The sequence below is a fragment of the Perna viridis genome, chromosome 3 (genome assembly GCF_037379345.1).
Source record: "Perna viridis isolate PV_CMFRI_1.1 ecotype Kerala chromosome 3, ASM3737934v1, whole genome shotgun sequence".
Classification (NCBI taxonomy): domain Eukaryota; kingdom Metazoa; phylum Mollusca; class Bivalvia; order Mytilida; family Mytilidae; genus Perna; species Perna viridis.
This window is the reverse complement of record NC_142447.1, coordinates 20,507,159-20,579,247: the sequence shown is the minus strand read 5'-3', so window position 1 is coordinate 20,579,247 and position 72,089 is coordinate 20,507,159. Positions and strand designations below refer to the sequence as shown.

The 72,089-nt window shown below is 33.0% G+C and overlaps 5 protein-coding genes across 7 annotated transcripts in view; 3 read left to right on the top strand and 2 right to left on the bottom strand.

The window, feature by feature from the left end:
• The window catches only part of LOC148621389 (putative ammonium transporter 3), a 23,895-nt gene extending 19,653 nt beyond the window's left edge, over positions 1-4,242 (bottom strand). The window contains exon 1 of the mRNA XM_088575677.1: positions 3,951-4,242. Coding sequence (XP_088431803.1) covers positions 3,951-4,071 — 121 coding nt within the window. The 5' untranslated portion in view covers positions 4,072-4,242. The remainder of the gene's footprint in view (positions 1-3,950) is intronic.
• Positions 4,243-19,381: 15,139 nt separating this feature from the next.
• LOC148621388 (putative ammonium transporter 2) lies at positions 19,382-37,133 on the bottom strand. 3 transcript variants are annotated; one of them, XM_088575673.1, is made up of 12 exons: positions 37,047-37,133; positions 35,897-35,945; positions 33,013-33,300; positions 30,027-30,209; positions 29,659-29,739; positions 29,185-29,467; positions 28,922-28,993; positions 26,718-26,777; positions 23,754-23,795; positions 21,765-21,841; positions 20,737-20,963; positions 19,382-20,604 (listed from the first exon to the last, which is right to left on the bottom strand). In XM_088575673.1, the coding sequence occupies exons 3-12, from the start codon at positions 33,122-33,124 to the stop codon at positions 19,924-19,926; spliced, it is 1,818 nt and encodes a 605-aa protein (XP_088431799.1). In that variant the 5' UTR covers positions 33,125-33,300; positions 35,897-35,945; positions 37,047-37,133; the 3' UTR covers positions 19,382-19,923. The 3 variants fall into 3 exon arrangements, with proteins under 3 accessions (XP_088431799.1, XP_088431801.1, XP_088431800.1); XM_088575675.1 differs by lacking the exon at positions 23,754-23,795; XM_088575674.1 differs by lacking the exon at positions 37,047-37,133 and having other exon boundaries at positions 35,897-36,116.
• On the top strand, positions 37,096-38,850 carry LOC148621387 (uncharacterized). Its single transcript, XM_088575676.1, has one exon. The coding sequence runs from the start codon at positions 37,096-37,098 to the stop codon at positions 38,770-38,772; it is 1,677 nt and encodes a 558-aa protein (XP_088431802.1). The 3' UTR covers positions 38,773-38,850.
• A 1,559-nt stretch (positions 38,851-40,409) lies between these two features.
• On the top strand, positions 40,410-48,283 carry LOC148621386 (uncharacterized). The gene is made up of 10 exons (XM_088573991.1): positions 40,410-40,526; positions 41,589-41,722; positions 42,170-42,287; positions 43,197-43,302; positions 44,321-44,554; positions 44,927-45,033; positions 45,679-45,781; positions 46,098-46,254; positions 46,863-46,958; positions 47,811-48,283. The coding sequence occupies exons 1-10, from the start codon at positions 40,474-40,476 to the stop codon at positions 47,927-47,929; spliced, it is 1,227 nt and encodes a 408-aa protein (XP_088430117.1). The 5' UTR covers positions 40,410-40,473; the 3' UTR covers positions 47,930-48,283.
• Positions 48,284-53,332: 5,049 nt separating this feature from the next.
• Positions 53,333-71,642, top strand: LOC148621385 (arrestin domain-containing protein 3-like). The gene is made up of 9 exons (XM_088575672.1): positions 53,333-53,708; positions 55,552-55,624; positions 56,642-56,789; positions 57,853-57,955; positions 60,770-60,910; positions 62,271-62,386; positions 63,433-63,637; positions 65,038-65,192; positions 67,612-71,642. Exons 1-9 carry the CDS (start codon positions 53,450-53,452, stop codon positions 67,675-67,677), a joined length of 1,266 nt encoding a protein of 421 aa, XP_088431798.1. The 5' UTR covers positions 53,333-53,449; the 3' UTR covers positions 67,678-71,642.
• Positions 71,643-72,089: the final 447 nt, after the last annotated feature.

Here is a 72,089-nt window from a genome sequence, read left to right as displayed (position 1 = left end):
AGATCTTACAGCCTTTGTCCACTCTGACAGCGAATCAATGTCTTCTTCGTTTTGTCCATTTTCTTGCATAGTCCACCACAGCATCCAAAAGAACTTACAATTTATATTTCCTGTTAAAGGAACGTGGTTCTCGGTACTTGGAACCTTAAGAAAGGACCTTACGGAGAGATTAGTTTTCGATGATGTTTAAATCTCCCGTAATGACGGGAGCTGTGTCTTCATCGACTTTGTCAAAGTCTTAAAATGCAATTGAAATTGTAATGTAGTAAATGTTGCAAAGGCCATTATTTCATGTAATGTTTATGATGTCATCGATTGGTAAATGTATTTTTCCGAATACCTATCACAATGACGTTAGACCATCATCTTGATATAACGTAAACAATTTTTCTAAGAAGAAACTTCATTTTCACTTTTTGTCACAAGGGGGTACATTAAAAAAATTTCCAATTATATAAAAATAGTGTTTTATGTTGTTAATACTGTTCAAAGATCTAGACACATGGATGCAGTTTTGAAAGTTTCATTGATATTCAGTTTTATTTTATTAATTGTTGTTGTGGATTTCAGGTAGGACATGTATTAAAATATCATACAACGGATATTTGTGGTCAGCACGATGATATATTTAATTTGAGGGACGATATTTTCATTTACATGAGTTAGACACTGCCTAGAACCAAGCATGGCATCTATACAAACTGAATTTTTCTTGTGCTGTTAAGTCTCTGAAAAAAAATGGGACGATAGCTAAAAGGAGGGAGATAGGAACGATGTGTAAACGGTTGTCCGTTAAATAAAAGTAATTCAACACTCCGGGTCTACATACCGTAAATAATTCCTATTGACTTTTTTGGCCATTTTGTTTTAAATTCAATTTAAACGCTCCATTTACGTTGAATTCAGTTTCCTGAACCAAATCAGTTTGCCTGTCTGATACAATGTGCCGGCTTTGTGTAACCATTCGCCTCGCATACGATGCTTGATGTAACATACATGTATACAAAGTTTCGATAGCCAAACATTCTTTAAATGATCTAGATTGTAGATAACCCCCCCCCCAAAAAAAAAAAAAAAAAAAAACAACTACTCTTCTATTAGCTTGTACATTTAATGTACTATGCAGTAGTAATTTGGGGTAATATATACAATATAGGTATATTGTCGAAAATTATTGAAGATTTGGATGAGGCGACGGAACGGGTAGGAAATGCGAGGCTCCGCCGAGCTATTTCCCCCGTTCCAAGCCGAATAATTTTCGGCAATGTACCTATATTGTTTTTATCCTGTTATATTAATAGTTTTGTGCGTGTGTAAATTTTTAAAATAAAAGTGCTTATCCCCTGAGGAGCCCCGATCGTTAAACACGAAGAAAAAAATAATACGCATGGCGCATAACTCAGTAAACATTGAAATTCAATCCGCACCATATAATCCGTCAAAGCTGTTTGAAGAAAATAAGCGATGTATCAAAATTTATTTAATTCCAAGAGACAAATAAGTAAAATGAACAATAAATACAAATATTTTGAATGTTGTAAGAACATTAAAGTTTTGAATTTCACGAGGAAGGTGGAAGCTGACTTGTTTCTGTTTGGTATATGGCAGTAGAGTTCAGGGGTGAAATTTGTGTTTAGGCAATAATAAATCCAAGACCATAACAGTTTCCTGGTCATTTGTCTATTCAAGAGTTTTATCATATTGTAATGCTTCAATTTCTTTCAGTGGGGACCAGTTTATGTTAAATTGTGACAGACACTCTGGTTCCGAGTCCGACATGACTGAAATGACAGGGGAAGTCGTCTGCAAACTGATAATGAATCAAATCTGAACGAGATTTGGGATTTGCCATATCTATATGACGGTGAAAAAAATACAAACAAAATCATTATTTGGTTTACATAAAATCTTTTATTTCATTCAGGTGAAAATGAAACAAAACAGGAAAGAAAATTAACCGGATACGCAATCGCAATTTGTTTATATCGTATCTATGGTGTTGGCCATGATTAATTTACGCATACCAGAAAAAAGTAGTTCCGCCTATCACGTGAGTGGGAGGAGCCAGAAAGTCGATAACCTGCTAATGTACGGATACAGCAAAAAAAAAAAAACCGTATACCTTTTTTCGTTTAACAAAAAACTCATTGCAGGATAAATTTACATTTTATACAGATAGGGGATGCACAAAAGACATATGTCTTTTGTTTGTTTTAATGAAGAAAAATTAAAAACAAGTTTCATGGTAATTTATGTAAATTCAATCTGTTCAATCAAAACATCATTTCGATGAGGTATCTTATGTAGAGAATTAGATGTATTATTGGCTGAGTGTTATTGTGTATTTATTGTTTCAATTCATTAATGATTTTACATCTAGTTTAACCTCACCCCAGATTTCATGTGCCTTTCCATAGTCAGGAGTTGTTGGTCATTAGTTTGTGTGTTTGCATCGTTTCATAACTTGATAATTTTGAAGAATTGTCGCCGTTCTTTTATTGTGGATCGTACTATCTTTGTTGTCGCGGCCTTTCAGAGCTCTCTTTAAGGTGTGCACACTTTTTAAGGACCTTTTGGTAATCTCTGAAAGTATTTACTTATACGCTGTTGTATTTGTCGCGTTTCACCATACCCGTTTTTTTCCCCTGTTGTTGTTGTTTAGTTATATTAAGAAAAATAATGCAAAAAAAGGACACGTAAAAAAGCTCCATACGTATTTTGTCTCCCTACTTTTTATAAACAAAATTGTTAATTCTACCAAAAGCAAACACTAACACTTACTCAATATGTAAACTACATTTAAGGAGGTAGACCTATGGTAAGGGACCTAACTCATGAAGTCAGCGATATGTTTATAACATATTCAATTTCTCCAAAGCCTATCAAGCTTTCATTTGACACAGAATGAAATAAATCTAAGTTACTTTGATGTTTACATGACATTGAATACTAATGTTCCGATGATTTTTAAGAGTTGTGTCCCTTACCCTAGGGCTACCTCCTTAATAGCATTTTAAGGCTTTGTCTATGATGGACTCTATTTGTAATCATATTACGTACAACTTTGCTGATAAAACGACCCATGGGAAAATTATAGACTTTCAATAATACAGCTCATGACTAGTATAAATTTACACCATTTACAATTGTCCCCATTCCCTTTCCTCATTTCGATTTTCCCTTTACCTATAGAACAAATTCGTAATTTATCAAATATTTACATCATCAAATATTTTTAGATTTCACAGGAATAATAAAAAAATGTCAGCTCAGGGCCTTCAACAGGTCTTCAAATGAACGACAAGGAAACCCCCACACCAAAGGGCAGGTTGCAGCTGGTCCCAAAACAACATTTTACACAGGTACAGCGAAATCGTTGTCTCTATATACTCCATCAACATGAAAGTAAACAGAAAGTGAAAGTGAAAACGAAACAACACACACAATATATGTATCATATATTTAGATACTTTTAAAACTAATTTCTCCGTCCTCACCATTCAAAATATCAATCCACACATACATTAAATCCATCCCCCATATACCATAGAATGGGAAGATTTCACAATACAAGTATTGTACACCCTATGCGCCTGCATTGACAGTTCTAACAAATACTAACTAAATGGAAACCTTATATCCGAAATACGTCTCTTCCGAAAGAACGACTTTGAGCAATTCATGGTTCAGAACAACTTACATATCAATGCCCATTTGTTTAGACAACGCGCTTTAAGGGCGCGAAAACGGTTAACCAATCATTTAAATTTTGTAATTATTGACTTTGTCTCACCTCATATACATAGACTGTCAAAAATATCCTAGTTCTGTAAAAATTTATACCAGAAAAAAATAACTGAGTTAAAAAATACTTCTGATGTTCTTGAGGCCATCTACTTTATCTAATACCTGTTAACTGTAATTCATATTTAAAATTGAACATTACCTACCGGACTGCATGGTGAATATTATAAAAGAACTTGTCAAAATCCATGTGGCATCGTCCCATGTCAGTTTGTTTACAATTGATTTTTCCGAGCTGAAAGCAACACTTGATGAATTGTTTGTCATTTTAATGTAACATTCAAACCAGTTTGAATTGTTTTAATCCATAGTAGTTGATTAAGCTAATCATTGTTACTCTGTTCCTACTAACTACCAATAATGTAAAATGAAGAAAATCACAACTATCACAAAAACGTATTTTGTAATTACAAAGTCATTAGTTTTCATCAGTCATAACTAATATTGAGATCGTCACATTATATTTGATTTAACGTTGACTGAATAATTCATTGTTTTGAAACTTTCCCTTAAGAAATGAAGTAATTTTGATATATTGCATCTACATTACCATACTTGTGTATTAAGTCAAGTGAGTATCGTGTTGATACCTATCAATAGAGCCGAGAGAAATAAACTTATGGTTGTATTGATTGTCAAACATTCAACTGATTATCAATTAAATTGAAGAGTTATTTCTCATATGCCCTTACAGGTTAAATAATGTAAGTGATCGACCTCTCGATGATATTTTATGTATTTGATTTGATAGATTCTTGCACTGTATGCAGTTTTAATATTTCTAATAGAAGTTCTATTGATATTTTATTCATTATGATAAATTACCAAAGTTTAGGACAGAATAATTTTTCCGACGCAGTCGCCATAGTTTTGCTTTTTACCCTTTGACCTTAAGGATGCTCTTCTATGGAAACGCAAGTCACTTGATAGCAATTCTGTTTCCCGATTGGCCAAATGCTGATAACTTAGTGAAATTGCGTTCGACAAAAACTGTAACGAAAATTTGATATTAAGTGTCATGTGTTATTTTCTTAAAAGAAATGTAGAAACTTAGAAATTTAAAGTTTTTTTTTAAGATAGTACTTGTTTTTTTATTTTAATTTTTTTTTTAATAATTTTATAATTTTATTCGAAAGAGAGCATACTCCAGAAAACCGTTACGAGAACTTCCTTCTCTATTATTATTATTATGCTAATCAGCAAAAATATTATCATTGTTATCATAAATGCTGCTTTGCTATTGCAATATATTTTCTTTCTTATAGGTCCATAAAACCTTTTTGTGTCAATAAGGTTAAGGGTCCAATTTAAAATAATTTGTAAACCGGATGACCTGTCACTAATTTGTCAGGGTTTGTTTTTTTTTATTTACAGGAAACAAATAAACAAAAAAACCAAGCAAACCAAAATAGAATACTAATAATTTTCATACGGCAAAACTTCCTCGCCTTTTGTTAAATGAACCAGGGTATATGTTTTGTAGATGACTCTCTTACGTACATTTCAACCTTGTCAATAGCATTACACCAAAGTATGTCAGCCGCAATAATTAACAGAAATATTCGTAATAAAAATAACTTCAGAAAATTAGTTACAAATGACGTGTAAAATTCATATTCGATTTGAGTTCACGTATTTGTAAAGTTTTGTATGTTTTTAATTGTCTTAGATACTTTTGATGAAAAACTGTATAAATCGTTTTGTAAATATATAAAGAGCAACAGGGGAATTATCGTGTTACTATCAAAGATAATAGATTGCGGATGTAATTTATATAATTGCTTTTTTTGGTCACTATACAATTAAAACATCTTTGAATATATGTTTAGTAGTTCAGGAATGTCATAAAATTTCATACCAAAGGTACAACAATAAAATGACAGAGTTTAAGTATCAGTCTGTGTAAGAATCAGGCAAATGATAAAACATGATAAGAAAAATCCATTTTAAAAGTGTTATTCAACTATTTGCACAATCAGAGTCAAGGAAAAAGTACACGATTTGCCATATCATCGTGGTAAATTGATTTATAATTTCATAAAAAAATGCACTTAATATGATCATTTCAAGGGCACATTACTCTGGCAAAAACCTAATTTTTCTAACATTTATTGAAAATTTTCAGACCAAATTCATTAATGCAGACATCAAATGATAGTCTTTTTTAAGATAGAGAACACATCCTTGAGTGAAAAAAATATTGTCAGATCGGTAGCTCTTTAACATGCATCTTTCTGATCGGTAGATCTTTAACATGCATGTTTCAAATCGGTAGGTCTTTAACATGCATGTTTCTTATTTTTTTCCCATTTTACCTGATTCTTACAAAGATTTACACTTAAAGTTCGTTTTATAGACAGTAAGGGCTGTGTTGCTTATCAAAGAAATATTTTACCATGTAAGAGAATGAAGTATACACAATAAATCATTTAAAATAAGTATGTTCAGGTTTTTTTTCTTTAGCGTGAATACAGAAATATCTTCTGAAGTAAGAAGTTTTCTGATTGGATAAACAGTATTCGTCTATTAACGTAAATAAAAAATGGTATACAGTAGTGACGTCTTCAACCTCTATTACTGTTTTTTTCCATTAAAGTTTAAAACGAAAACTAAGATTTAAGAAATAAAACGGGTTATTTTTAAGTGTGTTCCACGAATATAGAACTTATACTACAGCACATAACGGATAAAGCCGAAAATGCTATTACAACAAATTAAATGATGATGAAGGACTTCAGTACAAGAAGGGAAAACCTTCAATGTATGTACTAATTATACTGAATGGTATAATCAACAGATCATAGATGGCCTTTATGTTTTAAAGGATCATTCTTTGAAAAAGATTTGACGTATATAAGACGTATATAATGATACTGATTAAATGGCATGGGGAGGGATTTTAACGGTTAACATCTGGGGGATGTTGCTTTCTTAGTTCAAGTTAATCAACACTTATTCAAAGAGTTAATCAAGATGAGCCCAGATTGTACGTCTTTTCTGAGATCATTAACCTTACCTGAACTTAATTGACAATGATAGCAAATAAAAAATAAGTTTCAGATATAAAAGATTCGTTATTGTTCGAGACAATGCCCAAATATGCATGTGATTCCACTATGGAACTAATTTTATTTTATTTCTAGAAGCTTGAATAACAAAGTCAATAATTAAAATTCATGATGTTTTAATAATAAAAGAGAGAGGAAGAGAGGGAATGAAGAAACAACCAAACTTTAGGATCGCAAACATTTTAACCCAAAATTAAGAAGTTCGGTCTTGGTACAAAATAATAATGTGTCAACATTTATGAACGAAATTGAAAATACATTCTAACAAGACGTTTTATAAAATGCAAGAGTCTTACTGTATTTAACATTTAAAAATAGTTATGAAACCGATTTTTACATTAGACAAAGACATTATATTTATAATAGGGTTGGTAAGTCTTGTTCTAGTTTCAGTCTCTCTTCCGGAATTTCCGATGTAGAACTATTGAAATGCGCAGACCGATCTGTTTTTATTGTTTATATGCACGCTTGTGGATATGGTCAATACCTCCAGTCAAATTTTGTTTATTAAGTCGCCGACCACGAATTCTCCTGTCATCAAAATAGGTAAAAGTGTCCGCCCTTTTTCTCAAAACTGGATGGTCCGATTTAGATGAAACTTTTCAAGATTTTAGAACTACTCTTCGAAGGATGGAGAACCTCAAAAAAAATTTTCAGCTGTCGCCGTTTTTTCAAAATGGTCACCAGACTAAAGGGACCCATTTTTTACACCGGAAATTGGAACATCTAATATCTCGAAAACCGCTGATCAGAATTTGACGAAAGTTGGTGTATAAATTAAACTTAATAGCCTAAACAAAATCACGTAAAAAAGTCACGTGCTCTACGGCCGCCATTTTCAAAATGGCCGCCAACGCGGTCGAAATTTCAAATTTGTCCGATTTCGATGAAAATTGATATATAGGTTCTTTGAGCCGTCCTGATTGATAATCTGAGGCTCGGCTCAATTGCAGTTTGAGCAACGGTCGGCCGCCATTTTCAAAATGGCCGCCACTGCGGTCGAAAATTCACAGCTGTCTGATTTTGATGAAAATTGATGTCTAGGTTCTTTAATACACCCCATTTAGAATCTGTGGCTCAATCGAAAATTTGAACTGGGTATCGACCGCCATTTCCAAAATGGCCGCCACCGCGACGAAAAATGAAAAGTTATTCGATTTCGACGAATTTTGATAACCAAGTTCTTTACGCTGTCTCGATTAATAATAAGCAGTCATCTGACGATTTGTTTTTCAAAACACAGATAAACAAATGGGATGCGACTTCTACACGTTTCGTAGAAACGTAAATTTTAATTAAGTCGCCGACCACGAAGTGGCGGTGACTTATTGTTTTTACTGTGTTTCTTCATCTTCTTCTTCTTATTTTATTATAATTATTATTTTAATTCTCCTGTCATAAAAATTGTTGAAAGTGTCCGCCCTTTTTCTCAAACGTGGCTGGTCCGATTGTGATGAAACTTTTCAAGATGTTCGAACTAGTCTTCGAAGGATGAAGAATAAAAAAAAAAAAAAAAAATCCAGGTTCCGCCATTTTTCAAAATGGCCGCCAGACCGGACGTACCCATTTTTTTACACCGGAAAATGGAACATCATCTATCTCGAAAACCGCTGATCAGAATTTGACGAAACTTGGTGTATACATTAAGCTCAATGGTCCAAACAAATCACGAAAAAAAATTGCGTGCGTCTCGGCTGCCATTTTTAAAATTTCTTTTTGAATATTTCTGGCAAAAGAACGATTCATACATATTCTTAGTCCCACCGAAGCCTAAGCAGTGTGATAATTCAAATACGTCAAAGTCCAAACTAACGTGGTCTAAAAGTGAACACACAAGACAGATACGATTTTCGTACAAAATGTAGAGAACCAAATAAAAAATATTGCGCGTAAAACTGAAGATAATGGAAACAAGACGTCAAAATAAATAAATAAATAATATCAAAAAAATAAATAATTAAAGAAAAAACTAAAAAAACTAGCAATATGAACAAAACAACAGGAGTGACATCAGATGCTCCGGGAGGGTAAGCATGACTGCTCCGACAGAGCAATAATTAAAATAACAGGAGTGACATCAGATGCCCTGGGAGGGTAAGCATCCTGCTCGACTAGAGCAATAATCAAAATAACAGGAGTGACATCAGATGGTCCGCCAGAGCAATAATCAAGCAACATTAATGTAATAAATGATGTATGTAAAAAGGTAGAAATCATGAAACAACAATGAATAAAACAACTGTTTTACTTGCCAGACTGCATGGTAAATATAATAAAAGAGTTAGTCAAAATCCAAGTAGCATCATCCCATGGTAAACTGTTTGAAATCGCCCGGTCTGTAATCGACGATTCATTCATATTGCTGCAATATTCGCGAAAATAAATGTAAAACATTTATTTCATTTTTTTTTATATTTCAAACTTCAATATATAATTTACAAAGTTTTAAGAGTCTACACTTTACTTCGCTTTTCATATCATTGCGATTAATGCAAATGTCTCACCATAAAAAAAGCACTTGGACATCATATTGTGATATTGTAAACAAGATTTATTCGGATTATGGGCTATGAATCATTAGCAAATTACATGTAATAGAAAAGCATTTCAAATCCAAATTAATAAAGATCCCATCGGAGATAGGATTAAGGACAGAGGTCATACAAAGTCATGGGCTAATATCTAATTTCCAACAATCTTATTGTACTAGTTAATATTTGAAAATTTACTCTGTAAATTAGATTAACTTATAAATGCCTATCATACCTTGCACAAAATTCCAAATGTCACTTTGAATGCTTCGCCTTTCTCGTATTTTATGTACTTAGTCTGATATATACGTGTGAAACTAAATACATATATTAAAAGCTGAAGACCACAATTAATTTTCAAGTGCTCTTAAGTAAAACTCCAGCTAAGAATCATGCAAAATGTAATTCATGGGGAAAAAGTCTACATATTTTTGTTTTTGATATTTTGTCTGAAACGTCATAGTAAACAGTAATTAACATGTGGTTTTTCATATAACCCGTGCTCTTAGAAGATAAAAATTATATAGAATGCGCTGTAGATTTCAAAATTAAGGGAGATAACTCTGTAAATGGCGCTCAAATACAATATAATCAACTAGATTTTCAATGTGGATTATCTCCTAATGCAGGCAGATTTGAATAAATAATTACATATTTCATAGTATAGACCCATAAAACAATTTAATTACAAAGATAAAAATAGGTACCCTCTTTGGAGATGTATCACATTTTTCAGATTTTGCATGATTCTTACAAAGACAGCTACTTAAATATATTGTAAAATAAAGTATTGGTAGCAAAAATGTCAATAACTATAAAACAAATTAAATCACACTTTTATCGCTATTGTTGTAACATATCTAATGTCGGATTTGTTTGAAAATAAAAATTTTTTAACGCAAATGACGCAAACGTTTTGACTTATATTTCAAAATCCAAATGATTAATGCACGCAATAACTTTTGTAAACACAGAACTCATTTGAACTAATTACAAAGAACTCCACCTTTGCCTACTTAATAATATTTGTCCTTCCAAAATTTTAGAAAAAATCACCGTCATTTTTGTACATTAATGTATACGGATATAAAGAAGACATGCCAAATGAACAGTGTTGAAAGTCCTGGATTATGATCTTTTAGCTGAACCAAGTCACAACTTGTAGTCAAAATTAATCCCATGCAGTTATGACCCTGATTTTGCTCAAACTAGACAGTTACTTCATAAAAGAAAAAAACATGAGGAAGAGCCCCTATCAAATTTTAATCAAGTTAGTATATAACGGAAAACCAAGTTCAATTTATTGAGGATTCGTGCCAGCTTGAGGAAACGATATATAGTTGGATGGTGTATGTTGATGAGTTAAATTAATTCGCTTTGATCTCATTTATATTCTTTCACCAAAATGTTAAGTAAAAATAAAAAAGGTGCGTTCGATTGAGTGTAGTACAGTGTGCGTACTTGTAATTATTGTACTATGTTCAAAAGATCATTTAAATGTTTAATTGTAAAGAAGGGCACATTGAAATTATTTAAGAAATATGTATTTCCAACGGTCTATTAAAATCAATCGTAATATATTGAAGTTTTTACAATGAAATATGTCAAAACTGTACCCTGACTGGACTTTAAATTTGGTTCGGTTCAGACAGGAATGAAAAAAAAATTCGAATTGAATTAAAGGTTCAAAGGTGTTTTGTATAGACTGGCTTTCGGGTTATTCAGTGTTCGTTTTAGATAGGTTTCAATGTATCAGTTCAATCAAATTACAATAGGTTGTATAAAGGATAACATTTTATTTTTATTTTGTCCTATTACTTATTGAGACAGATTAAAATGTACTTTTTTATCGTTTCGTATCAACAATATAAGGGATAACAATTTTTTTTTTCATTTGTCCTATTACTTATTGCGACAAATTAAAAATGTACTTTTTTTATTGTTTTTTATCAACAATTTGTTTTATTAATTAATTGGAAGTAATGATAAAACAAGAATTAAGTATTAACAATTAAAAGTAAAAGAAAACGTGATAAATACTTCCCGCTGATAAGCCATAATTCCTTCAAATAATAGCGAACTCATAATTACCTCGACTCATTTCCATGTTAATCTTTTGAATGAAATTCTTATAATTTTGTTCTTAATACAAAAAAATCGGTGTTTCATTATCTAAATAAGTTACAAAACAAATAATAATCCGATACAAATGAATTGAAAAGAGACTTTGGGATATTCCAAATAATTCATTGTCAATATGACCTTCAGAAGTTTATTTAGCCGCGTACTACATAAACTTTAAAAATCAATTTGCAATAGAAATCAACTGAAAAGTCCACAATACGCATGACTATGTTAAAGTATGACAACAAAGAAATACATTTGTCGTAATTGAAACAAGGATAATTATAAAATGCAAGAGGACGAAAATAACGTGCAATTATTCATAATGCAGGAGAAAATGAATGAATATTACGAATTTGATTTAAAAAAATTAATGAAATTCCTGATTCGAAATTGAAATAACGCAATTTGGCAAATAATTACGAATTTTACTGGATATTGTTTTTCTTATTTTAGAATGTTGCTTGGCATTTGGTGTATGACTATCTCATTGACAATCATACCACATCTCCTATTTCATATATATACAATGTAGGTACATTGTCGAAAATTATTGAAGATATGTGATGAGGCGACGGAACGGGTAGGAAATGCGAGGCTCCGCCGAGCTATTTCCCCCGTTCCAAGCCGAATACGCAAAGCAAAGCACTCTTATCTATTGGTAAAGTATCGATGAACCGATGGTAAGAACTAGATCGTAAACATTTGCTATTTTACACTACTGTCTTACGATTCATTTAAAGATTGCGAGTAGTTAATGATAGTTTGTCAATGGATTAACGGATACTCACTAATTCAAGCGAGCACTTTCCGAATATATACGAAAACTTTGCCCATAACCAAGCGGTTGTCGAGCCAGTAGGTGAAGAACTCAAAAGAATTTTTTCGTATAAAATTGACTTATTCGCTCGTAATGCGTGTCAAATGCATGACCAATTGAAGAATGCAACTCCAATGAAAAATCATCGTTTGTAAAACGCTCGCAGTCAAACCGAAAGTATTCGTAAAAAACTCGGTAGGTAATCATAAACAATTCGTTAATCATCTATAAATGCTTGGATTAGATCGAAACAATTCGCTTTGTATTTTTAATTATTATTAACAATATCGTTTAATTGCATTCGTAAATGGCTTGCATTTAATCGAATGAATCGTGAACTATTATCGTGAACGCTTCTCTTTCATTCTTAATAATAATTGTTCGAACATGCTTATCTACACAAAATAAAAAAATACGAATTATATAGTTATTTCAATTTCGGTACGATGTACACGTGTTTCAAAGAGTAACCTCTCATCAGCAGCAATATCACAAAATGATTAAGAAGTTCATCAAGATTCAAACATCTTTTTTGTATTCAAAAAGTACTTTAAAATCGTAAAGTGGTCATTCATACTCGTAAATCGTCTAGCACTCGCGAATCACTCATTACAGTGACTTAATTCGCAATGATTCGTGTTAGTATTTGTAGAATGCATGAGGAAGATTTGTGTATGTGTAGGGGATATACCGATTTGCTCTTCAGAAATCAAATGCACTATTTTTCGAACATTTTGTTAAGTATTAAAAACTAAATCTAATATGTACTATCTTACCTTAATCTTGTATATAGCTGAAATATTGCTGCTCGGACGTTAAACCCCAACAAATAAATAAAGTATATAAAATAATGACCTTTTAAATTGGCAATGAATCTTGTCATATGAACGTTGTTCGAACTAGCTTATCTACACATAACAAGTACGAATTATTGCAATTTCGGTACGATGTACACGTGTTTCAAAGAGTAACCTCTCATCAGCAGCAATATCACAAAATGATTAAGAAGTTCACCAAGATTCAAACATATTTTGTATTAAAAAAGTACTCAAAACCAATAATATCGAATCAGGAAGTCAAATCTAGCACCAGTAAGATCTACCAGAATATGTCAAAGGGGCATTATTAGTGTGGCCCCGTGTTTAGCACACGAAGTGGAGTTTCAGTGGTATATGGCAAATTTTGTTAAATAGTACATTTTGAATATTCTATGTCAAAATTTGTATCACATGCTGCATCAACCGGAGAATACTTTATCTCCCTAAGGACCATCGGCCCGCGGAGTGATATCGGCCGTGTATTGATACAGCATGTGATATATATTTTAACATGTCAAGTTCATTATATCATATATATTTTAGCCATTCTTCAAGTATGGTCTGTGAAGGGGTGCGATATAAGGTAAGCAATATAGGTCAATAGGTGTAATATAGAGTATGTGATATAGGGTAGATGATATAGGGTTTAAACAAAACAACAAAAAAAAAAATAATACATATACAAAAAAATATATTTTAATCTAAATATATGATAGATGGTTTTATCTTATTCTTCATATATAATGCATTGCTTTATTTTAATCTAAATATATTATGTATTGTTTTATTTTATTTTCATATGTAATAAATGGTTTTATTCTAATCTAAATATATGATATATAGTTTTATATGGACACATAATACTGTTATGTCGAGAAAAAGCTTTATTTTCGAAACAACATGTAACGCAAATGTGACGTTTTTGCGTGTATTTTTTGAAAAATATAGTGAAATATGCAAATTTTGAGTGTTTTTTGGTAGAACCCAACAGGTGCCCAAATATAAGGTGTTTTTATTGAAATAACAATGGAAATCGACGATTTTGTTTTTGCCTGTTAACGTCTCGAGCGCTACGTCACAGACGTCAAAAGTTCATGGGTCCGAGATGTGACGTCGAAACTAACCTAGGTCAGAAATTCCATTGACGATGACGACGACGACGCAAATTCATGTGCGTAAAAAATCTGAAAAATAGGACAAATTAATGGCATCAAAGGATTAATTCGTTTAAAAGGTACGATATTTAATTACTCGGGATGTATGGAGTGCACAGAATTCATCATTCATTAAGGAATTTCAAGTAATTCTACAAAAAACTTTATAATTCAATCAATGAAATTTTGCGCTAAAATCGAAGTTCATGTTCATTTGTTTTGGTTAATGTTGATGCTGAAAGACCTAATGTAACATCCATGAAATACCGGCATTTGCGGGACAGAATCAAAGTTGCTGAGCAAGTCAAACTTTAAGTAAACTCCCGACAGTTGATTTCTGAATTCAGTCATTTGTGTGTTCAATGAGGACGGAAATACTGATCTTGGAGAAGCTGTCAGCAGTGCGCGTGGCGTTCCTCAGGGAAATGTCTAGCAACCCCCGGGGATATTACTTAGCAACGTCCGTAGATATGGAATTTTGAGCGACGTTTCAGTCAAATTTCAGTATTGTTACCCAGCCGGAGATAAACTTTACTGACAAAAATGTTACGGATAAGGGTAAGACCGAATAAAATCCACTAATGAATATAACAGCACAATATATCACAAACGAGATGTTGCATTTTATTACTATAATATTTATAACGATCTGATTTATTTCTAAATGTATTTATGTACAACTTCTGCACAATGGTTTTGTATAATCACTGGTACTTTCCAATCTGTATGAGAAGTTCTTAAGCTTGTTAATGTTTATGATCATTCCTATTCACAAAATAAATAAATAATTTTTATGCCAACGAATAAGTTCAATGACACAAAAAAACACAAAAAACAAAAATTAAAACAAAAAACAAAATCAAACAAAAACAAAACAAAAACAAACAAAAACAAAAACAAAACAAAAACAAAAACAAAAAACAAAAACAAAAAACGAAAAATGAAAAACGAAAAAAAATCCAAATCATCTTCTGTTTTTACAAAAATGTTTTTTTTTATCGACAAATACTGTGGGATGGACGTATTTTTCAACAGACGATCGGCATTTCAGTTGGAACAAATTGTGCTCCGCTATTAAATGACCTATTCTTTCACTCCAGTGATGCCGACTTCACAGCTTATATTATTCAAAATAATTAGGAAACATTGTTTAGCCAGACTCCTGATCTCAGTTACCACAAAAAACATGTATAGACCTTTTTTTTGCTAAATTAAGCAAAATCCGGATCCCCGTCAATATTATACAACGTTTGAAACGTGAGGAGAAATGAACTGTTTATAAATACATCAAAAAATTAAGACGTAATAGGAAGTGAAACTCGGAACTATCTGAACGCTATATCTGCATTCCTCCTTAATCAGTCATTATCAAGAAGGATTTTAGTACAACTTGTGTAGAAGACAGACAGAATAATGTTTCCCCCCCCCCCCCCACACACACACAAACCGAATATCTAGTAAATGACGGGTGTTTTAGTCAAATCTTTTATATCATATTATGTATTCTAACTTCGTTAAGGATGTTCTATTTAAGAAGCACGTGACACAACAACAAATATTCGCTGAACTGTAAAAATTCTGGAGAAAAATTTCGGAGTACACTGACAAAATTTCGTTGTAGAAGCTAATAATTAATCAGATCATATAAACCAATTAAATTGTGGCATTTTATCATATTTTGAGGTTCAAAATGGGTAGCATAAAATGTAACCAATCATTAAAAATTGCAAAATAAAATCATTAAACTTATTCGTTGGCATAAAACTAGTTATTAGAATAAATTTGCAAATAGTTCATGATCAATTAAGCAAAAATCTAAAGCAGGGTACAGAAGTTTCATATTCTTTAATTTTATTGCAATCCCTTGATATTCTTTGATATGTATGTGAGTAACGAAATTTGAATTTGAAGGATTGTCGTCCTTATTTGTAATTCAAATATTTGTGAAACTGAATGCTGCTTCCAGAGTTTACTTGAAATCAATAAAGGTTAGTATGATGTAAAAGTTCATATTACGCTTGTTCATAAATTATACATAACGCTTCAAAGAACAAGAATTTTATACTTACATCAAGCGCTTTGATTTGAGAGCTAGGCAAATTTGAATTAAAAAGCTTTTTTTACATATTGATTTTTTTAACAGAACATATATTATTTATGAATAATTCATGGACAATAGTTGTGCAAAGTAACGGAAAAGCAATGTCAGGTTCAATACAAGGACATACGATTGAGAAACAAGTTAGCCGAGAGTTAGTTGGTATATCAAAAACACAAGATCAAATAAAGTACTTTTATTTGGTACAAATATGTATATCAGGGGATCGGCGTCTATGGCAATACCGCCTGCACATAGACGCCCTAGACGACTCGGTCAGCTAGGCTATATAAAATATAAATGACCGAGTGGTCTATGGCGCTGGACTTTGTGCAGGCGGAGTTGCCATAGATGTCACAGCGGTACAGGTTCGAGTCCCGCGGAGGGAACGACCAAAAATTTGCTTTGCAAATATGACAGTTTTAACATCGTTGGGAATTTTCCGGACCTTACCATGCTTACTTTATCTTCCATGTATCAATTTGATCCGATGGATCAGTATAGCTAATAGAGTCGTCACATTCTGAGACGTTTGTATAATATTGATTTGTTGTGACATGTATCGTTAATTTGATCATCTATCCTACATAACAACACTTAGATGAGCTGTTGCATACTAGCATATATCGTGTACTAAGTTACAACCCAAGATTTATCCTACGAGGAGGAATGACCCGGCCAGCGAAAGCTATATTTTATATAGCTTCGTTGACCAAATGGTCTAGGGCACTGGACTTTGTGCAGGTGGTGTTGCCATATATACTGCTCCATCGGTTCAAATTGATACAGGGAAGACAACGTAAACTTGTAGAAGGGTCTGAAAAATTCCCAACGAGGGCGCTGGACTTTGTGCAGGCGGTGTTGCCATAGATGTCACAGCGGTACGAGGGAACGACCAAAAAATGTGCGTCGCAAATTTGATAGTTCTAACATCGTTGGGAATTTTTCAGACCTTTCTATACGTTTACTTTATTTTTCCTGTATCAAGTTTATCCGAAGGAGCAGTGTAGCAAATAGAGTCGTCACATTCTGAGACGTTTATATATATAAATATATAAAACATTCCGCACAGCGGAGGGGTATACCAAGTATCGTAGGTATCTGAATACTTAAAGGTTATTCAATTTTATAAAAGTGAAGAAACAAAAGACTCCCAGGAGCCTGAATCCCTAACCTGGTTAAAGTTGGCCTTTCAGGGGTAATAAATTTAAGAACGAGTTGTCCAACAATTTTGACTCAAGAAGACTTTGGTAGAACTATCATAAGAATCATATCAGTGATTGAAAATTTCTTTCTATCTATTGTAGTTTTCAAGATATCGATTGAAAACTGTAAAAAAAAGTCACTTTTCATCTTTCAAGGGCAATAACTCTTACAAGTAGTCGCCTGACAACTTTGATCCCTGAAGACTTTTGAAGGTCTTATAATACGGGTCATTTCAGCAATTGAAATAATTTTGCTAAATCTAAGGGTTTTGGAGATATATGCAAAAACTACTGTCTGACCCCTATTTTCTATTTTTAGTAACGGCTGCCATATTTTTCGACGGATCAAAAATCCCCACATCAGTTCTATGCAACATACCCCGAATAAATTCATACCAAGCTTGGTTCCAATTGGTCAAGTAGTGTCAGAGGAGAAGAGTTTTGAAAAATTGTTAGCGACGACGGACACCAAGTGATGGCAATAGCTCACATGGCCATTGGAGACTATTTACGGCCTAAAAATAGATGTCAGGCTATGTGGTCATTCATGTGTCTTTATTTTACTTTTTTAAGTTTTTTTTTGAAGAAGAGATCGTTCTGTTTCCGTGATTTTTATTACTTTCGTCTGTCGTCGGGGCCTTTCAGAGCTTACAATTGAAAAGCTTGTTAACACTTGTTGAAGACATTTTGGTGATCTCTGAAAGTACAAATCTTTTGTATTTAAGTTATACGCTGGTGCATTTGTTGTGTTTTACCATATCCGCTCTTTTTTTCTATTAAAGTTATGTGCTAATGAAATGTTTTTCCTCACTTGCTTCTCGCATATACAATTTAACATTTATATAAACCACATATACTGTATGGGACTGATATCATAATTGCTTTTTGAACTTGTTTAAAGACGAGAGCATAAATTGCTAAATAACTTTATCTTTTGTAAGTCTATGATCACTTTTTTGCAATATACACGGCGTTTGGTAACATAGACAAAAGGTATTTTTAATGACTTATTGAATTTTTCATATTGCTCGAAAAGACCCTTTTCATTGTCAAAGTACAATTTACAATGTACAAAAATATACAACAATGATATGTTTTTTTTTAAACAATTGTTCATAAATAATACATTTACAAACCAATTTTATAGATTTTTAAATGTTAAAAAGGTGTCCACGTAAAAACCAGGCAGTGGGTGCACATGATAAATTTTGTTTTTAAAAGATTTTCATTCACTTCGTATAATAAATGTATCCTTTCTCAAAGCCGAATGTTGGTTTTTAATTTACTGCAAATATTGAAGAAAGAATGCGTAGAACACATTGAAATGTACTGAAGGGAGGTAACTCTTTATCTTTATATGTTTATACAAAATTTGGTTGCTTTGTTAGGGAGATTTTAAATCATTATCTAAGCCATCCATTGTGGCATTAAAAATCTTTGTACTATTTGATATACATGATATAAACATTACATTGGAACAAAAAAATACCTTTTGCCAACAATAGCATATTATCTGCGTCTGCTTGATTTGTACACAGACAGCCTCTTAATTGTCTTTATTTATACATTAATGACTCTGTAGTGAATATTTTATACTAGTTATAAAATTATGGTAAAGCAACCCAATATTGATTGCGAGTTTTTTTTAGTTGTATGTTTATGAATAAATAGAGTGTATTCTTAATGGTAATTTTGCTGAGTTTTCAATAGCCAATAGCAGAAAAAAAAGGAGAAAGAAGGAAAAAGACAACATCGAGAAGAAGAAGAAAAAAATGTTTTTGACGAGCTTTTAAAATGTCTAAGATTTACAAAAAAAATTAATTCTATCATGGCACAACTGTTAAGTCTTATACTTTGTACATACGAAGATAAGTTTTTGCACTGGTATCATAATGCATTTTTTAACACTTCATCTCAAAACTCATAATTTTAATTCAATTGGTAAATGTGATTTCATTTAAATAAACTTGTTATAACAAACTTTGATTGAATCAGAGTAGCTAGAACATGCAGTGATATTTTGAATTAAGATTCCTATGTTTGGAAAACAAGACTTGTTTGACCATTATATGGTACAACAAATGTTCAATAGAGGCTTTTAATATTGATTCGCTTGGACGGAAAAGTACATGAACCAAATTATAACGGGTCATTCAGCCATGACTTTCTATAAATTACAATCGTCAAAATCGTGGTGAATTAAGCGATTAACGGTCGCTCTGTCATGGCTATATAAGTAAAACAATAATGAATATAATCTACATTTGAGTATGTGAAATAAAGTATTATTATAAACATCCTTTAGGATTGTAAAGCTGGGTTGCTATGATCGCCCTCTAATTTCTCACCACTGCTGTCAGAAACAAATGCAACGCTTTTACGGGGACGTCTGCTAGTTATTCCAACAGCATTCTCATCACTACCGTCAAATTTCCGGATGACACCATTTAATACGGTATCATTTTTCTGTCGATTGTTCTTTTTTTTATTGGCATCATTTTTGTGCTCCTTGTCATCATTTCTGTGCTTCCCGACATCCTTCTTGTGTCTTTTGTCATCATTATCCTTACTTTCATCATCAGAATTATCGTTCAGGTTTTCTGCAATTAGTCCGTCAGTATTTCTTATAGGTTCAACCCCATCTGCATTTCTTATTGACTCCTGTCTTCTATCATGCTCTTGCTCTCCATGTTGAACATTTCCATTTGCTTGATTATTTGTTATATTCCCGTTGCTGTCCTTCTCCCTAGCTAATTTTTCTTTCAATTTTCGAAGTACTGATTCTGCGTACTCTTTCACATCTGGATCTAGTTCAACATTATGTTCACAATAGTCTGCCCCAAAAAGCTCTTCTTCAAGAGTGAGGCGAAGACCAATGGTGACATCAATTAATTTAAGTACGACGAATGACGTCACAGTGGACCAAATGATAATAGCTACGGCTGCCATAGTCTGTACACCAAGTAAATAGAAACCACCTCCCTGAAATACAAAAAAAAAAAAAAATGAATCAATACAAGTATGTTTTTGTGAAAATATTACAATGTTTTGATTTAAGACAGTAAAAACACCTTCCTTATACATAAAAAAGTCCGTCAAATTGAAGAATCTTACCCAGACTAGACCATCATGATGACTGAAACTATGTTCAATGTTGTCACGCAGTCCAAAGATTCCACAAGACAAAATACCCCAAAGTGATCCCATCAGATGTACTGCAGATGCTCCAACGGGATCATCCACCTTTAGTTTGACAAGAGCTATTTGTCCAAACGTTGTCACAACAGAGCCTATTGCCCCAATAATAACAGCTGCCCATGTTGTGGTTACCGCACATATTCCTGCAATAAGTTGTCTATGTTGCATTTAAGAAGAATTATGCAAATAGGAAAAAGTCCAATGGTCAAAACGTTCTAAACCAATTGTTTTTGAAAATGGTCATACATTTACGATAAATGTGCAAAAAAGAGTTACATCCACGATTTGAAAAATAATCATATTGTACAGAAATACTTTTGAGTTATATTGAAAAAAAACATTTCAAAAACGTTGTTTAGGCCGTGAAAAATTAGTTTTTCTTTACTTTCCTAACCGCCTTCATTATATTTTTTATTCTTAAATGATTATTAAGACATAATGGATGAATGTAGATGTTTTAGAATTAGATATATATATGTACATACTACCCAAGGCCTGATTCTTAGATAAACCTGTACTCAAAGTAAACAAAGTGGGTAACGGCTTCAATGTAATTGAATGCAGAAAACTTATTGCTGATTCTTAAGAACACATTTTTTTACTTCAATTTAAACCTATATAACAAATGCAAAAAACAGTTGCATATATTTTTGTTATTTTGTATGTATTATTTTGATTATTTTATGTTCTTTGTTGTGTTTGTCTGTTTTCCATGTTTGGTCTTGTCCCTGAATTACATTCTTGTGATTTCCGCTGGAATCTTGGTTCCCTTGATTACTCTTAAATTGAAGTTAAGGCAGAATTAATATCGAATTTACTTAGCCTGAACTTTTGATTTTTACGTGAACTTATTAAACAATGTATTTTTAATGTGAGTTGTTTGCAAAATGCAAAGCTAATACCAATAAAACATTTAATGCCAACTGTAGATAATGAACGTTTACCTGTTATGCTTACAAGCGATCCTAGAATACCGTTTACAAGAAGCTGAACGTCAAACTTCCTTTTATGCAGTAAAAAACTGAAAATGGCATTTCTTAAAATCAATACATACAAATGAATGCATTAATGTAATTGAAACTTACAACTGAAAATTGTAAAATGGAAAGATGCGATTTAGTTTTAAGCAATTAAAAATAATTATAGATATGCTTTGGTGGTTAAGTATAGTACCTTGGTATATAGTAATCACTATTTGAATTTAACAGCCGGTTTTATTTTTTTCGCCCGTATTCAACTACTGATATGACTTTGAATTTGACGTCACTTGTTGTTGAAATCTACAAAAATTTTATCAATAACCATAGATCCGCTTTAAGGCAAAATCTATCTAGTATAAGTTGCAGTCTTAATCTTGCTAGAATAACAAACCTATCAGGCATTATATATCATTCAATTTGTGCAGAATAAAATATTGATTTTGTCAAATTTTAAAAAAAAGGTCTCTGTCTAATGTAAAAAAAAATGTAGTAATTTTACTTTGCCTGTGATCAGATAAAAAAATATTATTGAAAATAATCATGACGTCATAGTTTAAAGTCGCTTGATGACAGATTGATTAAAGCAACTTTTAAAATTATTTATGCATATTTAGGAAATGCCACGATATAGCAATGACCAATATTAAGGGAGCAACCATATATTCCTGAGAACGCAATTTTTCAAAAGTCTGTTCGGGGAAATAAACAAGTGGCCTCCGTTACCAGTTAATTAACATCTTGCTTTTAAAAATTCACAGAAAAAAAAATTTCCGGCTTGACAAAACTGGAGAAAAGATATCTGTCCCGAAAAAGAAAATTCCAGGCCCAAAATAAGAACTAAACAGCCGTACCTGTACCCAACAATTATATGTAAATCATGTGTTTTTTTTAGAAATACAAATGTAATGTGCTGACTAAAGTAGCAGTCTTTATAAAAATCAGACAGGAGGTGACTCATTCAACCGAATTTAGTTTTATTTCTTGTTCAGAAACAGTTATAGATCAAATTACCAGTCTTAGTTTTTCATTTGGAAGTTGCGCTTTTGAGAAAAAAAATATGTAGATTGTACGTGAAAATAGCACTTTGTAAGAGTTATCGTTCTTCATTTTGTTTGATTTGGTTGATTTTATTGGGAGGTTAAAGTGTAGTTTTCTCAAAAGTTCAGATCTAAATACAAAAAGATCTATTGTCACATAAAAATATAGTATATGTAAACCAAAAAACATCATCTCATCCATTCTACACAATGAATCACCTTAACATAGGCAGTGTCTAAATTTTGAATGGACTGGTACTTAAATACATATATTACTCTGGCATTCGGAGTAGAATAGTCTGATAAAGAATTATAACTTAATGTATTGTAAAATGGACTCGACGTTTAATACAACTTGTCCACGTTTAACCTCAATGTCATTCGAGGACAGAACTCAAGACTTGTGAACATATTTTCCGAAAACAAATACTCAATTTTAATGCCAAGCATGACACAACGAAATTAATAAAATGAAACTTAATTTAAAATATCAAAACGTTTACATTTCATAGCTGAGAAATATGTGACGTAATAAGGTGTGCTCTGGAAAGGAAGAAGGGTGTTTTAAAAAATACAAAAGAAAAAAATGTGAGTCTTGAGAACACAAAATGGTGTGCACTTTGAATTCCAACTATAAAGAGCTTTCCTTTCACGTTTTGTTTTAAGAATTGGTAGTATGTTTCATTTATCCTCAACAGAAGCTGGTTAACTTGTTTATCTATTAAAAAAAAATATGTTGAAACTTATTGCTATAGAATAAAAAAAGAAAAGTAAGTAATGTCACTGCACATCTCTTAAAAATTTCTCAATTTTTTAAATGTGAAAAAAAAACCCAAAACAAAATAAAACATACGAGACATGATGGAGATCAGAAAATGAGTCCCAAAACAAAAAAAAAGCACATGCATTTATTTACCCATAACTGTATTCATTGGCACCTGTCCTGTTGACAATTTTGCTGTAGGGAAAATGGAAATTATACTGATTGAATGTGTACAAATAGCAAAGGGAAAGTTGCTACACTACATGTGGGGAACATGCTTTCTAATGCAATGGTAAACAAAGACAAAATATTCAAAGTTTTTAATGTCTAGTCATGGTGAAAAACATTCAATAAAGTATGCACAATTGCATTGTTGTCTATTTAAAACATTAGAAGCATTTGCTATATAAGGTAATTTAGCAAACCGAATAGGAAGTTCTATTTAACTAAAAAGAAACCTATGTACAAACTAAATGCATTTATGTATAAGATCATCTGCCTTTTAGATGGTCGTGTTCAATGATGTTAATACTATAAACTCTGAAACAAAGAAAAGGAAAATTATAAAAATAGAAAAAAGGAAAAAAAGAAAAAAGAAAAGCAAGGAAAAGAAGAAAGAAACAATAAAAACCAAATTAGGGCTTCTTTAAAAATGAATACATCTTACTAAGGTCTCACCACTTCCGGATGAAATGGCCATCCCCTACGTAGTACCAAAACTCAAGGCCCCCGAATCTATGCATTGGAAATGCATAAATTGTGTGTATGCTGATCAAAAGCAGTCAAAATAAAGCTAAGAATGTGTAAATTAAAATCATATTTGTAATTTACTTCAAAGGTGTTTAAATAGTGTTTATGTGTGTGAGAAATTTGCCTCCATACTGTCAGTTAGCAGAAAAGGTGAAAATGTGGATTTTCAGAATTATTTACTAAATTTTATGAAACAACTCTACAATCATCGTATTATTAACGTAATGTTTGTGAAAGCCTTATTTTCAAAGTTTTGCAATGGAATGCAACATCAAGAAGTCATTCGTCCAGGTAATTCACAGTAAAACTAAAATACATTGTTAACATTAAAGTAATGGAAACGTTAGAAGTGGGTAGTGAGACCTAAAATCAAGATGCATGAATACAATAGTCCTATATTTAGCTATATTTTAACCAATATCAGAGAAAAAGAGCATATATGTCTTTCATCATAAAATTGCTGAATAGTATCAAGTTAAAAGTCTAATCGTTATTTTTAACAATAAGGCCAATAATTAAACAGAGCTAAATCATAAAAAAATGTTAATATGTCTTTATCCATGTGAACAATTAAAAACCATTCCATAAACCGAAAGTTTCATTGGCATCATTTAAGTATAACAACAAAATAACCGAACTGATATATTTTGGTAGTAGTAAAAAGGAAAACAAATGGAACTTAAGATTGAAAAATTGTTATTCTGCGTTTGTGCAACTCAAAGAGTAATCAAGGGAACTAAGGTTATAGCGGTAATCAAAAGAATGTAATCCAGGGACAAAGACCAGACATGGAAAACAAACAACAAAGAACATAAAGTAACTAAAATCATACATACAAAGTAACAAAAGTAAATGAGCAACTCGGACTCCACTAAAAACTGGGAGCATGGACCAGGTGCACCGGTAGGGTAAGCGTCCTCTGCTTTTCTAGAAACACCCGCCGATTTGCTCATAAAAAGTCAAGTTCGGGGTAGACAAACCAGGAAAGGAAAACTATGACCCGTTGAATAAATCAGTCTTCATGGTGCTGATGGATATGCCATAACGATCCACGAGTTCATGATGACGACCACAAAACTTCTGTAGTGATGACTTCAGTCTTGTAGCAACATAACCCTGTTCCAGAAGCCTATTTGTTAGAGTTCTAGCGCGATACAAAAAGTCTGAGTTGTTTCGGCAATCACTGGCATAACGTATGAGTTGTGATATGAACACTCCATACGCAGGAACCGAAGGGATATTGCCACAGATGAAAGGAAAATTGACAATTCTGAATGAAAAGTCATCACGTTTGTCGTAAAGTTTGGTCAATAGTTTTCCTTTACCATCGATTTCTAAGTGTAGGTCAAGATATGAGGCTGACTTCACAGTGTCTGTAGTATCCTTTATCTCAAGTTCTTTTAGGTAGATGCGATGTATCAAATCCCCGAAATTAGGATTGTTTAAAGATAATACGTCATCTATATAGAAGAAACTGAGATTGAAGGATCCAGCCAAACGATATTCTTTCTTTCTGATCAGATCAGCTATAAAGTCAGCCTCATAACAGTGAAGGAACAGGTCAGCAAGTAAAGGAGCACAATTTATTCCCATTGGAATGCCGACCGTTTGTTGAAAAACACGTCCACCACACTGGACAAATATGTTGTCGATTAAAAATTCCAGCATTTTGTAAACATCTTCCTCTGTATATTTGGAAGATGACATGTATTTATCCATTTGAACAACTGAAATCCATGCCATAAACCGAAAGTTGCATTGGCATTAATAAAGTATAACAACAAAATAACCGAACTGATATATTTTGGTAGTAGTAAAAACGAAAACATATGGAACTTAAGATTGCAAAATAGTTATTCTGTTTTTGTTCAACTCAAAGTTAATATTTCTTTATCCATGTGAACAATTGAAAACCATTCCATAAACCGAAAGTTGCATTAGAATTTATGAAGGATAACAACAAAATAACCGAACTGATATATCTTGACAGTAGTAAAAAAATCCATATGACAGATGGCAATATCAGGGTAAAAACTTATGTTGACAACGGAGTCATTTTCTTAAGTAATCCATGTCATTTTGACTCCTGTATAATATCTGATGTTTCACTCCAGTCAAATTCCTAACATGCAAACTAATCTACAAGCGTAAAAGGTAAAACAGGATTTTCGAAATATTTGAACCTACTATAGCCATTATCATATTGAATTATTTTGCTGACATTCGCACTAAATGCATTGTGTTAAAAAGGAAACGGCTAAAAGCCATTTACACATATTTATACACATGTGATATTCAATTTAAAAATACAATACATAAAAAAAACATGCGATGTGCACAAAAAAAGGGGGACGTAAATATACTTACCTCAGAAGGAATGCCATTACACCCCCACTACATGACGAAAGGATTGTGGTTGCCGCTGACCTAAAAGAAGAAAAATACAATCCTGCAATGAAATGTGAGTTTTTGTAAGAATCAGACAAAATGGGAAAATCAGAAACATGCAAAAACCCAATTCCAGACATTTCAACTGGTAGACAGATTTTTTTCATACCAATAAGTCTGAATACAAAAATAATCAACAACACGCCAAAAATTGAACAGTTCAACAAAATTTAAAAGAATTTATTCCGTATCTTCTCGGTGCTGGATTTGGCTTCTTAGTTTTGAGTACTTTTTCTTTATAGTTTGTTTTTAAATCTTTTACCTTCCAAGTTGATGTGTGTGGATGAGAGATTACCATTTGAAACATGTACACAGCATACTTAAATTCCCAAAATTATATAAATTGGTATAGTATTGTTGTTTTGAGTAACAAATTTCATTGTTATTTGAAAATATTTGGTAAAGAAATATAAATCACGTAAACCTATATCATGGCATTTGTTACTCTAACTAATAAAATGACATGACATTTTTTTTCAATTTTGTTTTGATTCAGTTAATGAATGAATCAAGAAAAACAGTCTTACAGACGACTTTGAAGAAAAGCATTGCTTTGGAAACACCAGGGAAATTTGAATCGGATGCATTTAGAATTTTAATGAATTATAAGACATTGCGTGAAATAACGAATTAGTGTTTCTAAAAGAACGTTAATGAATGCTTTGAATGTTACTTTAATGCTTTATTGGATGCAACATGGAAAACTTTTACATTGAACATTAATTAATACAGCGCCATCAATTCATAATGAGTTGTCCTTTGCAGGAAGTGTACTCAAAGAGTGCAGTACAGAAAATAGGCCTTTAATCATACTTCAGTAAATTACACGACAATTATCTTTAGATTTCGTGATAAGATTTTTAACAGAATACACAAAATCTAAAAAGTGATTCAAACAAATTGACCTTTTTTAAATCAATGGTGCTGCGGTTCCTGACATCATTCGGTTATATGATAGATGTATAACCTAAACGATTCAATAAATGAATTAATCGATATTAAGTATATTTTTCCTCTTATAATCTTGTTTTATCTTACTGCTCAACTATAAATTATATTTGCATCAATCTTTTCAAATCAATGGTGCAGCGGCTTTTGACATAATTTGGTCACACCATAGATGTATAACCCAAATAGACAATCAATTGATGAATTAAGGAGGTAGACCTAGGGTAAGGGATATAACTCTTGAAATCAGTGACATGTTTGTGTCATATTTATTTATACCAAAGCCTGTCAAGCTTTCGTTTGAAGCAGAATAAAATCAATCCAAGTTACTTTGATGCTTTCATGAGATTGATGTAAAATGCTGAATGCAAACGTTCCAATGATTGTTTATGAGTCGTGTCCCTTACAGTAAGACTATCGCCTTCATAGATTTTAAGAATATTTTCCACTTATAATCCTCGTTTAATCTTGTCATTCAATTTTCAAATATACTTGCATTAACTTTAAAGAAAAAGTGGAAATCGCAGCTGGGCTTCACTCTTTAAAAAAAAGGTGCTAAGTCATAATAACGCATCTAACCGGAAGTAAGGTTCCAACTTCATCTATGGGTTATAAATCTTAGTACAATTTAATTTGATTTGTAACATGCTTTCTAGATGGTTTGTTATCTTTGAGCAAACCAGGTTTTTTTATAACCTTGCTTGGTACTATCACGTCATTAACGTCGATTAGTCCACACTCCACGATTTGAATAATTCCAAACAAAATAATGTTATGATTATGAATCAATTAACAATATTTGAATTGTCATCCATTTGAAATTAAATTCGCGGTTTATAAGCGTAAACTGTCGCAAACAATGTTATTCCGTATAACTTGTTTAAATATTCAAGAAACATTCCTTAACATTTATCAACTTGTTCTCGTCGAAATTGAAACGAAACGTAAAATGTGAGAAAGAACAATAAGAGAAACATTCTTTTTTAGTAATACTTATAAAATCAAAATGTATGAACGTACGAAAAAAAAAAAACGAAAACAATTGTTGCAGAATAAATGATCAATACAAAAGATGTAGCATGAGATACATAAGTGAATAAATTTATGATGTTGAAACACATGAATGAAAAAATAATAAGTAAAATAAAATAAAAATATTTGTTATTTCAACATACCTAGCTGCTATTTTCCATTTTCCGCCACTAATACCAAAGGTGCTCCCGCAGTTGAAACCAAGCCATCCCCACCTAGAACAGTAAAATAAATGTTAATTATTTTGATTGTTAATGATTGAAATATTGCATGTGAAAGATTTTGAAACAAATATTGAATTGTTTGAAAAAAAGTTTGATAGTTACTGTTTCTTTAACTTGATTATACTGGGAAAAGAGTAATTCACATGTTACAAATACATGATAGCTTCTTAGTAACTTCGTACCATAATATAAACAACCCAAGTACAGCATTTACTGAATTTCCGTGACAGTTCACTTGATCTTCAGAGAATCGTCCATATCGTGGTTTAACAATGATGGCAGCAACTAAAGCTGTCACCCCTCCGACCAAATGGACTGGTCCGACTCCAGCTACATCAACCACGTGCATTTGTTTCAACCAACCGTTTTTTGACCAAACCCAGTGCGCGGGAAAGCTGTATATTACAGTATTTAGGAGACAAAACGCAATATAGGCTGTGAGTTTGGTTCTCTCGGCTATGGCACCTGTACAAAATTAAAATATTTGCTAACGAGAAAACATGTTGATATTTTAAGTTTTCGTAAACAGTTTAGAAGAATGTATTAATGATCAGTGAGTAACAATCAAGAATCCATAATTTCGCAACCAATTTAGTTGACAAGGCTTAAAAAGGAGATTTCACTAAGAATGATCACTCTATTTTCTAAGTTCTAACCTGATACGATTGTAGTTGCCGTTGTGCAAAATGACGCTTGGAATATGAACTTAGAAAATTCTGTACCCATTGTGTCTTCATCTAATACAAAAAAAGATACAGTTAGTTTCTATTACTTCTTCAAACTAAGTCAAATAACTCTCAAGATCCATGTAAATTATTTTGATTGTAATGCTTATTAATGTTTTTTCGTAATATTGCAGTTTTTCCGAGTCCCGATTTACACGTTAAATTTTGTTTCCCAGTGTCTAGGTACAGTTCAGTCAATTCATTGTTTTTTTCCTGTTTTCCTGTTTTATTTTCATTAGTAAAAAAAGTCGTAAAACCTCTCGTACTACATAAAATACGAAGAATCGTCTTTTAGTTACCTGGATCTAGGAAAAACGAACCGACGCCAGTGAACCAGTTTGAACCTTTGTCTAGGCCAAAGGTCAATCCATATCCTACCGCCCAGTATGTCAAGGTACCAAAAACGACGTCGACCACGTTTTTAACCATGATATTAACCTCATTCTTTTTGCTCGACATGCCACTTTCCAGTAGCCCGAAACCTATCAAAATTAGAAAATTACAATCGACTTCATACGAGTTCAGCTTCATACTTGGTACTAGCATTTGAATTGCAAATTAACAGTTCATTCTTTTTCTCATTAGTTAAGAATCTGACGATGGTTTAAAAAAACATTTTGACGTATAAAGAGAATAAAGAGAAAACAGGAAGTGGGCCAAAAAGACAACAACCCTATCAAGCATCGAAAAAACGGCAATTTGAAAGACAGTCTATGATCCTTCACTAAACGGTTAGGGATCAAAATGCAAATGAAGTCATCAAATGAGTTGTTGAGTTTATTGTGACCTTAGTTCACTTACAAAGACGGATACTGAAAGCCGAGTTAATCTTAAGGATTTCTACTTTATCTCTAGTAGACATGCGCGAAGCATATCATATTATAATATATAGAGAATTCACTCTACACGTTGACGTACTCCCACACAGTTGGAGTGGGGAAACGTGCACTCTCGGACCCATGTGGGGTCTGGGAGTGGGCAAGAGCGTCAACACTGCAGCCCAGCGGCTAGTAGGACACACTCTGACCGAGTTCTTCGGTCAGGTATCCCGAAGGCTGGGCTCCGCCACCAACACTAGTCGGTTCTACTAACCCACTAACATCGACCGTGAGAGGCCTGTATTGGTATTCAAGGTCATTAAAACCTCCCGATCATTCTCATATAGAGTATTAAACAAATTGGCCACATAATACTGAAATACTTTTCTAGTAATGAATTTCGTTACCAAGTAATGGATAATTTCAATAGAAATATAGACCTCATTAAAATTAATCTTCTGAACACCCCGTGGGAATTGACTTCTCGTTCGCTTCATAAAATATTCTACCCACTAATCTTCAAAATAATAACGTAAGGATTTTGTTTTTTGATTTTTTATCTTTTGTGTAATACCAATATTTTTCCAGAAATCATAACCGGTATTAGTACAGGTCTATCTAAGGTTTATGTAAAAAGGGCGATAGGTGGAATATTTTGTCAATTTCATACACAACCTAAAATCGTTTAGAAGTCGAAATATGATATATACTATTTGGAACTTAATAAAAAAATATTGAAAGTAGTTTAGATTGGTTCGTCTGAGGATTTCTTTCAACTACACATCACTTTTAATCTGCCGTGTTGTTTCCACTTCCCAAGCCTCCTTGATTACTTCTCCAATCGTTAATACGGGAACGTTTTTGAGTGTTTTACACACATTAACCTTCTGCATGAATCTTATGTGACCATGTACTACATGTACATTGTAAGTAACAGTCCTTATGAAAATCAGAAAGCATGTCAAAAACCCACCGAATTCACTATTTTAATTTCTTATTCAGAAACAAACACAGACCACACAACCACTCTTACATGTAGTTTGTCATTTTGTTGTTGCACATTTGAGATAAACATTATAAATATTGTATATATTCGGTAATTTTGAAATCGGTACATTTTTGAACTTTGGAAGAGATATTGTTCTGGATTTGGTAAGTTTAAATGGGAGATGAATGTATGCTTTTCTAAAATATGCAGATCGTTCTGAAATAGAAAAGACTTTATTTACAAAACAATATGGCATATGTAGATTGGCAAAAAACATCCTTTGTTTTGTGGGTTTCTCTGCAATATAAATCACCACTATTATTTGCAGTATCTGAATTTTACATGGATTAGTACTTAATAATTCGCCATTTTTGTCTAGTCGAGCAAATGATGCTAGTAGGTCATAAACGGAACTATAGAAGAAAATTTATGAATCATAAAGACACTCTATTGGGTCTCTTCTTCCTTCAAAGATTCTGATTCTTTTCTATTTTGTTAGAAGATAGTATCAGAGATTACTGTCTTCATTGATCAACCTTACCAACTTTGAGTTCTCTAACGGATCGAACCTTACGGGGATAATGTTAGCAAACTATTGATTGAAACCAATTGTTGTTGGTTGGCGGAACCAAACCTACGTAATATCAGTCAAAAGAACTCGCTCATCAGCAGTGGAGGTCCGGAAATTCCAAAAGGAAGGGCAGACTGGCCTGAGAAAGGAGTCCACTCCCATGATTTCTAGTGATTTTTATATATTATCTTCTTAGATTACATCTACCAATGCTTAGAATATGACGTATTGGACGAGTACCACGTTAACAGTCTTGCCTGTTCAGACTCCTATAAATCTCACGTGGGTCTGGGAGGGTTTACCAACAACCACCTTAGATGTATGACTTCTAGGAACTGTTTACTTAGTCAAACAAAATTAGGTGATAATTGAAAACATTTTGAATGCGTAACAAGTCTTTATGAGGTAGATTTGAAATTGTGTGGCTACAGGATTTTGATAGCCAGGGACTGACTAGAAATAACTTGTAAATCAAAATATTGCGATTTTGCACACTAAGTATACTTATCTGACTACCGTAGAACACCGAAATATTTATTGTACATAAACCGATTTCAAACTTATAATTTATAGTTTATAAAGGAGGTACATTTATTGTATTGATATACAGTACACGAATACAGAACTAAATTGGTATGGCGTTTCCAAAGAAACACTTTTTTTTTATTTTCATATAATTCGAATCTTAGTTTTGATAGAATATTGATTTTTTTTTAATTCAATTTGTTATTATTATTTTTTATAAAACCGGTCCTTCGTTTCATACAGGATCATACAATGCATATGTACGTTGCAATGAATAGTTGCACATCTCATAAATCATTTGCAGATCTGTCTTTTACTTAAAAAAGCAGTATACATTTATTATGTATACATGTAACTCAAAATGTAAAGATATTTTTACTTACCAGATTGCATGGTAAATATAATAAATGAACTCGTCAAAATCCATGTTGCGTCGTCTATCCATGCCTCTATGGTTTCATCATGGCTACTTTGAGTGGCATTAGCGTTAGACATGTTTGGAATTCTGATTTCGGAAACTGTTATTCGCCGATGTAAAAGGTATTTATTAGCGAAAGACGTATGTTTTTTTTTCTCCGGAAGACAGTGTTGTCTAACTCAGTCCTTGAAAAACATACCAGTCATAGGTTTTGTAAACTTGTAAATTATCTCTCGAGTTGCATCATGTTTACCTTAAAATATAGAGTTCTGTCACAATCCTTGAACAATGATATACCAACATATTGTAATTGCTTTTCACGTAGCGAGATATTAAGCTATTGATTTCTGAGTTTATTGGAACTGATGAACAATTAGTTATTCATAAAATTAAAATTTTACATCCTAATGGTGTAGATTACAAAGTATTTGCTGATATTGTTAAAAATGGTGATTCTTATCCATTACTTACATGTATAAGCGAAAAAATACTTTGAGGATGTTGTATGTTTATTTTTGTTCGAAAAAAAAAAGAAAGACGATTGCAAGAGAGTAATTTCCTGCCGACGACACAAAGGCTTATCAAAAGAGTATTGCACACGAAAATATCTCGTTCTCAACGCCAAAACGATCACTTGATATATCTTAAAAATAGCCGTAAAACAAGCATTTACAGCAGAGAAAAGTCGGTCAAAACATGGTTGAAACGTGCATGGGAAAAAAGATAACGACGCATCAACACTGGAAGACAATATTCAAAGACATCAAGACCCAAGTACACACAAAACCTGTGTATGGCTACACAGGCAAATATGCCACACATGAGAATCATATGGTTTGCATCATATGATTATCATATAAATCGAGCACCCTATGATAATCATATGTTTCGGTATACATATGATTATCGTATGATTATCATATGATAATCATGTTTTGTCATATGTTTTTAAGCCAAAATTACCATATGAGAATCATATGACTATCATATGTTCAATATAATATGATTGTCATATGATTACCATATGATTATCATATCAATCGAGCACCATATGATTATCATATGTGGCACATTTGGCTGTGTACAAACGTGAGAACAGAAAATCTGTTATAGACATACAGACAGCAGAACAAAATACAATTGCATATAACAACTGAAGATAAAGAAAACAAGACAACAGGCTAAAACTAAAGCACTCCCATAAAAAAACATAAGTTGCTCCGGAATGGTGAACATGTAATTAAAAGTCACAAAATCACCATTCTGTAAGAATACATGTACATATATGTATATGATCGTGATCCTGTGTTATACCCATAATAAAAATATACCTGCTATACGTTTGTCTCGGGATAAATCTACAGGTTACACGAACCATGAACAGGTCTACTAAATGATTATAAATGGTAGTCATAATATGTCACTGGTATGTCGGTAAAGAATTCCTAAGGCATCTTCATGAAAGGAAGGGAAATATTCGAAAAATCTAAAGGGAGGTTGTGTAATATGTTTGTTCAATGATTTTCAATAAACACGCATTCACAAGAGTTGAATAAGAAAGACCCATGCAACCGGTTCCATTTGTTAAATTCGGGCTCTCCAATATCTAAATAGAAAAAAAATAACTTGAAGAAATAAAACGAAAAAAAAACCCATGCAGTGAACGAAAAAAAAAAACCCATGCAGTGGACGGAAAAAAACCCATGCGGTGGACGGAACAAAAACCCATGCGGTGGACGGAACAAAAACCCATGCAGTGGACGAAAAAAAACCCATTCAGTGGACGGGAAAAAACCCAAGCAGTGGATGGAAAAAAGACCATGCAGTGGACGAAAAAAACCCATTCAGTGGACGGGAAAAACCCATGCAGTGGACGGAAAAAACCCATGCAGTGGACGAAAAAAAACCAATGCAGTGGACGGAAAAAAAAACCCATGCAGTGGACGGAAAAAAAAACCCATGCAGTGGTAAAAAAAAATAGAGAAATAAAACAATATAAGAAAAAATAAGAATAAAACAAACAAAATATTCAGAATGACTCGCATTTATATGTATACACAAAGGTCCAATACATACATTGGTTTGTCTTTTGATTTACTAAAATGTTTACAATTCATATAGAAAGCTAGACTGTCCATGTTGGAACTAGGCAAATCCAATAATAAGGGACGCACAGAGTAAATTTTATCCGACTAGTTTTTTTTTATTATTGTTCCAATGAAATGTTAAACTCATCATTGTGAAAGAGAGAACAGGGATTAGTGGAAGAATATGTTCATAGTACCTTAACAAATCATTTAAATCATGAAAAGATCAAAGAGTTATTTCCCTGTAAAATTTCTATTGCTTTCCGTGTATTATTTTTTCATTCTTACCATTTCAGTAAATTAGAAACCTACATTCTATTCTTAGAAAACAGGCGTTTATCATTTTAATGGAAGAATTTTTTTAAATACAATTTGACATGTGCCATCCACTGCCTGGGTCTTCCAAGGAACCCTCTTAACATCAATAAAACAATATACACACATTAATTTATCTTTTATCATATATGAAAAAGGAATTAAAATAGATTTAGGACGGCGTTAATAGAATTAAAAATTAAGCGACCTAGGCTAGTACGCAGGGGCGGATCCAGGATTTGAGTTTGGGGAGGCGGTGGCTTATTGAATTAAATGCCTTGCAAAGCAAGGCAAAAGATATTATGGGGTGAAACTTGTGGTGAAAATTAATATTTCATGCGAACATTTTTTTTTTCTTACCGATTTATAGGGAGGGTATCCTTGGATCCGCGCCTGGTTTGTGAGCAACCTAGGCAAGTACGTGAGTATATATCTATTAAAGCTGACCTTTTCACAGACGGGGTACGTCGGGCACGCTTTTCCTCTGTTTTACCTACTGAAATCATAAGATCTCTATGGTTACCAGATTTTTTGCATCGTAAACATTCAAGCTCTCAGTAAATTCTGAAGAGAAAATGTTTCGTAACTGTGGTTCCCGGAAAACTTTAAATAAACCCGCTGTGTAACTTGTTTGTTAATTGTTATTTCCCCTAGCTGACCTGATGAACACCAGTCTCCCGATCGTAGAGAGTACTTGTATTATAAATCACGTAAAAGGCTATTTAATGAGGAGACAATACAACATTAAGGTAACAGTTTTACAACTATCAATCAATCAAAAATGAATATCAATAATGCAAAAGTAAAACAATAAAATGTCGTTTGTTTCAATTTCTTTTTTTCTCGTATTACACGTTACAGTTTATTGATCCCCTTTTCAATGTATCTCCGTGTAGAACGGTATATACTTAAGTGTTTCTATTTTTAGGACTGATATTGTTTACACTTTGCATAATATTGAACAACAAAACATTTTGTAATAGATCTAGCTTTAGAGAGACCCGTATACATATAATAATTTGTTTTTTGTTAGCCGGGCACATTATGTGCGTTGCTGGTTATGTGCATTGTTGGATCCAAAAAAGGGGGTTGGCCGATTTTTTTTTTTTTTTTTGGGGGGGGGTGGGGGTGCGGGTAGGGGCTTGGAACCATCATTTTGTTAATTTTGAGCAAATTATAGCTTGGACCTCCAACAAAAAATCTGGTTCCGCCATTGTGGATCTACATCTTTGCTAATAAACTGTTTGTAGATACATAATACAGGAAAGTTAATTAAGCCGTTCTTTCACAATATATATATATTTAAAAGCAGTCCCGTTATTTAATCACTTCATACAAGGTTCTCATCTAGCATATGTAAGGGACGTTATCAATGTATGGTATTATATTGAAATCGCAGAAGTAAATCAAAGAATCGAGGCAATCAAAGAAAGATAACCTCTGCTGTTTCTCACGGTGCCAATCAGTGCTCGGGATTTGAGGCATGTTTACACGAACCCATTGTCTTTTTAACAACTTATATGATAAAAATCATTTTTATGTTATTGACAAAGAACTAATTAAAAAAATAACAAAATACGTAGACTTTGATACTCACAGTTATTGGACACAGCATGTATGTTTCTTCTCTTTTTTTTGTAGAACCAATGATGGTATCAAGAACTTGTGAACCTTGTGCTCAAAGAAAACTGACTGTCGATTCTTTAAAATGGTGCAGCGACTGTGAAGAATCGATGTGTAAGGGATGTACAGATTGTCATATTGCAATGAAAGCAACAAAAAATCACCACTTGCTGGATATTAGTGTTGCAGAGTCTTATCAGTCAAAGAACCTGGTTTTCAAATGCGAATCTCACCCCTGTAACCCACTGGAATATTTTTGTGAAGAACACGGTACGCCATGTTGTCGAGATTGTTTATCAACGACCTTGCACCGATCTTGCCAGAAAATTGTTTCCGTTCAAGCTTCGTCAATTGGCGTCAAGTTGTCGGATACGTATAGAGAGGTCAAAGATGAAATTGATCATCTCTTCGACACACTTTCTAGCATTATTTCTGACCGGAAGGATAATATTGCTGCATTAGAGAGAGATGTACATTCAATTCGCCCTTCCATCAAAGAACTTAAATCAAGAATTATAAAAACGCTTGATAACATGGAAGTGGCTATTTTACAGGAAGCAGATCAAAAGAGAGAGGAAATTGATATATTATTAAAAAGAGAAATAGAACAAAACGAAAAAGATCTGGAAGTAGTTGCTGCATATCAGAGTCGAATGAAAGTCGTCACTTCACATAGTTCGGAACGACAAGCCTTTCTTTTTATGCACCATTTACAATCCATTATTCGGAGCCTGAGGGGACAACTTATTGGAAAAATCTCCAAAATGAGGTCAGTTTCCATCAAGCATGCCATTCCAGAAAATATCGTAGAACATTTTTCTCTTGGTTTTGTGGAAATAGTAGAAAGCGCTTGTATCGAGAAGTTCAAACTGCACAAGGAAGATTACAAATTCTTTCAAACCTTCCAGATGACGGGACAAGTCGTCTTACATGAACATACCGCGCATAGGGTTATTAGCACAGCTTTCAAACAAGAACCTTTTATTACCGGTATGGGGATCTGGAAAGATAAGATACTGCTTTGCAATTGCAATTGGAACCACAGCGCTTCGCATGTTCTCGTTTATAGCAAAGCAGGAGACTCCTGTGGTGGCATTGATGTTAATGGTGCGCCATGGGATATTGCGGTCCTTCCAGAAAGTGATATTGGTGTAGTAACCTTGCCGAATAAAAACTCTATTCAGTTTGTTGACCTAGCAAAACAGAAAACTGGTTCGGAAATAAAAATGGCAGGTACTGACGAAAAACGTGGGATAGCGACAACGTCAAACAAAATATTTGTTGGAGGTATGGATCGTTTTATATACGTGCTAGATCACAAAGGTAACATGTTGTCAACAATATTTGAGGAGAAAGAAAAGTTTTGTTACCTGCTTCCCGTTTGTTGTGATTTAATCTTTTCGGATTGTGCCAGTATTCATCGAATCAGACTTGATGGTTCCGAAGTGTTCACCTTCAGTTCGCCCGATTTGAAAAATCCCAAGATGATAACACTTGACCAACTTTGCAACTTGTATATTGCGGGCAAGGATTCCGATACTGTTCACAGACTGACACCGGATGGAAAATTCTTAGATGTTGTTCTTAGTGGAAAAGATGGCATTCATCACCCTCGGGCTCTCTGTTTTGATCAAGACTCAAATCAGTTGTTTCTTTCGAACAAGGGTGGTTCAGAACTTCTTATCTTTAAATGTTCATAAGTTTTATGAAATGCTATGTTTTTATCTATTCATTTTTTTTTATGTGTGGAGGTATGAAAAATCATTCTTAAAATATTACATTCTCTTTTTATTCAATTTTGATGTCGGGTCAGTTACAATTACTTTCAGATGTCCCCACGAACGTACGCAATATGTTCGCTTTCTAAAACAAACAAACAAACAAACAAACAAAGAGAAGCAAATAATAATAAAAAAGGGAAAAATGTCATCAAGTTTCTTCAGTATGACATATTAAGCATTATTGCATATCAGTAATAAATTGGTCAAACGTCGATCAGCTGATGGTTAGAAATTCAAAGTATTGAAAGTAACAGATCCGTGTATCTGTTATTGATCGTTGGTCAATACAAAAAAGAGGATAAGGGTCACTATACAGTTACATTAAGAAGCAATGTTTCGCACACCAAGTTATCCCCCGTCGAATTTTGTAAAACTTAAAATTAAAAGTTGAAATTAGGTGGATATATTGTTTAAATGCAATTAAGCATTTATACAGAGACAGATGTAAAATATATAAGGATAAACAGGCGCAATTTAAATGAAGAATGGTATCCGGAACGTTTCAGTCCCCTGCCGTATTAGGTTCTCTCCTCAGCATCAGATTTTCAAAACTTTTGGAACTACACTCGCGAGAGAATGAATTGAAAATTGTCTTATTATTTTTACCCTTTTTTCACCATCACCAAGCATGCTTTAATCCTGTGGTAGTGTCTAAGTGACTGATATTTTATAAAACATGGTATTTGGCTGTTAGTTTTGGAAAGGCACCCCTGATTTGTAGTAAAACTCAGTAATATTTTTTTTCAGTATGTTACCATGGCTGCTGGGTTTTATAACAATAATCATTAAATTACTTATAAATGACTTGAACCTCCACACACCAAGGATTTAAAAAATATGCACTTTTTATGACAAAACACTTGAAATTTCTGTGCGGACTTCCTCAAAACAGCTTTAGTTGAACAAAATGAGACAAAATTTTCAGAAATGACCTAACCGTATTGTACTACCTGAAAAAAACGCACAGATAACTTGAGATATTAAATAAACGGTTGATTCATTAATGCAATAAACAGAAGAATAACTGTGGTGAGGGCTATATCACGAAATATGGACTGCCCATGTGTTGCGATATGGATCAGAAAACGGCTCCGGCAAAATCAGTGTTCTTGGTCCATATCACTACCCTTGGGCAGTCCGCATTTTGTGTTATCGTTCTCACAATCGTTAATTATTCTGTAAGTAGTTCAGTATAGAGTTTCCTTCGCGACAAACCATGATGCTTGTACAAGAAAACGATTCAGTTCAGTTACGAAACAAAGCAAGCATTCAACGTAAAATTGTACCAGATTATACATCTACATTATCATGCATCGGACGCTTCCCCTCAAAATGTTGCGTCTTCCAATAGATGATGCCGACATCCCAGGTCTGATAAGCATGCTTTCCTTTACCATTTGACACGTCAGTAGCGTTAAAAAAAATAAAATAAAGACATAATTCAGTCAATTGCTCTATAGTTTTACTGTTAACGAAATTCCGTGACGTTGGCTTTTTTGGGGCTTCATTGTTGCGTTTTTGACGTTACTAGGGAATAACCTGGCGACGTTGTTGATTCTTCCGCTAACAGGAGTGTCAGCAGCACAGAAATTTTGTCTCCACTATTTATTACCGACAAAGATGGAAACCATAAAGATTCCTCAAGTTCACATGATGATGAGACAGTTCAAACAGTAAGTAATATTTTCTTGCTTATTACGTATGTTTGCATGGCCAATTTTTAGTTTTAAATCGTTTGTGAATTCAAGATCACCAGTCATCAAATCAAAGATAAAGCAATTTCAGGAGATTTGTCGGGCCAATATATTTTATTCGCAATATGAAATCGCTATTAGAAATATAATGTAGTAGTACATGTAGATTGTACAAGGCTGTCTATTTAATGAAAGCTAATTTTGGCTACTGAATATTTAGAATTATCTATTTAGTGTAGCTTCGACTAACACTACAAAGAAAGATAGTACAATTATTAGATTTTTTTCTCTTCAATTTAAATGAGATAAAGAGGTGAGGGAAAACAATCACGTCATGGAACTTGCCTTTTCTATCATTTCAACATCAAAACTACTTTATAAGTTGCACTTCTGATTAGATTTACAAACTTTGGAATTCAGTACTCTGTTGTGTCTGACTTCTCGATCCATAGTTATATTCCCGGCTTTGCTTAGGTCACACAACACTATTTCAGCCAATGAGTTTCAGAACGTACGCAAAAATATAGTCCCACCCATTTATTAGTGCACTTATGTTATGTCACTGGAAAGTGAGTCTGTTTTCATATAGAATCATACTCTCTTCATTTGTACTTAAAATCGTCATTGTAACTTACAGAGTTAAATTAATGTTTTGAGTTCTGTATCATGTTGTAAAATGTAGGGGAATTCCTGTTCTAGTTTTAACTTCCTGTAGCCGGTGTCGTACTGCAAGGTAGTAAACCTCCAATGATATTTTCAGAGTTATATTAGCGTACATATGCAGCATTTAGGTGACACATACTCTTCTCTAGGTTAAACTTAAGGTAGTAGGTTTATAACACATTGAACTAAGTAAGGTTAGCATTGGAAGACAATAGCAATGGAAAGTGACATTAGTGGTCTGTAGCCTTAGTAAACGGGTTTTCCGTGTTAGACACCTCGGTATTTCCTTCATTTTCTATTCTACCAATGACATTAGGTGTATTATATAATGTAGGCTTCACTATATTCTTTATATTTTGAATGTCTTTTAATTAATAGGGTGGACAACTACCTGTGGTACTGTCGTTTACTGGCTAGCTACACTACAAAACCGTTTTTTGTGTACGGAATGCCAGCACCTTCGTATGTCGCGAAAATGTTTGTTGCAAGACAGAAATTGGATCCATTATTTGGTATGTCGTTTTTTTTTAAAGTTTTTTTTTAGAATCGCTTTCAACATTTTCGTTCTTTTTTTGGGTTTCGAATAGTTTAAGTTTCGATAAAATAACCTACTATAACAACAATGTACGTGTAAAAATATTTTTAATTATTCGAGTTTACGGGAAAAAATCTGGTCACTAGAACCGCGCGCATTTTGCGTATTTCAAATTTCGCAATGCACTATTTATATATAATAATTCCTAGAATTCCTATTTGAATTCAAAGTCTAATACAACAAACATAATTATAATAGTTAATTTTAAATCAAATAAGTGTATGCAAGCAATCATTGAACAGTGTGGGGTGTTCTGTGTACGTGCCTTGGAAAAGACATAGCTATTGTTATATATATTTAGTAGAATACAATCTAATATATTAAGTCTGGCATTAAATTTTCGGTATTACGGTTAATTTTATAGGAATACCGGACGTTAGAGAAATGTTTAGACCAATAGTCAATTCCACGTATTTCCTTACTGTCCAAACAACAGAGAAAATTGAAATTCAGGACGTGAATCCAAGCAAGGATATCCACACGTAGGTAACATTAAAACACAAGAATTTAACTTTTAAACTGTTTTATGCCTAACCTTCAGGCATGGTAACTTATTTAGTTTTATCGCTTTTTGTGCGTCTTAGTGTTTGTGTTTAGAGCTGTCCCATAATTTTACATCATTTAGTTAATGCTTGAGAATATACGAATAGTTTGCGGCAACAGCATGATACGTCGTAATAATTTCTTCCGCGGACCCGATCACTGATTTGTGATTTACAACATTATACTTATTTGCTAACTTTTTAGTCCTGTTGCACAGGATGAGCATGGTTTTATATTAATTTCGAAAACGCACTGCTATTTTGAGTGTAGTGTACTATTTTGCTTCACAATGCGTGTTTTATAGTTCTGAGTATGGAAGAAGTGTAAATGCTTGGGAATAAAAGACATGCCTCTGTGCAGGATGGTTGAAACACCTGTGTAACGCGTCAACTTCCTGTATATCGAGTATAATCATTGTTTGAATTTAAAAGGAGGCTTTGATTAATTAAGATACAATCACAATATTACATTTTGGTTGACTCACTATATTGATAAAGTGAGCACATTATAACTGTAACTCAAACATCAAGGTCCAGAAGACGCAAGAAACATGATATTGTCCTTCACTCGGAATCGCCAAAAAATATTTACCAATGAGTTATTGCTTAATGTTAAACCATGTGCTTCAATGTGACCTGTCAAATACCATTCGCTCTGCAACTAGAAAAGTTTAGGCAGGCTTTAAAAAAATACACAGGTTAAAAAAAAATACGATCGTCAAAAAGAATCATATTAAATATTACGGTATCACATTAAAAGGTCACGGAAATTGTTTATAATTTTAAGTATAAATCATCTTGTTCGTAATGTCGAGTGTACTTAAGATTCCTGTACATTGTTCTTTACAGCTTTAATGGCACGATCAAATATAAACTGAACAGTATCTACAATAGACTGACTGAAAAGTTAGCAGAACACAGGAAATTGATAAGCGACATCAGACATATTCAAAAAGTAAGTATCGCCAATACGATCGTGTTTGTTTATAATGGACCTTCCTTCAAATACATACGCTACATATAAACAAACACATGCGATAAAAGTTTGCAAATGTTAAGATTGAAGCTTGTTCTGTATACGCGTAATTTAATATACGTTAGGTATAGCGTAAGCATAGACAAAATTTGCCTTTTAAGGCATATCAAGGGCGTTACAAAATCTCGCAAAATCTCATTTATTGCCATTAAGTGTGATGGCCTGGCTTTAGTAACACCAAAACTCCAAGACGATATAACTCATTAAAATACAAAGGTATATTGATCAGCATAATTTTTTCTGCAACTTTAATAATACCTGCACTCCTGTCAACACTCGAGCCAGACATATGCATTTTACATCAAAGACTCAATCAAAAAGAAAAGAACGGTCATTCTGTTGCTTCAGACTATAAAACACATCTTACCTACTTCTAACAAGAGAGTCAAATGTATACTTGCTTGTGTTCTCCCAATGACCATTAATGTCTTACTACAGAAGTTTTATGGTCGTCATCATGAACTCTTGGATCGTTATGGTGTATCCATCTGCGCCATGAAAACTGATTTATTCAATGTGTCGTAGATTTCCTTTCCTCGTTTGTCTACCCCGGACTTGACTTTTTTATGAGCAACTCGGTGGGTGTTTCTAGAAAAGCAGAGGACGCTTACCCTACCGATGCACCTGGTCCATGCTCCCAGTTTTTAGTGGAGTAGTTTTAGTTACTTTGCATGTATGATTTTAGTTACTTCATGTGTTTTGTTGTGTATGTCTCTTTTCCATGTCTAGTCTTTGTCCCTGGATTACATTCTTTTAATTACCGCTATAACCTTGGTTCCCTTGATTACTCTGTGATGACCGTTATAACTTTGGTTCCCTTGATTATTCTTTTACTAGACATGTATCCAATAAAATTAGAATGCAAAGGCTGTTTCGTCAAGTATAATGTGTACACAGGGCAGACTTTCTGTTTTCATCTATGTTTTTGCTTTTATAGGAGAATGTGGAATGGAGAACAAAGATGAAGCACAGACAAAGTAAACTATCAACATTTATGCAACAGCATGATATACATATGAAAGACGAATCAAAAGTGCCAACAAAATACAAGAAAAAATTCCAAAATTTGAAAATGAAACATGCAAATGCCGCCAATAGACTTGTATGTGAAGCAGAAAGACTGCGGGAAGCGATTGAATGGGAGAAGAACACAAGGGAAGTCATTCTCGAGGTGATTTCTACTTTCCAATTTACAATATTTTGATACAGTGATAGATTCATAAGAGTTTATTCTTGGGCTACAAGTTAAATTCTTTTACGCATTTTATCTTTATATTTCAATATATATTTTCCTAAGTTTTTTATGTAAAATGTATGTGAAAGTCGACACAATGCAATAAATTGAACTAATTAAAAAAAAAAAAAAAAAACAACCTGTGCCATGTCTTCACTGCGGGATAATCGATAGGCATGTGGGATAAATATACTTCCGCGAGGCAGTGCTTGTGGTTGAGCAAAAGAAATTTCCCCGTAGACGTACGAATTGAGCATTTACAAGAACCCTTAAGACAAAAAGGTTTATTACCTGACTGTCTACTTCCAGGTGATAGAATATATTAAAGATCTAGTGCTCGAAAAAACCAAGACGAGTTTGGCAAAAGGTTATGCTGACTTAGTGAAAGCTGCCAACGAAATATCTGATGAAGATGGGTAAGAATTTTGTTAAAAACAGTGCCCATTATTTTCTGGATGCCTTACTGTATATGTTATAATATAATAATTTGAATTAATATTTGAATTTCTATATAAAATCGAACTTTAATATTAGCATGTACAGTTGCTATCGATTTTTCCAGTCCTACCATGCGATAACTAACAAACACTTTCAGAGGTTTTGATATTTTTTTTCGTCTGCGTCTCAACTGATGAAAGTTTTTTTTTCTGCTTTTAGTGAAAGTTAGTTGACCTTCAATGCCCTTTTGAATTAGCACAATTCTTCACAGTCATTTGTAGGATTTAGAATAACTAAATTGCACTTGATTGAATATCGTATTAGGGAGCAACGATTTCAGGTTGTGGTGGGGCGTAAATAAAATGAAAGGCCAAGCGAAAAAAGGAGGGGCTAGAATTCGTGGAAGAAACTATGCCAAAAAAAATGTTTTCTCCAAATTTGTTTTAGGGGAGGGCGTACGCCGGGTCGCCCCATATGTATTATACATGAACAGTTAAAGGAAGTGCAAAGTTTAAATTGTTAAGAAACCTAACATATAATGATAATTGAAATAATGCGATTTAGCACAAAAGTCCAGCATTGATATAAAGCATTGATTTTTCTTGACTGTATTTCCATTGTAGATATAAATACATTATAAAGCAGCTTTGGAATATCAGTATCGACAACATTGCCGAAAAACTGTTTGAAGTATGCTGTTCTCAATATGTGACCCCTATTCCCGAGGTAAAGTTAGCAAAAAATGGAAATATGGTTACGTAGCTGGATCAAATATTGCCATGACATGTACATGTTAGCTTCTATTTGTAAACAGTTCAAGCAGAGTAGCCTACTAAGGCACTGTGGCAATGTAGAACATAGTTTGATTAAGAGGCATGGCTTTTTGTTGAATTTACGACATGAGCCAAAAACGTTAATGCCTTTTTAAATTTGCCTTGCCTTGCTTTGCTGTTTTATCATACGTGTTTTGCTGGCTCTGTCTTTATTGATTTTGTTTGTATTATGGTATTCAGCTAATGGTATTTTATCAATTACATTCTAGGACTTTCTTTCCGGAACGGGGTTAGGAGAACTAATTCCAAAAGCTCATTTGACAAATCCAGAATATCTACAGATTTGGATGAATAAGGCATTTCCTCGAAACTACGAAGAAGACACGACTGCCCTGATGCTAGCGTCAGAGGACGAAGAAAACAAAGGTATTGACACATTCATGAACACATCGTCATTAACGAGGTTGTTAGCCAATTTTAAGCCTCCTTTATTCGGTGAGGAATGCTACCAAGAAATTCAATGATCGAAATCGGTAAAAGCAACAAAGCTGTAGAAGATCCCCAAGAAATATTGAATCTGCTTAGGGTTGAACCCTCATGCTGTGAGACCTTGCTCACTCAGAGTAAACCCACTTTTTTCGTTTGAAATGTCTGTACCAAGTCAGGACCATTGCGGTACCAGCTGCTCTGGTGGTATAATATCTATTTTGCCAGATTTATTTTGGACTTGACTTAATTATGGATCGGATTAGTTTTCGGTAATTTTGTTGTTACCCTTATTTGATAAATATATATACGTTTGGGATGCACATTTAATGGTGTTTGTGGACTACTCTTTTATAACTTTATTATCGCGTGGTCTTTTTAATGTATGGTTTCTGCTAATTTCGTGGAGCAAAATAAAAACTTTTTGGAATTTATTTTTTCTTCTTCTTCAGAATCTGTCCTTATAATATAAACAAGTTATCATTTTGTATGTAATATTCCGGTAAGTTTGATTGTTGTTCACATTCTCAGATTATTGTTTGTTTCAGAGGACTGTTTCTTCGACACAACCAGTGGTGTCAAGACTGTTTTAAAGAAAAACCTACCAGATGGTCCAATCCACGCTATCATTGACATCAAACAAGGTATTATAACAATGTAACAATCAAGATGTTTACATTGCACTTCTTTTGAACCAAATTTTATACCCCCGCAAACAAAGTTTGAGGGTATATAGGAATCACCCGGTTTGTCTAGCTGTCTCTCCGTCTGTCTGTCTGTCTCACCCATTTAGTGATTGGGGATATTCTCTTTGTGAGCTTGCTCGTAGTATTTCTAGTTTACAATGTTTTGTGCACGAAGTATCTTTGTTCTTTATTTTGTCTGACAAAACAATACAAATGTACATTGACCTGCTACTAACAAGGCCAAAACAATATCTCTTAAGATTACCCTCCCTACCCTTGCACACTTTATTGGTATTTTGTTGATGAATAGTCGCTTAACTATAGTTTTAGTTGAGCACTATTGAAGTCAGGAAATCCTCCCATAGCATCTATATAAAATGCTTGGTTGATTTTAATAGTAAATGTCAGGGGTCCTATGTCCGCTTGGTCCCACGGACACAAGTGGACAAAGGAACCCTGACATTGTGATTATAAGCTACCCTATTTTTTCCTCCAATGTAACCTTTAAAAAGAAATTTTTTTTATTTTGTCTTGGCCCAATACTGCTTATTTAAAGACAAGGAATAAAAAAAAAACATTAATAGTACTTTCCAAGTTACAAAACATACTAAAAACAAGGCCTCTTTAGTATACAACCTCAGGAATCTGTCATAACAATGTCCAAACAAAAACAACCAAAAAAAAAAAAAAAAAAAAAAAAAAAAAGAAACACAAGGATTGCAGGGTCATCAAAGATTCGGAGTAGAGTGCACTAGTATATGAATACATTAGAAATTACATCAGTGGTGAAAACATTTTCTTCTTTTGCAGGTTACGAGGTAAAAGTGAAATTAACATTGTGGAACAACAGAATCGGATTTGGCTGGACAAAAAAGAAGTCTTTCTTTTCATCAAAATTATGGGGTTACTTTAACTTGCCACAGGAATAGGAATATGGACATTTGAAAACAAATTTTACAAGAGACTCTGAGTGTTTACGTACATACAGATCAGGTACATAACTGAGGGGAATGTAATGTTAGTAGATCGAAATTGTTGTTGTCATCTGTTTTATGTGAACTGTATTGTTGAATAGACTATATTTATTTGTGTGTTATTTGGTATGTAATATTATTTATGTGCATGTTCTTTTTGTATTTATCATTAGACTACGTTTCATATTGTGATATCTTATCTTTCTTCAAATGTTTTCATTTACCACCAGACTGGCTATTAGGCAAGCGCCAATTTGATCAATGATGCGAATTTATATTTTTACAAGCCATTAAAATAAATAGCAGTGGAGCTGTCTTCTGAATTATTTTTCGTGTTTATCCCGGCCTCGTTTTTTTTCATTGTGTAAATTGAAATATTCCTAGAAGAGACATTATATTTGCGCATCATGATCGAGTTTCAGTCCCTTTGAATGCATACAAAACCTCCTAAACGTTTATAAAGCCCATAAATTGGCATCGTTGTATTACATGCCAAACTGTCACACAGCAGAAACTAACCGCGCATCAACTGATAAAATATTCCCAACTTTTATAAAAGCTTTAAGGCAAGAAAAGTGATGTATATAGAATGTTACTTATTGAATTTAATCCATTTGATGTTATTCCTTCAAAAAAAATAAGGCATCACAAAAGTTATTGCAGGACTCACACAAGTAAACGACACCTTTTGGTCTCTTTTGTGATTGTCTGTTTTCCATGTCTGGCCTTTGTCCTTGGATTACATTCTTTTGATTTCTGCTAGAATATTGGTTCCCTTGATCACTCTTAAATCTCAATCGAGTTTTTCATTATTTATTTTAAGTGTAAAACAACTCACTCGAAGAAAAACTACTTTTTTTGGGTACACGTCCAAACCAATTGACTATATCTATCTAATACCTTACACAATTGGTCGTCTTGCATTTTATCCAAAAAAGATCGGAAACTCCATCGCATTCATTTGGATTTCAAAATACAGTATAACTTTGGCGTGATACAGAATCGAAAAAAAATCAAATGAGAACATGTTCGTGTACCATTCAGGTGACTTATCTAATCTATAAGTATAGAGTTATTCGTTCTGAATAAAGGGCTCTTGCTTGAAAGATACAAATCCTATCTGCATACAGACAAGTTATTCAAGTACGCGTCTTTTAGATTTCAACTCGTTTTTTATAAATATTTCGGGGACAACATAGTTGTTGATGTGAATCATGGTCAGGGGAAGTCAAACTTTGTATCAAGTAGTTTTTTCACGTTGTATTAGGCACTCAGATATACTAGTTTAAACGCTGAAAAAAAAAGAATGTGTAAAACTACCAATGCCTGCGTAAACTTCAGAAAAAGAAACAAAAATACTGTATTTGGAAGCTTCAGTTCCAAGACGCAAAATTAGGATTACTGTTCTTCAATAAATATCCTACTGTGAACAAAATGACTCTGATGAAATCTTTAGAGACTTTGCCTTCTTTAATGACAGGGTTTATTACATGACTTTTTGATGATAAATCTTACAACAACGTAGAAAAAGGAACATTTATTTGTATTCCTTTTGAATATTTAAGGAAAAGTTGATGTTTGTCCGAATGCATTGTGTCATTACATACAAAGGGCTAGTCACACTTTATATTGACATCTCCTTGCAAATGCACTATATCGAAGGTCATAATTTCTAGTTGAGCACTTATACTTTCATAGAACTCTTGCTTCATATCACGAGGTTTGATTGTAGTTGACAACCTTTGCATGTTTGTACTTGATAAATTCCCATTGTTTTCTGCCAATAAGATGTCAAAGTTGACATGAATGCTGAAACAGTAATGGAAAGGATTCTTTTTACTCAATAGTTTGTGCCGCATTTCATGTTTGTGAGGAGGTAAGCCGCAATAAAAATTAAATACTTGGCAACGCAATTAGAGAATCACCAGTTGTCGAATAAAAACCCAGCCAATAGACGAAAAATATTCATCCTTTTATACTGGTTCAACTAAAGCATAGAGCTGATACTGTTCAGAACGACTAGGATTTTCTAAGCTATTGGAATGTTTCCTTTCCATGCCTAAACCTCTCATTACTCGATACTTTAGAATTTTATCACGGGCTATTGTTGAGTTACCATGTAAATTACATACAATTGGCAGACAGCAAATTCATTTGTGTACTGTGTTCAACAAGCAGAACTACAATATCAGTGGTGTGCTGATACATGTGAGCAGACATGTCGACCGTTTTCTGTACATACTTGAGCGTCTGTTTTCAGTTACACATTCTGCGGTTTGGTTGCTTTTATACTCTGCAGTGTTTTAATTCATCACTGGGAAAAAATGGGAAATGAGAGTCATTAATATATGTTGGTAGAGACAGATTTATATGCAGTCACTCCTGTTTAACGAATGCTTTCAGGAAAACAAGTCGACTGTGCCGTATGTAGTTTCATACTCCTGTGTAATACATATAGCACACTGGATCTGCTCTTTTTGAGGTTGTATTAGGTAACAAGAATGTCTTGGAATACGTAAAGTGTAAATGGGTATTAATAATTGGACTCTAACGTTTTGAAGCATTAAAAATTTTGCTAATTAATATCCCCAATGGACCCCTGTTGTCTTACATGACCTGCTTTATTCTGCCTAATGAGGTTGCCAGTGGCTCTCGACCTTTCTTTTTTTGAGTTGGTTAAGCTTCCGATCAAGATATTCGTAGTTGTATGCTTGTCTAACTAAAAGGGGAACAGTTTAAAGAAATTTAGCGAGCACGCTCCCAATACCTAACGCACAAACATTTACACACTTTAGAAAAATTCAATCCTATACATGTATGTACCCAAATAAAATATGGCCGATTGATCGATATATGTGTAAAACGTCTGAGATATTTTAATTATTAATCATTCACTAATTTTGAAGAAAATCTGTAAAAAACGGAGGCCACAAGACGTTATGATGGACGCAAGGACAGACGGACGGGCGCACAGACACGGGTACGGACGTACGGACAGATACTTGAACGGACCAAAAACATCAAAGATCTGCAAATTTTCTCTGGGTATGATAAACAAGTGTCTTCGATTGTAATACTAATTTAACGCTATAAAACTTTTTCCCGCGTTCTTGCGTTAAAAAAAGGCATTTCGACCAATAAAGAGACGAATCAATTACGATCTTAGGTTTACAAAAATATATAAATATGTTCTTGTTTTTAAAGCAAGAAAAAAGTTGCCGGTCCATTAAATATGGAAATCCCCAAAAATTTTGATATTTACAAAATTATGCGCTTTTCCTAAATTCTAAAGAACTTCTAGAAGGTAAATTTAAAAATGAATAAAGCTAAGATTTAAATTGATTAAATAACAATTTTGATATAATTTTAAAACATGGTTTATTTTTAAACGACGTTTTTATTTAAATGTTATATGATTTTGAAATACTCATTTTTTGCTGTTTTTGCAGTTTTAAAAAATTGTGACCACTTCCCATTTTTACGACCAAGCAATTCTGAAAGTACAATAAAAGACCTTTCCGAAGATATATAATATAGCCGTGTGTTAGGTAGGTGCAGTAAAAACCTCGAAATCCCTTGTTCGGTACTCGCCTATATAGGACAGTTCGCGTCATACATTTGTAACCGTATATGTACTGAATGCTCTCTTGTCTCTTTTGCTGTACGGGTCACTGTTTCTTGTGCAAGTAAAACGTGGAGTTTAATGGCTAGACAGATAAATGGGCGTTGCTCAAATCTCTTCTTCCATTCCATCTTCCTTTCTCGTTTTCCCCTTCATTTTTATCGTTTTCACTGAGAACTCTGATAGTGAAAATGAATATCCGAAATGTTACGTTCTTTGTTGTGTGTGTCTGTTTTCCATGTCTGGTCTTTGTCCCTGTATTACATTCTTTTGATTTCGCTAGAATCGTGGTTTCCTTGATTACTCTTTAATTGACCTCACTGGTCTACTTCCACCATCATAAACAATTCTGATTGTATCAAACTAAGAATGAACGAGGCGATTCTGAGCGGGTTGTAGGAGTGTTAACCAATGTTTTAAATTACCTTTGTACACATTGTGCCAATTTAAGAAGAGCTTGTGTCATAAATGCTTAAAATATTATTCAGAAAAATGATGAATAAAACTGTAATTGAGGTTGACCCAAATGCATTTGACTTTAATACATCCTTGAATTACGAGGGAAACCGTCAAATGCCTTTCTGGCAGAGATCCATCAACACGAAAGCTACATACTGTTTTCAACGACTGCTTTACATCCAACTATTAACAGACATCAGCTAACACAATCCCCCCAATGGGTGGTCGTGCGAGGTCCGCAACGATATATAGTCAAGACTGTATAAACCACCAATCGGAATCATATGCGAATACAAAGTACTGAAATTACGAGTGCAAGAAGTCGTTAACAGTATTAGGGACTTAAAAAGACACAGACCAGGGGCTGATCCAGGATTTGAGTGGGGGGGGGGGTAATTGAATTAAATGCCGTGCAAAGCAAAGAAAAAACTATTATGGGGTGAAACTTGTCGTGAAATTTGTTTTCTTACCGATTTAGGAAGGGGGCGTACGCCCGACACACCAGTCCTTGAATCCGCGCCTGCAGACATATTCTGTTGTTTGGTATGTGAGTACGTTCTAAATAAACATTGGCATCTAGGTATATAATCATAAGGAACGATTATATTAAGCTATTTGTGTTCGCTGATTATGGTTTTATAAGAAAGTAAACTGAGATGTTTGATAAACGACTTATCTAATTTAATTACTTATAACATGTTTAGTATAGACCAGACCGGATTAATTTCTCTAATAATAACACCTTGCTACATGTAAGAGTTATTCGCAGTGGTAAGTGAATCAACTGCTATTTTTTTAAATTCAATTATATTATTAAAAACGACTTTATTTTAGAAGCATTACAAAATTTTTACTCATAATTATGTACTTGTACATGCACATTTATGTCAAAACAATCACAAACGGTAAAAGAAAATACCGATGATTTAATACACATACTGTTTTAATTTACAGAACTGATTCTTTGCAATAAACATGTTACCACGTTGTTTATAAAAGCTGCATCTAGCTAAGGATCAAATTTAATTTATTGCCCTTCCAAATTGGGGAGTTGGATTGGTTTGTGAATGATTTCGGTTATTAGACTTATCTGAAATGGGACGGAACTCTTAACAAAACATGTTTACGTAATATTAGGCAAATTCCTTTGTTAACAATGTTTAACGCGTCAGTTCGGACGTTTTGATTTTTATTTTAAATAGTGTTTATAGTGACGGTGTGGTTGTCATTAAGACTAAACTTGATAGAAAAATGCACGGTCAAATTTCCCGCGGATATGTCAGAATGTGCAGCATCTGTTTTACTTCCGGTTGCAGTGATTGGAAAACAAAATGTCGCTCTGCTTGAAAACAGCTAAACAAATACACATTTTTGATCCTTCGTAGCTTCAAAAAATGGGGAAATTGAAGTGTTTCGAGATAGTTCTTGCTGGAAACAAAACTGTGTTCCATCCAGGCGAAAAAGTATGTGGAAAAGTCGTCGTAGATTTGAAGGGAGACATGAAAATGAGATCACTGCGAATTTTCATGAGAGGTGTAGCCAAAGTGCACTGGACGGAATCTCGTAGCACTGGAAGCCGACTTGGATCTTACACTGAACATTACAATGCAGAAGTAGAGTACTTCTTTAAAAGACAGGTTTTGTTTGGAGGAGGTAATTATTTTTTAGAATAATCATTGTTCACGTTGGATACATGTAGATTGTAAAAATTGATTGAATAACTCATGTATGTGCAACAGGAAAAGCATGGAGACCACAACTAGAATAAGGAACAGGATATTAATGATCCATAGACAAAGAAGTTAATGAGTCCTTGGAACTAGACAAAGAAAACAAAAATCCTTAAAAAACACAAATCAACACTCATGTAGGGCTGAATATAGACACCCACGACAAGGAGAAGTTTCAGTAAATTCTGTTTGAAAAATAAATTGTTTACATTTTTTTACTCTATGTACATGTAATCTAATATTAAAACCTCCCTGTCAAAGACAAATGAGAGAAGTGGGCACAAGTAAGGGGATGTTTTTGCTCATTTCTCCTTCTAAATTACATGTAGGCCCTGAACATTTCAAATACATTGTATGCACTGAAAAGCTACAAACTCCATTATAAACTGGAAGTTTGGAACAGAAATCAAAAGTGGAGAACAAATTCTTAAGTGGTAGTACCCCATCCTACATTAGCCTGTGGTGAACCCTGTCTGTTGGGTAAACGATACATTGTACACCATTTAAATTATGCAATTGTTAAGTTACATGTACATACAATAATGTATACATTATTTTGTATGTACAAAATGTACTTTGTACATGTACAATGTATATGCTGCATACTTGTACATGCAAGTGTTCCCAAATTACATTGTACATGTACATGTAAGTCCAAAATACATGTACATGTATTAAAACAGTTTACATGTGCCTGAATTTATTTGCTACACAGAACAAACATGTACAAAACGTATGTCATTGGACCAAACCTTTTTAATGACTTTATCAAATGATTTGTTGTCCATTGGATAGTGGTAGATCTTTCTACTTGTAGAATCCTTATCTACAAATGTGTAACCCTGAAACTGTTCCAGCTAGGCAGTTTTCTCAGCGGATTAGCTTATTGCTTCGCATTGATTATTTACCTTATCCATTTAGACAGCAAATATAAACTTCTTAATCAGATTTTATTGAATTTTAATTATTTCAAATCATTTCCAATTAGTGAAAACAATCATCTGTTATCGGCAAGGTGAACAGGTAGAATATTAATTACGGTGAGCTCATATTGTTACAAAACTGCCAGATCATTACAAAACAACAAAACGATTCATTTTCATAAGAAAAAAACATTTAACTTTGGAAAAAAGAAGCGGAAGAAAGCGGGTAAACTGCCTGGTGAAAGTAGTCTAGCTGAAACATTGTACATATACATGTGAATAGAATGTTTTGAAACACACTCTGCAGCTAGTGTCTTATTTGTGACAAAGATGTCTCTCACTCTTACAATATACATGTACAATGTAAGATCAGATCGTCTTCAATAGATTTTTCATTTTTGTCACATATTTAATTTTTATTATATGTTTGTTTTACAATACATGTATACAAAAATGTACATGCTTCTTCATACATGTGAATTTTTTGTACATGTAGCAGGTGTTCATACATGTACATGTACATACATTTTTTGTATAACAGGTATGTTAGGGTATTTTCGTAGGTTCATATCTGTGTACAAATGTACATTTTTTGTATATGAACATGTGCAGTATGTAAGATATACAATGTACATTTGTTCATGTATTATTAAATGTTCATATTAAAATGAAATAGTTGCACTGATTTACCAACTTGGTAGATTATGTACAGTGTACCTGTGTACATGTACATTGCACAGGTTACATGGTACATGTACATGTTTTGTGCATGTACATATACATGAATATGCATGTACAATGTAAATGTTAAATACATGTTCCTGTTTCAATATTTATTTTCAGAGGTGTCAGAGGGGCAAGATACTTTGACAGAGGGGCGACATGAATTTATTTTTTCATTTGATCTACAAACAGGGTAAGAAAAAGCATGAAAAATATTCGTAAATAATGTAATGTTTACATTCAAGTACATGGACATATACATGTACAAAAATGCACAGTATAAACTTTCAAGATAAGGGGTTGACTATTTGATTCCTCAACATTTACAAATTTAGGTTGCTGATATATGATTTAGTCTGGTGCTGTTATTTTTGCTTGGATCTGTGGCATTTCTTAGGTCTTTGCTAAATAGTTTCCAGCTTAAAACATGTACAAAAATGTATGTTAAAAGATCATTCCTAAAAAAGATACATTTTAAGTTTTTAAATACACTTGTACCTATATACAGTATCCAATATTGAATTCCCAGTTTTAAATGGATATTACATTGAATTTTGATACCGTATCATGACTTACACAAACATATTTACTTTATTTTTTGCAATAGCTGAAAATTCTTATGAATACATTTGCATCATAATGTAGGATTAGACATGTAATATATTGTTGTTTTCTCACAACCTTTTCATGGCTAAGGCTATTAAATAGCAATTTATTTCATGGACATGGTGGGTATATTACATGTATTTTGGTGTAAATCTGATGAACTAACATTTAAGTACATTTTATATTCAGAACATAATTTCATACATGTATGATTATACATGTATATGTGATATTGAGACTTATATGAAATATACATGTACAATGTACATTTACATATATACATGTAGGTGTGAATGATACATGTATCTTCTTAAGGTAGAAATTGTAAACACGTAAACAGATTGTTTTTGGGAAAAGGCTGTGCTGCACCCTTGTTGAAGGGAACATGGAACTGCTTTGTGTTTCAAGGAAAAAGCCTGTTCTTTTGTCAGGATCATTATAAATATAGTTTTAGGAGCCCAAGGCAGATTTTAGGGACCTGGGCCACTGGGCCCCTGGCTAAATTCAAAGACTGCTTTTATACAAATGTAGGGAATTATGGAAGTAATGTGAATATTTTCAGGGGTTAAGGGTAACAAGGGAACATATATATATATATTTTCAGGGGAATAGCCACTTCCTTTGAAGGCAAACATGGAAGTATTAGGTATTGGTTAAAGGCAGAGATGGACAAACCATGGTCATTCAATCATAAAACAAAGAAAGCATTCACTGTCATTAGTCCTATTGATATTAACAAGGCTGAATACCAGGTAAATGTACATGTAAACAATATTAGGCCAACCTTATGAATAATTTGTTTCCCCTGCAGATTCTGTAGGTATGAAATAAATTACTCTTTATATGATAGAAATTTTTTTCTTGCTTTCAGTACATGTTTAAATGTTTATTACCGGGAGATAATAAAAAGCAGCCTGGTTGTATTTTTGTGTTTGAATGACAAAAAATGTAATGGTTGCATAGAAATAATATTTGCTAGGACAGAAATTACTTGTTTATATCACACTACCTATTAACAAGTCAACTTTGAATTTAATTGATTCATGATACATGATCTCTAGAATTTAAATAAAAACAAAGCCAAACCAAAAACAAGTAAATTCTGTTATTAATTACTACAAATAAAATTAAGATCTAGAGTTTAAATTATATGAAAATTTGAGGGACTTTTTTTTTGGCCTTGGAAGATGTTTAGTAATAAATTTGCTGTAAGGAAGTTAAGTTTTTGCAAAATGTGTCAAGCACGTTCTATTTAAAACACTTATAATGTACATGTATCAGTCAAAATCCTCATCTTTCATCAGTATTTTATAATTGATGAACAGGAAGTGAAGAGCATACATTTTAACCAAGTAAAATTGGCCGTAAAATTCAAATTAATAAGAAGCATCTATTATTTTTGTAAATATGGTGAAATGAAACAAACTTTGAAGATGTATTAAAAGCTGGATACTGTTTTGGTTAAAATTTCTATATTTTCTGTAAAAAAAAACATGAAATAATTACATGATAATTAATTTTTACATAAAATATTTGTTTTTTTTTTTTTATGATAAAATCTCCAATAAAAATAGAAGTCTGTAAGCTTTTGTGATGATTTCTATCAAACTTACATGTAAGTGGAAATCTGAATAGTTTTAAATCCTCAATATTTTTTTTTCTGTCCACAGACTGCATCATCTTATAAATAAACAGATACAAATGTACATGTACATGTACTTTACTGTATTGGCAATTTGACATAATACAGTTCTGATTTGCATGCATTGTTCTATATCTATGTACATGTATAAGAAATTTTGTTTTTATAAACAGTTGTGTGTAGAAAGCAGTATAGAGAAGACACTGTGTTGCTGGATGTGTACTTCGGGGCCTATCGGCATGACAGCTAGGTCGGACAGAAGAGGATATTGTCCTGGTAGGTGGATTTTGTTACCCTCTCGGGTGTTATGTAGTCTTGTAGTCAGGGGGTTCTGGGTTCTGGCATTATGACATACATTTGTACCACCCCAGAAGCGAAAAAACTATAAAAAAGACTGTTCCATGTTAATTTTAAATTTATTGGTAAAGCATTATTAAAGTCTGGGCAGTGAATTTTTGTCCAAATACCAAAAAAAAAGATGATATATTGAAATTCAGGGGTTAACTGGATGGTATCTGTAAATTTAAGGGGGCATACAGACCTGTAATTTTATATATATCTGTTACATAATAAAAAAAATGTGTTTTGATGACGACAAGCCTCTTATGAGTTTGGCTGAAGTAACGGTCGTTACCTATACATGTATATTGACGACGAATGCAAATGACACTGACTAAAATAGCAGACAGACAGACGCCAAGTGGTACTCTTTCAAGAAATTCCAGCCGAACTAAAAGGTAGCTCTGGAAATTCAAGGTTACAAAATAGGAATGCACAGTATGTGTTCCCAGAAAATTGGATCCTCAGTGAAGTCTCAATAGATTTAAATGAAATAAGACAAGAAGTCGTAGATCAAATTAACTTTGTAAGAAAAGTAGCAGTTAACAATTTATAAAATGTACATAAGACTTCCACTCACTCTAAGTACTTACATCTCAGGTTCATCTGTACTCGTTCATAATGTTACCCTTGTCCTCTTTCTCCTCTTTCACTTTCACTCCCCCTTTTATATCCCCCAATATTGCCCTATGACAACATAGTTTAAAAATAGCTACAATATGGTAATGAATCTGATGCAATACACAATATCCATTATCAGGGCACTAGGGCACCATTAGTAGGGCTCAACAGGGCACCAAATCTTAGATAATGGCTCTTTATTGATAATTAGTGTTCAGTATGGGCTAATTAATCTTATCATGATTTCTGATGAAATGTTTGGAAATACAATAGACCTATTATAATTGTCTTATGTAAAGTGTTATCAAAATATGTCCTAATACTAGTAAATAAAATGGTAACAAAAATATACATATCATTATTTATCAAAAATCATTACATATCCTTACTTTAAGTCGCATAAGGCCTCCACGCTGACTGCCATTCTTTTCTATACTGTGCTGCTGTTCTGACCATGTTCCAACTTGTCCGTTCTTGGTGGTTTCTTTCTTTCTCTGTTGTTCTTCTCCATGTTGTTTTTGGCCTGCCTCTAGCTCTTTTCCCTTCTGGAGCCAATTGGAGTGCCATATTACTGTTGTTATCCCTTTCATATCTTAAAATGTGTCCTATCCATGTCCATCTGCTCCTTCTTATTTCACAACTGATGTTCCTGGTGTTGGCAATTTCGTTTAATGTCTTGTTTGGTGTTCTACTTTGCCATCTTATTTTAAGGATTTTTCTTAGGCATTGATGTTCTACAGTATTTATTTTCTTTTGTTTCTGGTTTGTGTGTTTCCATGTTTCACATCCATACAGTAGTGCAGGTCTTAGCAATGATTTTTACAATTGAATTTTTGTTCTTCGTCCTATTCTTCTTGCATACCAGATGTTTCTTAGGCGATGGAATACCCCTCTTGTTTTCTGTATTCTATTTTTTATGTCGCTACTTCCTCCTCCTTCTTTATCCATGACTGCTCCCAGGTAAGTGAACTTGTCTACATCGTCTACTTTCTCATTGTTTATATTTATCAGGTCTTTGTTCTTTGTATGCTGTGATCTCAGGGTTTTTACATTTTTTAGGGTTGAGCTTCATTCAAATTCTTGCAGCTTCTGTCGTTAATATCTGTGTTTTGTCATCGAGGTCACTTAATTTCGAGGAAAGAAGTGCTATGTCATTAGCTAAGTCAAGATCTTCTAGAACTGTGTTAAAATTCCATCTTAACCCTCTAGCCTTGTCTGGAGTTGTTCTTTGTATGATCCAGTCTATGACTAGAAGGAAAAGAAAACCTGACATTACACACCCTTGCTTCACACCCGATTTTATCTCAAAACCTGATATTACACACCCTTGCTTCACACCCGATTTTATCTCAAACCACTCTAATATTTCTCCTTTATCAATGATAAAACATTTAAATCCTGTATATATTTCTTTTATGGTTCTTATGATCTTGCATGGTATTCTGTAGCTCTTCGTGATCTTCCATAGACTCTCACGATGGACTGAGTCAAATGCCTTTTCAAAGTCTATAAAATGTATGTAAAGTGGTTTACCAAAAAAAAAAGATGATATATTGAAATTGAGGGGTTAACAGGATGGTATCTGTAAATTTTAGTGAGCATACAGACCTGTAATTTTATATATATTCAACTTATATAAAATTTTGTTGCATTTTATTGTAAGGTTATAGATAGCAGAGAATTTTCAATGTTCCCAGCTTAGCTATCTAGATAATTCACAAATTCACATGTGAAATGGATTCTGTATTTTCTCTTTTTGGACTTTCTCCTGCCAAAACTTCACAACACTTTTCTCTTGTGACATTCACTTCATTTGATGTTACTTATACATGTACAAGTACTTTGGAATCTCCATGGATCATGGAATTTAAAATTTAAGTATAAAGTAACATTAATTCATTTAGAAAATCTGTATAATAATAGGATAATCAATTGCCAAATTAAAGATTAAGTGCATGTATATATACATGCAGAGAAGCTTGGAAATTTAACATATGCATGGAAAGAGTTCTGCACACTTGTTAACTCTAGGTATTCTTTGGTACTCATGATCATATTTTAGTTATTCACTCTTTCCAATTAATTATCCTATTCATTATAACATTTTTATTTAACATTTCTGATTTTCAGGTGAATCTATAGCTATCTCAGCAGAGTTTGAGAACCACTCATCTCGTACTGTGATACCCACTGCGACTTTGTACCAGACACAGGCATTTTTTGCAAACGGGAAATCTAGGGTGAGAAGGACAAAGTTCACCGTGTTAACTGGTAGGTACAGTGTGTAAAACAACCCCTACTTTTTACAATTAAGCTACAATTAAGGTTTCCTTGTCTCCACCATCATTTCATGTATTTTGCTGTTGCCATTTTTTTTTTATGAATAAATACAAATGTATAATGTGAATAGATGTGGTGAATATGTTGAAAAGACAACAATTCATGATGAATTGGATGAAAATGTCAGTTCAAGGTCACCCACAGGTCTTCAGTGAATGACGAGGAAATCCTCGCACCACAAAACTTACTCATATTGAAGCAAGAGTTACAAGTTGAAAATAACTGTTCCAAAATAGATTCTTGCAAGTTGGAAATATTGTTTTTGTTTTTTTTCTTTATTCATGTGCATCAATCAAAGTACTGTATGGCAGGTGGTTTTGGGCTGGTGTTAATTTTAGTGATTATGATATGGCAAAAAGGTACATGTACACATGTATATGAAAAAAAAAATTTGCCATTTTCAATTTTGGCAGATACTGAATGGAACTTAGTAGTTATGTCAAAAAGTGAGTATTTTGCAGAATTTATTTTGATGTTCTCAGACAAACATACCAAAAATTGAAGGTAAAATGATCACCCTGCAAAAATTGCCTGCTATACCATATTAGAGAAATCTGAAGAATGGAAAACACTAAAATATATGTCTCTATTACATTATATTTCCTCTTTGGTCAACTGTTTATTAGAAAGTTGTAGTGTCCACTAGTGAGATTATTTTCATGTGAAAGTTTTTGAAGAATTAAATTTAGAACATTTCAAACTTCTTCAAAAGTTCAAAATGTTCTTTCCATCTATCATGAATTAGATTGAACAAGTTCTTACTCTGTTCTCTTAGTTATCAATATTGGAGAAACTATCAAATAGAAATAGAGCAAGAATCTTTAGTTAGTACATTTGACCTTGTAAAATTTTAATATGAATTAGGTCCATGTTTATTTTTATTTTACTTTGATTATTGTAGTCATTGCTTCTGTACTAAGCATGTGACATGTAAATAGACAACAGGGTGATGACTGGTTGGGTTAGAATAAGATCAGGGCTGATTTTTTCCGCTTTTTAGGGGAATTTCGATATTTCAAATCCAGATTTTACCATTAGGATTCTTTATTTTTATTGTTTATTTACTTTTTGCCAATTTCTGCTTTGTTGGCCTCATAAAATCATCCCAGAAGAATTCTGAGTCTGAATTGGATAATATGCTTTCATGCAGACTACTGCTTCTGTGTGCTAGCAAATCCAGTTCAGTGTGTTGGTCTAATACAAAGCAGGGTTTGGTCAGTTGTTGTAATTCTGAAATGAATGAAATTCCTATTGTATTTTTAACTGCAAAAAAATGTCCTATCTTTGACAGGATTACCAGTTGCACCCAGAACTAGAGGAAGTTGGGATTCACAGTTACTGAAGATTCCAGCTGTTTCTCCATCCATCATTAACTGTTGTGTGATGAAAGTTGATTATTATATCAAGGTTTGTATGTATATACTATTGGAATTTTTAAAGTAGAGGTATTTGGTTACAGAAAGGATCATTGTAATGTTAAAATATAGCATATGTCAATAATAAAAAAAAAAACATTGTTTATTTCCTGTTTTTTTTCTGCACTATTAACCAGCTCTATTATTGGCATTGTCTGAATTAAATATGGACTGGTACTTAAGCATTTCTTCTAATCATGCTGGGGTATTTAACAACAGAGCGTGATGCATTCACCATTTTTTACACCAGTACCAGCTGGAGATTAAATTCTGGACCCCTGGCACTGACAGCTAATGCTCTACTTACTGAGGTCCCATGTGGGTCCGGATGTCAAAAGAATAGGACTCAGCAGCGCTAAGCTTGTCGTAAAAGGCGACAAAATAGTGCTCAGAACCCTTGCCGGGGGCTAGGGCGCTCTGCCCACAGAGCAACTGGGTTGTGTGTCCCAGGTGGTGGAATGGGGTAATCCTGGCATGTTACATACTAGGGTTGTCTGGCTATAATACAGAAAACCTGACCGCTAACCATAGTGGTGCACCATGTTGGGAAAGATGCCACGTTCCTTGCTCGTTAAAGAACCTTTCTGTTGTGTTCTCCCGGAGTAGGAACCATAAGGCTCCGCCACAGGGGGCTAAATTGCCGGACTCTACCGACCTCTCCCTATTTCCAGTGGCAATCAAAATTTGTCGACCTTCATTATCCTTGTGTTCCATTCCATTTTTCATTTCATGATCATCATTTCATGTTCATTTTATCATCCATTTCATGTTCATCGCCTGAATATAGCTGAAATATTGCTGCTTGGGCATTAAACCCCAACAATCGATCAATCAATCTACTTACTGAGCTGTAGAAGTTTTTTACTAGCGGAGCTAATGGAGTATGGTGTTTGACTCTGCTACTTGTGGAAAAAGTCATAATTACAAATATGTGAACTTAATGTTGTACATTTACAAAGCATTCTAATTACAGGTAGCACTACATATATACATGTGTATGCCTTGTTAATGTCCAGGTACAATACATTCTAATTGCAGGTAGCACTACATATACCAGGAGCATACAAGTTAACATTACATTTACCGATAGTGATAGGGACTGTGCCATACAGACAAGGACCAACTAGGTACACCGGAAATAATAGGTTCTTCAATGAGACCTTCACAGATTACCAGAATGTGGCTCATCTACCTGTCCCTCCACCATATAGGGAAACAATTACACCACCCCCACCGTTTGATGGTAAGTAAATCCTATTGTTAGGCCATAACAATTATATGTCTGTTTATGGTGACCCTAATTTTCCCTGACTTTAAGCCATTTTATCAGCAAACTGAAAGTAAAAAAAAATTGTTAATTTCTGTTTAAAAATGAAAGTGCAATTCAGCTAAGTCTATCTGGTGTTTGAGTTAATTTTGCATTTCCACATTCATTAAAGTGTATTGGCCATCCAGTAGTAAACAAAAAGTCAGCATGGCAAAGGATGTGTTGATCAGCACTAAATTGTTGTCATATGGACAGCAAGTCTGTTGTTATAGTGGTTCCTAATGGACTGACTATACAATTGGTTGAAGTAAAGGTTAAACCTGTGCCAAAAGATAAAATGGAAAAAGAAAAGGAAAATGCCCACCTATGAAACCTATTTTTGTTTAGAATGTAACCCAAACAGACGTATTATTTTTATAGCTTTATAAAGAAACTTTTTCTCCACCCAGACTATCAGAGGGTATTGTGAAAGTACTTTAATGTGTGGATACCAATTTTTACTTGGACCAGGAAAGATACACAAATTTGTGGATTCTTGAATTCGTGGTTTTGAAGTTTTCAGTATAAACGCTGATGGAAATTTTCATTGGGAACCAAATTTTGTGGTCTGGCTCACCCACGAAAACCACGAAAATTGGTACCCCACGAACTATAGTACTTTCACAGTAAGTAAATCCTTCCTAATATAGAAACAATCACTCCATCTCCACTGTTTGATGGAAAGTTAATCCTCCTCCATATAGTGGAACAATTTTCTACCCAATCATTTGTCGAAGGTGGCATCCATACCTTATTTTATGTGCAATAAAATGTATGTAGTGATGCAGTTATGTCAGGGAAGATAGAAATAAGTCATCTATGGTGGAACTGAAAATGTTGATATGTCAGCAAATCACTGAAAAAAAGCAGTTGGTTTGGATTTGGCTATATGCTTAGAGGAATATATATTCAAGTATTAGAGTTCCTTTAATAGTTTTCTGAGAGAAACTGAAATCACATTATAATTCACTGTTTGTGTAATTTTAGCATGTATCATGTTTGTTACCTTATATTTTTTGTGGGTTTACTTCATCAAATTCTTCTGGTGTCTCTAAGTATTTACATGCATTTAGCATAATTAAGGTGGTGTAATGTATCAAGAACATGATGAGATGCTAAAAATATAAGGAAATTACGCTACATGTATATTTCAATGAAAACCTAAATGTCATCGCTGACTGTGTACTCACTATTGTAGGTGTATGCCATTGATGTTACATAGGGAGTTTGCTTAAATGCAAGGTCAAGTACTCACCCTGCTGACTTGCCCTTTGTCACCTAATAGGAATGCTAATGTTAGACATGTATGTTCTATTTTTATATATGTATTTTATTAGATCCACCAACTTATCATGAGAGTGTCACTGGTGCTGTACAATTAGATGACGAAGATGATGATGATGATGAAAATACATGTAACATGGGTGATCTGACTTATACGCCTATGTACAATTATGTGTATAATTATAGGCCACCACCGTCTTATACTGAGGTAATTATTTACACAATAACATACATTTGATGTTTATGATTTAGGACACAATGATCTTACAAAGAGGTATTTTTAGACACACTTGCACACTGATGTACAACTTTGTGTGTAGTACAAGTCTACTGCTATCTGATGCAGAAATGGTAGTAAAGTCCATGCTTGTACACTTATGTAAGGGATATCTAGTGAACCAGGATTCTAATGGTAATCAAAAACACACATAATTAGTGATAATGATTAGACAAAGAAAGTAGACACACAAACAAAGAACATGCAGTTAACAAAATAACACATACACATACATTCAAACTAAGTGAATAAGCAACTCAGATTCTACTAAAAACTTTGAGCATAGACTGGGTGCACCAGTAGGGTAAGCACCCTCTGCTTTTCACCAACTGAGTTGCTCATAAAATGTCATGTCCCAGGTAGACATGAGAGGAAAACTATGACACAGTGAATAAATTCATACTCATGTTGCAGATGAATTCACAATAATAATCGAAGAGCTGATGACGATGACCATGAATTTTTGTAGTGATGATTTTAATCTTGTAGCATTATAACATACATAATGTTCAATCATTCTTCAAACACAATTATAATCTATTCAAGGATACTGGTATGTGTAAAAATTAATTGGAAGGCGTATATAACTAATATTTAACCGGATATTGCCATTTGTTATGCAGACTTTCTTTTTGAGTATTCATTTTTTGACTATTGCTTAGATTTTATCAGTTCAGTAATTTGTTACTTCCCTTCATATATTATCACTAGTGCTGGAGAAAGGAAATATTTAACAAGTATTTGGAATCTGTTCCCCACACAAGATAAAATCATGTAGTGTTTCAAGCACAAGTGATTATATTCAGGTTATTGGGAACTATGAAATGGTTATCCTATTTATGATTTAAGTTTTGTCATTGTTTCCATTGTTATTTCAAGTAATTATATGATTTGTGTAAATGGCTTTGAACATATCATACTGGTGTCTTCCTCGAATGCCAACATTTTGTATGTTATCTATTCCTTGAATGCCAACATTTTGTATGTTACCTATTCCTTGAATGCCAACAAAAATACTTCAATAGATGTTTATATTATAACAATATGTGTTTTTATAACAATTAAAATGTTTTGATAAATATTTAACCGTTGAAATTAATTAGTGAAGTTGGTAACATTTTATATCTTTTTTATATGGAAAAAAAAAAAAAGATTTTTGAAAATGTGTAAGAATATAATAAAATTGAATTATTAAAAAGTAGTAAAAATACAGTAAAATTTTAATATAATTTAAACTTTTATTCTAAGAAATGTATAAACTATACACAAAAATATTAAAGAAATTCAGAAATTTAACACCAATAAACATGATTTCAAACTCTGAACTTTATATTGATGATTTATTTCATTCTTTATTATTCTAAAGTTTAAACTAATTAATATGAATATATTTTTTCTACTTTTCATGCCTCATGTGATTTTAAATTATAGTAATAAGAGTATAGTCCTTACTGCAAAAACAGATCTTCTACATTGTGTTGCAATTACAAATATTTTATTTAACTGAACAAAAACCTCGTACTTAGTAACTATTCTAGTACTAGTATTCATACATAAAGTAGAATGATAGATTGAAATATTTTCAAGTTATTGGACTATATAAAAATAATTCAAAAGTCTTATATTGTGCTATACATATACATGTATGATTTTGTGAAGAAACTGCAAAAAGAAAAAAGAAAAAAAAATAACAACTGGAATAAATATGAACTGAAATAAATCACCTGTAATTTACTTACCTCTTAATTAATATGAATGTTTTGATAAGCATGCACCTTTGTTGTGATAACCACTGACACCTATTCCTGGAACGCCAACAAAATTGTACAGGTAAATTGTCGGTAGATCAAAGGATGTTGGCATTCGAGGAATAAACCATCATACCATTGCTCTTATCATTTAAAATGTGCATTAAGGCAAAAATAAAATATGTGTGATTACTGTCATCTGCTGAAAAAAATTAGTCAGTAGGTCAACTTTTTTTATAGGCACAGGAGATTGCCATTTTGTTCAATAACTGCGGGTTTCAGTTATGGATCAGGGAACAAATTTTCGGAAATTGAAATTTTTCTGATAAAAAAAGTTTAGGGTTAAGGACAAAAAAAATAGGGTTAGTTAGTGTACAGTAAAAACACGTATTTTTGATGGCCTAATGTAATAAAATGTTTGGTATTCTTTTGACATATAAGGCTAAAGAATTGAAGTTTGAAAATCATGAAAATGGAAAATGTGAAGTATTGTATTTACAATTTGTTGTTTCTGAAAACACTGTTGATGCTATCTTAATCAGATAGGCTTAAGTCACAAAAGTGCACTTGTTTTATTCAATGTTTATCCCACTATTTTATAGGAGGATCCTCACCCTATAACATTATGTGATGTTCCTAGCAGAATACAACAGAACGAGGCTCGGTGATACTGCATTATCAGGATAGCTTCTATTTTCATCAAAGGTGCCTGTATGAAATTGTCAAAATTATTTTGGCTTGGCTCATTAACAACAGAGGTACCAGTGTTAATTTGGTTTGTCTATAGAAAATAATGGATGGAAAAAATCAAATGAATTTATAATGTTTTTGATATTTTTCTGTCAGGTCAACAAATGCTTTTATGCATTCATTATTCATGTACATCATGTTTGTTTCAGTAGGAGATTTTTTTATTGCTACATGTGTCATTGAATGCTATGTTACCTGAGTATGGCCACTTTTTAGTATAGCTATGACATTGAATTATGAAGTGTTTTTTTCTGCTTTTCCTAAGAGGGTTTTGTGGCATACCACTGTCTAGCTGTCTGTTCACACTTAAGGTAGCTTAACATGCTTTGAGTGATTTTGTATATGTTTTTAATTCAAAGTTATGGAATTTAAACACTGAAAATTGGACATCATATGTACTTTAGAATAGGTAATTATTATGGTTTTTGCTCTCAGTTGGAAGGTCGCTTAAAAGGTTTTGACCTGTAAAAGGTGAATTATCTATCCTATTATTTTGGATCTATATTATAAGGATATGAGAATAAGACTAGTTACCGTTGCCGGCGTCAGACTCCCACAATATGATTTGGAATTCATACCTGTTAAGACTTCCACAAAATCAATGAAAAAATTAGAACTTCCCACATAGAAATGTAAGGTTTGTGGGAGATTTTTGGTTAAAATTATATTTTCTGTGAAAAATACTAATTTAATTTTTTACACCTACTAATTGCTGTTACCTTAAATCTCCCACACAAGACAGTCACTAAGGTCGGGAGAATCTTCCATATGAGACAGTGACAGTGGGAGGAGAACTCTTCCACACGAGAAGGTGTCGATGGGGGAAGAATTTTCCACATGAGCTGTTCAAAAGATCTTCAGGTTGTTTTTTATCACACTGCCTTAACCATTTGACGGGTCCTTTACCTGGAGTTATTCATCTTTAGTTGACAGTTCTTGCCAAGAAAGCCAAGATATTAGATAAAAAATATAATATGTATATATGAATATGTGTACATGTATTTTATTTTTTTAAAATTAGGTTTGATACTTGATATTTGATTTTTGTTGTGAATTTTGTATGTCCACATGGACATAGCTAATATGTGCATTTTTCAAAACATTTCATTATTTCATTTGAAAGTCTTATCATATTCATGAGCTAAACTTGTATATACTTGTTATGAAACCCTATATTTAATGTATTTACACATTTTTTTTTTGTGAAAACAAATCTCCTTTGTTTTTGATATTGAAGAATTTTTTTAATGACAGAAATCTAAAACAGCCAATTAAGGTATATTGTTGGAATTAGAAATTCTGAAGTTGTATGGTAAAACCTGTCTAAACCCACCCACTTTTGGACTTTTTTTTTAAAAACTGATTAAGTTTAGATGCATGTTCAATTTACCAAGGTTTGAAAAAAACATTATAATTGATATAAAGGTACTTTAAAAACTGTCTGGTTTACACAGGTTTGGGATTTCAGACAGGTTTTACTGTAATAAGTAATTTCAACTTTTTTGAAGGCATTAGTAGTCAACCCATGTAGAAAGCCAGGCAGATCTCATGATAAAGATGGTGCACGGTAAATTTTGTCCCACCAATTTTTTTCCCCACTCTAATGTTTAATTCATTATATAGTTAGATAGAGCAGGGATTTTTCTTTATCTAAAGTGGATGACTCAGAATATGTGTTCAAAGTTCCTTAACAAATCAACTAAATTATGAAGAGATTCTATGTGGCATAGTTTTCCTTTTTCGTCTACCCTGGACTTGACCTTTTATGAGCATCTCAGCAGGTGTTTCTAGAAAAGCAGAGGACACTAACCCTACCGGTGCACCTTGTTCATGCTCCCTGTTTTTAGTGGAGTCTGAGTTGCTCATTTATTTTTGTTACTTTGTATGTATTATTTTGGTTATTTATGTTCTTTGTTGTGTTTGTCTATTTTCGATGTCTGGTCTTTGTTCCTGGCTTACATTCTTTTGATTTCCGTTAAAATCTTGTTTGCCTTGATTACTCCTTTTATTTATTTCTAGTGCTTTCTATGTAATTTATTTCATTCTCAACTTTTCGGTAAATTACAAACCCAAATTGTTTCAGAAAACATGAGTTTGTGATCTCTAATGGATATTAAATCTTAGGAAAGAAAATTTAGCATGTACCACCTTCTGTCCTAGTGTTTTATGGGCATACTTTAAATGGTTTCTTTGGATAATTAATGGAGTATTCTTCCTTCTGCATACATAGAAATCTTAAAATGAAAAAAAAAGACTGCAATAATTATTGCATGCAATAACTTTAATTTCTAGGTATATATATCATCAAACATCATTTTCAGCCCTCTTGATAGTGAGATTATGTGTTTAAGTTGTATTAATGTTAAAACTTCAGTTTAATATGATATAGTCTGGATGTTTTCACAAAAAAATATTGTTAACTTAATTTAATTTTTTAAAGAATTATGTGATATTGTGTAAATCATTTCTACACAGAATCCATTAGATCTCTCTGTTATATATATTTTTATAATCTCATGGCAAGCTTGTGCAATATTATTTTCTATCAACTTTTGTATTTGTCATTCAAATAATATTTTGTACTTAATTTATTCAAGGTTGAAGGTCAACATGGTAATCTTAAGTTGTGTTCAGAGAAAAACACCATTAATTTTGAGGATTTTTTCTTAATCTAAAGTTATATGTCATTGTAAAACCATCTTTTTATTTCTTTCATTTGTATTAGATATAATCTGATTCGATACATGTCATGTTGAGATATCACTTCTGACTTTTTTGTTTATTTGTACATGTAGTTTTAGATAAGTTAGTTTAAAAAAAGAATTGGTCCTACTAATTCACTATATATATTTAAGGCATTGTTAATCTGTATTGTATTGAGGTTTCTGCCCATCTGAAAAGCATGCTTGGTGATTGATTGGTCAGAAGAAGACATACTTTAATTAAAATTCCAAAATGGTTTCCTATATATTTTTTTAGTGGTGGGAAAAAGTAGTGAAATTAGTTTTATTTTCTTTTGTTTGGATAATTACTTATCATCCAATGTTTTAAACCAGAAGCTTTCATATGAAAAGTCAGTCTTTTACAAAAATGAAAAGCATCTTGATACCCTTAATCTAGCTATCCTAAATTTAAACTAAAAGAATGTGACCTTTTTAAATTGAAATGAGAAACTCAATTCTAATTTGCTGATTTCTTTAGAAAACAAAACAGCTACTGAAAAGATATATTGAAAACCTGTATTAACCAAAAATCTTCTGTTGGTCTATTTTTTGATAAAACCAGTAATTTCATGTCCTTTAACATGGGTTGGTTGTACAAATGCCTAACTGTTAGAACCAGTTGTATCACAACCCTTGAAATGGGTTGGTTGTATAGACATCCGACTGCAGTATTTCTGCATTTCATGTCCTTTGAAATGGGTTGGTTGTATAGATGTTCGACTGTAGTAATTTTATATTTCATGTCTTTGCTGTAGTATTTCAGTCATATACATATGCATGATAATAATGATTATTTTTGTTCATCATTCTTTCTATTGACTTTCTTTACTTAATTTTATCTTAATTATAATTCCATGTGCATTTGAATAGCTGGATAATTGTAATAATGTGACTCATCATTTCTCTTTGTATCAATTCCTGGATCAATTATCCCTGTCATATATTTCCTGACAATCTTTTCACCATTTTCTGTTTTTTTTTTTTTTTTTACAAATTGCTCAAGTTTTTTTGGCTTTAAGTATGCTTTTTGTGTCAGTATATCTGTATATATTTTGTAAATGTATAAAATTAACTGTACGTGTCACGAGTTTATCATATCAATTCTGTATACATTTATAAACATGTTTTTGTCTGAAAAAAGTAGATCTGCTATGATGAAAGTGTCTTTATAATGATTTAACTTCAGTTGGGTAAAAACATAGTGTCTGTTTCACTGAAGAATGATATAATTATTGGAAGCATTTTTTTCCAGCATAAAATGGTGAAAGCTAATGTCTCAAAAAAGTTTTTTTTTTTAAAAGATGCAAAAAGTCAGGTATGTATTCAATACAATTCATTTTGGTAGAAAAAAAACAAAGTTTAGTTGATAAAGTCATTTAATGATCATAAATTGATTGTATGAGTTTTTAGTTGAGTTAATACTTGTAAGAAATGACTCGATTAATTAATTAATGATACATGAACCTATCTAATTTAGCTTAGTTCAAAATACAATAGCATTTCTGGAAAGTATGGCATGTAGGGAGGAAAAACTTACTATGGTACAGTTTATGCTGTAATAATGCTAGTTTTAGTAGGTTTTCTCATATTTTAAGCCATTTATTAAT

Coding starts and splice junctions, on each gene's coding strand:
- LOC148621385 (XM_088575672.1), top strand. CDS start 53,450: ATGGGGAAATTGAAGTGTTTCGAGATAGTTCTTGCTGGAAACAAAACT. Junction 53,709..55,551: donor ACAGGTTTTGTTTGGAGGAG/GTAATTATTTTT, acceptor ATTTATTTTCAG/AGGTGTCAGAGGGGCAAGAT. Junction 65,193..67,611: donor CACCACCGTCTTATACTGAG/GTAATTATTTAC, acceptor ACTATTTTATAG/GAGGATCCTCACCCTATAAC.
- LOC148621387 (XM_088575676.1), top strand. CDS start 37,096: ATGATGGTATCAAGAACTTGTGAACCTTGTGCTCAAAGAAAACTGACT.
- LOC148621386 (XM_088573991.1), top strand. CDS start 40,474: ATGGAAACCATAAAGATTCCTCAAGTTCACATGATGATGAGACAGTTC. Junction 42,288..43,196: donor CCAAGCAAGGATATCCACAC/GTAGGTAACATT, acceptor TGTTCTTTACAG/CTTTAATGGCACGATCAAAT. Junction 46,959..47,810: donor TATCATTGACATCAAACAAG/GTATTATAACAA, acceptor CTTCTTTTGCAG/GTTACGAGGTAAAAGTGAAA.
- LOC148621388 (XM_088575673.1), bottom strand. CDS start 33,124: ATGTCTAACGCTAATGCCACTCAAAGTAGCCATGATGAAACCATAGAG. Junction 29,740..30,026: donor TTCGTTTTTCCTAGATCCAG/GTAACTAAAAGA, acceptor TTTTTGTATTAG/ATGAAGACACAATGGGTACA. Junction 26,778..28,921: donor AAATGGAAAATAGCAGCTAG/GTATGTTGAAAT, acceptor TTCTTCTTTTAG/GTCAGCGGCAACCACAATCC.